The 52,594-nt window shown below is 51.5% G+C and overlaps 5 protein-coding genes across 9 annotated transcripts; all 5 read left to right on the top strand.

Annotated features, from left to right (window-relative positions):
- Positions 1-3,833: 3,833 nt before the first annotated feature.
- Positions 3,834-16,809, top strand: LOC131207934 (ABC transporter G family member 2-like). The gene is made up of 12 exons (XM_058200570.1): positions 3,834-4,113; positions 9,722-9,836; positions 11,183-11,372; positions 11,444-11,828; positions 12,117-12,650; positions 12,727-12,983; positions 13,047-13,385; positions 14,674-14,948; positions 15,012-15,589; positions 15,657-15,910; positions 15,977-16,145; positions 16,208-16,809. The coding sequence occupies exons 1-12, from the start codon at positions 3,843-3,845 to the stop codon at positions 16,807-16,809; spliced, it is 3,969 nt and encodes a 1,322-aa protein (XP_058056553.1). The 5' UTR covers positions 3,834-3,842.
- A 585-nt stretch (positions 16,810-17,394) lies between these two features.
- Positions 17,395-19,304, top strand: LOC131210259 (ATP-binding cassette sub-family G member 4-like). Its single transcript, XM_058203479.1, has 3 exons — positions 17,395-17,497; positions 17,558-18,631; positions 18,703-19,304. The coding sequence occupies exons 1-3, from the start codon at positions 17,398-17,400 to the stop codon at positions 19,302-19,304; spliced, it is 1,776 nt and encodes a 591-aa protein (XP_058059462.1). The 5' UTR covers positions 17,395-17,397.
- Positions 19,305-20,812: 1,508 nt separating this feature from the next.
- LOC131207933 (uncharacterized) lies at positions 20,813-27,329 on the top strand. Its single transcript, XM_058200569.1, has 9 exons — positions 20,813-21,096; positions 21,170-22,200; positions 22,278-22,378; positions 22,450-22,943; positions 25,105-25,344; positions 25,407-25,981; positions 26,037-26,132; positions 26,200-26,505; positions 26,610-27,329. Exons 1-9 carry the CDS (start codon positions 20,870-20,872, stop codon positions 27,215-27,217), a joined length of 3,678 nt encoding a protein of 1,225 aa, XP_058056552.1. The 5' UTR covers positions 20,813-20,869; the 3' UTR covers positions 27,218-27,329.
- A 496-nt stretch (positions 27,330-27,825) lies between these two features.
- LOC131209006 (ATP-binding cassette sub-family G member 1-like) lies at positions 27,826-31,221 on the top strand. Of its 4 annotated transcripts, XM_058201969.1 has the most exons (6): positions 28,291-28,423; positions 28,842-29,062; positions 29,137-29,711; positions 29,774-29,869; positions 29,930-30,223; positions 30,280-31,221. In XM_058201969.1, exons 1-6 carry the CDS (start codon positions 28,361-28,363, stop codon positions 30,879-30,881), a joined length of 1,851 nt encoding a protein of 616 aa, XP_058057952.1. In that variant the 5' UTR covers positions 28,291-28,360; the 3' UTR covers positions 30,882-31,221. The 4 variants fall into 4 exon arrangements, with proteins under 4 accessions (XP_058057954.1, XP_058057952.1, XP_058057951.1 ...); XM_058201971.1 differs by lacking the exon at positions 28,291-28,423 and adding an exon at positions 27,826-27,875 and having other exon boundaries at positions 29,774-30,223; XM_058201968.1 differs by having other exon boundaries at positions 29,774-30,223.
- A 3,652-nt stretch (positions 31,222-34,873) lies between these two features.
- On the top strand, positions 34,874-42,936 carry LOC131212974 (histone-lysine N-methyltransferase SETD1B). 2 transcript variants are annotated; one of them, XM_058207078.1, is made up of 7 exons: positions 34,874-34,966; positions 35,154-35,391; positions 36,184-36,189; positions 39,455-39,667; positions 39,743-39,912; positions 39,972-40,343; positions 41,615-42,936. In XM_058207078.1, the coding sequence occupies exons 2-7, from the start codon at positions 35,319-35,321 to the stop codon at positions 42,311-42,313; spliced, it is 1,533 nt and encodes a 510-aa protein (XP_058063061.1). In that variant the 5' UTR covers positions 34,874-34,966; positions 35,154-35,318; the 3' UTR covers positions 42,314-42,936. The 2 variants fall into 2 exon arrangements, with proteins under 2 accessions (XP_058063061.1, XP_058063060.1); XM_058207077.1 differs by lacking the exon at positions 36,184-36,189 and having other exon boundaries at positions 39,443-39,667.
- The last annotated feature ends 9,658 nt before the right edge of the window (positions 42,937-52,594 follow it).

Here is a 52,594-nt window from a genome sequence, read left to right as displayed (position 1 = left end):
TGTGGAACAGAATCTTTCAATCTTTAGTGATAGTGAAGCGCCTCAGGAGATGAGCAATCTACGAACTTCGAATGGTATTATATGTTGCCACTTGTCGCACAGACAGAGTCAGCGTACAGTTCAATCTCTTCGCGTGTAAATATAGGCGTAAACAGGCTCTAGTGTTAATGATATTGGATTTTCAAGAAAACACAATAAAGTGAAACAAACACCAGCAGATGACCGGACAATCAGTCGAATGGAAAATGAATGAGAAACAGCTGTTGGCAACGACAGTGGCGATTACTGGGAGAATGATTTGCACCGAGCACAATGGCCTTTGCAAGAGTTTCTTCCTTATCGATTGAACTCGCGTCAAGTTGAACCGCGGCCTCTTTCGACGCGTGCAGATAACGTGCTAAGCCTAATCTCTCGAACAATGTGTGAGCAACGAGGGACTTAGGAGACATTCATCCGGTACTTTTAGCTCGTCAATTTGGTTTGATCGACTGCCACCGTTTGGCGGCCATCGAGAACCTCCCGCCAGTGGGTCAAACAATGTTTCCGAACCTTGGGAGCTTCGCTTCTTATCGCCTCCTCCACTTGGATTGTTATCGCAGAATAAGGTTCAAACATTAGGATCGTTAAAAATAGCTGCCTCGCGGTAATCAAAGTGTGCCCTCGAATGGCGCATAGTGTTTTGGGGTAATGAGTTTTGTAACCTGCCGACACCATCGCTGGATGATGTGATAACCTTCTTCCCTTCGAGCAATGATCGACAGGGTTACACGCTTTAAAACTATTTCCTATTGATCGGTGCCTTGGCGTGCAGTTGCACATTTGCATACATATTTCTATGCAAAGTTGCTCCATCCATTGGGGCACTGTTCCATGTCGTGACACTCCGGAAGTCTCCCAGAGAATAGCGATTGATAAGAACCTTGTACAACTTAGGGACTGCCCGATTTGCTGAATCAATTGGAACAAAACTTTCCACCGATTCCTGATTCTAAAACACAATCCTGGAATCCTGGGTTTTGTGGCGGTTTTGGGGGCGAAATTTAGCACAGCTGATCTTGGTCCATTCTAGCCGCGAGTTTAATGCACGATGCTGATAGCACGGAAACACTGCGAGAATGGGCATGATAACTGAGCAACTAAGAAGCGAGTGAGCGAGAATGAGCAACTAAGCAATTTGTGCCCATTGCCTGTTTCCGAATAAATAAATAAATGATAAGGTGGCCGGAGCATTCATCGCCCTCAGCGGCCGGCTGGACCACCAGCTTCATCGCTTAGAACAACGATGGCTGAAATAAGCTGCGTTATCAGCGGGTTCATAGTGCTATTTGCCACTAGCATTGTGTTCTCGATGGGAATCTCGGAATTTATGTAACAACTAGCTGCCCCGACAAATTTCGTACTGTCTCCTTGTTTCCGTCTTTGAAATTCCTTTTTGGATTCTGGGGCAAGTAAAATACTTTCGCATTTCTGAGTATAGCAGTGTTCAGCGCATTCTGTGCTGTGAAATGTACTCTTTGGCCATTCTCTAAGTGTACGGCCAATGAACAGTGGGGTATCTTTCATGAATGGGGAAAGAAAAAATGCGCCAAATTGCTATCACTCTCTCTCTCTTTTTCTTTCTTTCTCTCCCTCTCGCTCTCTCTTTCTCTCTCTTTCTTTATCTCTCTCTCTCTCTCTCTGTCTCTTTCTTTTTCTCACCTTCTTCAAAAAATAAACGCAGTTTAACGCAGGGAAACTGCAGTTTTCCTCAACATCACACTACTTCAAGATGGATGCAATGAGGGGTAGTGATAGGTGGAAGAAGGAAGGAAAAGGCTTTTAAGTGAAACCAATCGATTTAGAGACCACCAAAAGTTAAGAAACGAAAAGAATGAAATTCGGAAAGGGCCAAGTCTGGTAATTCAGCGAGGGGATAGGATCTCCCATCCAAGTGATTTGATAGTATCCTGAAACAGTCTTGCATGAGGGGGGGCATGGAGACGCCAGGTTTTTTACCCCACCAGGCGTCTCCATTCGGAATACTAGAAACTGTATTTTGATCGTTTATCGATCAATGCATGGTTCAAATTTATCATTTGTTGTCAGTAGCGATCGGAGTTAACATTTTCATCAGGTTTTAGGAGCTTGTCAAGCATCAGACCTTTTTGTCCCGTCAGAAAGTTCGATTTTTGGAGTCCTCCGAAGCTTTCTTTTTAAGCCAAAATCGCCATTTTGAAATTTTGCAAACCTCTGAAAGCACTGTGATTTTACAAAAACAAGTCCCGACAAGCATTTGGTGCGATTTCGAAGCAGTTTTCTTCAAGAGGTAGGAGAAAGATAATAATCCCCGTAATAACGTAATTTTCAGGCACAAAAGTTGACATGGTCTAAACCTTTTTAAAATGGGTTGCAAACCGAAAAAATTTGTTTTTTCGACCTGCACTCATTTATCTGATGTCGAAACAAGGTAATGATGAATGAACAGCAAAACTGGTAAGTCCAAATCGGCAGGTAGAGACATTTTTTTAACCGTCCGATTCGCAATTTATAGACCTATATAGATATGACCAAGTTTGAGCCGTGGATCCGTGATCCACCTTTGATAACAAGTCATGAAGCATTACAGTCATGACCCTGTAATGCAAGAAAACTGTAAACAAAACTGTTCATATTCGACCAAACTTGGCTCTTTGTAATTCACATCTCTCTTTATTTCGTTTCTCACACAAAATGTGATAAAGATTCTTTGCTATCCATTTTTTGTACCAGAGACTGATCACTCAAAAAAGCCGAACTTTTTGAACACACCACGTATTGCATTGTTGCACTTTGAGCCTTCATGCACACCACTAAATCCAGTGAGTTCCGCGAGAGAGTCAGGTTCGAAAATGGAAAGTCAGCATCGAAAGTCAGTTAGTCGGCGGTTACAGATACAAATTTACAGAGAAAGATTTGAGTTGATTCGAAAAAAACAATTCAAGCGAACGGGTTGCGTTTCGTTCGGTCTCCGATTTGCGTGCTGTTGCGAATGTTTTCTACGACATGGCTTAAATCGTATGACTGATTTTCACGCAAGTCGACAATAACGGATTCAGGATTTTCGGTTCGGTTTGTGGTTTGTGCCGCGTTATAGAATTCGTAGTCGACACCGGATCCGTTAGCCCGTTCAAAGAGGCCCCAAATCAAGTGTCTTGTGATTGGAGTAGTTCTATGTTCCCGTGTTTAAGCAGTGCAGTAATAAAAGAGTTTAACGCAAAACCCAAGGACGGGGTGCGACAGTGTTCGAGCCGGTTGCGGTGAAAGGGTTCCTTTCGCGCTGAGCCATTGCGAATTGCGCGGTCACCGCACATCGCGTTTGGCCTGTGTCCTATTTCTGGGGCAGCGAAGGTGTGCTCCGTAGCAACGGCCGCCAAGCCACAGAAACCAACACCACCTAGCGTCGAAGTGCCCTATCGTCCGAAACAAGTTGATAAGATTATGTTCTTGGTGGTCGGTTTCCGTAGCCGTCCCCAAAACCGGGGATAAACAAGTGTAATCAAGTTGTTGGAGGCGACGCTCAGGCGATTCTGGTACATCCGCGGTCGGCTGGCCAGCAGAGATAATGTGCCGTGCAGACGGTGGGCCTTGTTTCTGCCTGGCGTTAGGTGGGGCTTATTTTTAGCCCAATATTTCTGTGCCGAGTTTCTGCAAATGGTTCACCGATCGCCACCGACACGCCACCGTTTGACAGGACGCTTGGTGGTTCGTACCGGGCCAAACCGGTAGACCGTGAACCGGGTTGGTAATCGCTAGATAGATAGATACTGTTAAGATATTGCGACTGCGAGGCGGGCACCATGAGCGGATCGGAGGAGTCGTTTGAGATGAACAGCACGCCACCGGATCTGCGGGCCACCGGATCTTCGGCAGAGAAGCTGACGATGGCCGAAGGGATCGCCAACAGTGCGCTGGACAGCCAGCGGCTCGCGAAAGTGAAACTAAAACACCTCCACATCCCAGAACCGCTGCCCTTGGTGGCCACCAACGGTGAAGGATCTACGGCCAGTTCGCTGGTGGCGGCGCGAATTTTCAAACCGGTCACGCTCGGCTTCAAAAACCTGTCGTTCTCGGTCCGCAATGGAATATTTAAGAAAGGTAAGTAGCACTTTGGTCTCATCGATTAAGGCGGGTGCCAATATCGGTTTATATGTCGAGGATCAACCCGACTCGTGAGAAGTGACCCTGCCATCTGATGATCAAAAGTTGTGGCTACGGAGCGATTGATTTTAAGATCGTCGGACGAATAGCCCTCCGTTTCGTCTCCCCTGGGAATAAAGATTTGCTTGACGTCCAGAACAGGTTTTCGCACCACGACGAGTATGCAAACACAGCGCGTGTCTAATTCTTTTTCTTCGCAATACCTACTGGCTGACTGATGATTGGTACTCGATGCTTAAACCGCATTTGAAACGGGTCTTCGCGGGTCGTTGCGTTGTGATCATTCATTCTGGCTTGTTGGACACCATCTTTACAAGTTGTTTTATTGCACACCCAAAAGTGCCAGTAATAAATATCAAAAGCAGAGCAATTAAATTAAACTGTTTGGCGCATCCATTTGAGGTATGTTGAGGTGTATGTGTTTAATTGGCCAACATTCGGCATTAAGCAGTAAATGGCTTAAAAAGTACAAAATGGAGCAAAGCGGCCGACAAGAAAATAATTATCAACCGACATGTTTTCCCCCCGAACGGTTTCTTGATTCCACAGCCTGCGCTTAATTTGTTAGCAGGGAATGACTTTGACACAATTTGGCAACCCCGTTACACACGCGGCACGATACGCTGGCAAAAAGCCGAGCGAGGATCGCAAGGCGATCAAGATACTACCAGATCTCGGTTTATGAGCCGCGTCGATCCGATCGAAGGTGGTCGTGTTAATAGATGCTAATTGTCGTTCGAACACTGTTCAGCCTCAAATCATCATCTTGACACTATAGCACCTTTTCCTAGGCGCCACAAAGGCAAACGAGCGGAACCTAGTGGAGCCGGCCCAAAATTAGGGCCAACCCCGAACGGAACAAGGCATGAGAATCTCGATTACGGGTCATCGGCACGAAAATCGGCAATGGGAAGCTGTTAAACGTCTTTCGGCGGCTCAATTCATCCTCCCAAAATGTCATGTCAAGTGGTTTGGTCGTTCCTTCTTTCGCTGTCATTTTCGTCTTTGTGCGTTTGGTAAACAAATTTGGCGCAAAAAAGACGCGTCTGGTCCGGGGACGACATTCTTCTTGCTCGCACAACCCACGGGCTTCTTCCGCGTCCGTTGACTGTTCTTAAATCATAACTCGCTTTCGCTTGTGGTGCTCCGAACCAAAACCAGTGCTCGAAATAGCTCACAGTACAAGAAAAGATCGTCGCTCGTTCGTGTTGAACCCCAAACAAACGGATTGTGTACGTTCGATAAATGAGTAGAAATCAAGAGTGAATCATTCATATTTCTCAGCCGACGCTTTATGTCTCATACCCCCCAGCTCTTATGTTCCGGCGTGGGGGGCTCATGGGGGTGAAAAGATGAAAGTTTGCCTTCTTCCGTCGCCATCCGGCTCTTCATGATCGACGATCGCGCCTCGTGAAGCGACTCGTGGTGGAGATCGAGGTTTTTCGAGCATAGTTTTTCGGGTTTTAAAATTCATGAGACACAACGCGAGGGCCTTTTTCTTTGTTGGCGCTTCGTCTGCCCACGAGCAAAACCTTTTCCTTGACTTCTTCAACCGAGAAGCGATCCGCGGTAAACGGTCGCACACTATCGTGTAGCGCCAGCCTCACGCACCAAACCGTTCGGCAGAGAGAGATTGGTCTTCTGGGTTTAATTCAATCATGGAAACGCACCCACCGCATTTCGTTCGATGTGGTTGCCATCTTGCGATGGTCCGACAACTCCCCGCACCAGTTCCTGATTCCAAGTTCTTCGTGCCCGCCCCCTTTCGGTTATGTCATCCGATCGGGCGCCGAAGTCACGACGATCGCCAAAACGTGGTTGTATCGTTTCGGCGCGCGTCGATCGGCAAACAGGAAGCACGCACGCACGCACACACCCGAAGCCATTTTTTGCAAGAGTTGAACGAACTTCAGATAACCTTCGCGCGCGCCGATTGGGAGATTATTTTGGGCCGCGCGACGATCGCGCGAGACACCGCGTGGTCGCCATGCGTATTGTTGGCACGCGCTGATCCTGAGCCAGTGCCGCATTTGTTTACCCTTTTTGGCCCCTTTTTTTCGCTTTCCAAATGTCAGTGAAACGTGGAAGGGTTGAAGTGGTGCACCCGCTCTGTCGAGGTCAGCGAAGCGCATACGGTTGATGGTGCGCCCGGAAACCGGTTCTATCCGGAAGCAGTGAGTGAAACAAAGTGTGACCCTCGCGCAGCTGATGGCCTGGGTCTGGGTGCGGCTCGGAACTGCAACTAACACCAGAGCCACCCGCGGCCCATCACCACGACACACGTCTACGGTGCGCATCGCAACTAGAAGTGCGTTAGATCGATGGATAGCCAGATCGTGCAAAAAATGGCAATGGGCGTCCCAGACACGAGGGGGTTGCGCCATCCTCACGAACACCACCCTCTGTTGGGTTTTTGATTAACTCCCACACCGAACTGGAATCGATCCGGTGATCAGAAGGTTTGTAGGCGAGATCAGTATTGTGCGAATATCTTCGAGGACGTGCTGGCATCGCCAAATTGGTAGGACTTGAGATTAGGCTCAATGGCCATGACGACGCGGTACGTGCGCATGTAGACATTTCGGATCGTTCCTTCTAGTCCCCGACTGACCCCGTTCCGTGAGCGGCGTGCAATCGTCTCAGTGCCCAAGACAAAGCGCAATGTCCACGGGAGTGTGCGTGTTTTGCTGTAATCGCTTGGCCGTGGTCCGCTTGTGTCATGGTGTCAGTCATTTACTCTGAAATGTTTGGTTTAGTTTGTTTGCCCTTTTTTTTGCGCTGGCCTCTGGCCACTTTATCAATCCCGACGACGTCGAGTGGCGTCAGATTGCGCGACGGCGACGGCCACGCCGTTCCGCAAATCCTCGTCGTTAGCGCCCAGCGGGCTTGCCAGATGATTTGATAATTTAAACCGCCATCGGGGCCGACGATTGTTTCACGCAGCTTTCCGCTTCTTCCCAGTGCCGTTTTTAGTAATCGGTGTCCTTCCGAAAATCTGCTCGAAAATCGATAATCAATCAGCGAAACCGCCTGACTAACGACTGAACAATACCGATCCGATTAGAGGGGGTTACTTTGTGGATTACGAAACGGCTCGAATAATGCCCGAAAAGTATGTGCGATGCAACTTCGGCACTACGGCAAGTAAAAGAAGAGGACCGGGTTGGCTTGGCGTGACGCTTGAGCAAATTGCGGCGGCTTGCGCATACCCTTGAGTGAAATGTGCGATTCGCCTCGAGAAGGATTGCGTCGCAGGGCGTTGTTGTGGTGCGCAATGCAGCTGCAGTGTCGGTGGATGCATTTTATTAAAATGCAAAATATTTTCATTCGAGGCGAGAGTAAGAGCATGCGCGCTCGACGTTGCGCTTGCTCGTCGCGATTACCGGGCTGCTGGCTGTCTAGCGGTTTTGATTGAGGCCAATAGAGGACATTGAGAATGCGGCGTTCGCTGAAGAAATGGAAAGAAATTTCACCCGATTTTGAAGGTTCGAAATCCATGCTCATTTGTGAGTCATTTATCTGGTGAATCAGCCGAAGGCGTGAAGCCTCCGCCTTCATTTAATCTACAAAGATCGATCAGTCTAGACGTAGAAGTGCGCATTCAGCTAGTTGTTCAAGTGATTCACCAACAGTGACTCACCTACAGCATAAAATGTTGATTCGATATCTATTATGCACCCCCCAAAAACACATAGCTGTGACTCATTCCAATGGTGGTCTCCGAAATGCGTTCAAGTACCGTGTTACTGATAAGTAGCAACAATTGGACGCCGCCAACAATCTCACCCAAAAACCTGGCCGGTCGTCAAACCACCGTTTTGCGTTCTGCGTCATCGCAAACAGCGTAACATTAACCGGCTTGTGTGAGGTTAGGAATTGCTTCCACCGGGTCGAACGGGTGATTGAAATGTGGTTCAAGACCGTTCTTCTGCTAGGTGACAGTGATCTTCCCCGAGGGCCAGCAGCCAGTGGACCGCAGCAAGTGGTTCATTGATGCCGCCGGGAAGATTCCGGCTTCGATTAAGTCTAATGTACGCGAATACATTTGACTTGCGATGTCGCCCGTGAGAGCTCCCGTGGCGCGCATGTGGGTCACGTTCCCATGCTCGATTTATGATAATCTTGGCTACGAGTAAATTAACATTGACCGCCTCGGGGAAGGACACACGCGACGCCGCGCCCACAGGCGAAGGTGCATTTTCCGCTAGCTTTGGCGGGTCGATGGTTCGATTGTGCTAATTGAGCTTAATTGGCGGGGATGTTCGCCGAGGATCGCGAAATTAGCTGTGCGAATGTGCGTTTGCTGTGCAAATGATGATGGGTTATGATTCGGACGTGCTGGTGGCTGCCGTAGAAATTAGCTAAAAAATGACAGAATGATCGCAAAACGAACGGGTCTCAAGAAGGATCGTACAAGGCGAGTATCTAACGATCGGATCCCTTCTGGGAAGTCAACCCGGCACACCGTTTGAGCCTCACAGATGATTACTTCAGGTTGAGGCAGAACCGGTTTTAACGTGCACGATGCCCCCAGAACTCGGCTGATTGTCAGAGGTATAAGGGGATTAACACGTCGATTGAAGGCGGCACACCTTTCCACTGTGGGACCACGCGATTGCTTCCTTCAAAAGTCTGCTGGAGAGAGAGCGATCTGAAAAGACTGACCAGAACCGAGATCTCTCAAATGTGATCGCCCAGAGGAGACGATCGCCTTCACAGAAAGCAGCTGATCTGCGATGGAGTGCAACTCTCTTGGCTCTCCGGGGCACCTTGGTGCGGAAGGTGGCCTAGTTAATGCCATAGGCCTTTATTGGCCACACGCTGCGTGTTGGCAGACCGTGAACCGGTTCTTCTCTTGGTTCGTGAACCGACGTGTCGCGCATCCTTCGCGTAGCAGACTCGAATATCGCGTTAATGGAGATACATTGTGTTGGCCTTTGAAAGGACATGGCCGTCTGCGAGAGATTGACCATCAAATCTCGCGCTGCGAGAGAGTGCCATTTCTGTGAATATCGTTCACTCAAGCAAGGACAATAGTTATTCGCCAATTTAATAACGAGTCGTTGTGATTAGAACAACTTTGTTGAATAAATAAACAAGATTCATCAACAGAACACTGATTTCATAATACTGCCGTGAGAATGCTTCGCACACCACTACCATTGAAAAATAGCACCATCTACAAACAGCAGGGCTCGTAAAGCGTAGTGCAGAGTGCAGGTTAAAGTCTCGAGGTCAACCAATAAATTTGCACAAACTTATCCGCCTTGTGTCTGTTTTCTTGTCTAGCTTTTTATTTTATTCTTTCAACTTCCACTTCGACCTCCATCAAACAAGTATTGCCTGAAAGGCCCTGTGTTTCCCTATTGTTTGTATATAAGTTAGTCATCGCACGGTCGGTGGCGGTAATATTCAAGGTTAAACGCTGTCTGCAATGAGCAATTCCTTGGACACCACCTGCCAACCGGCCTGGCTAACTCCATCGGGCTGTGTTCGCCATGAGAATCCAAAATCGCTGATCGTTTCCTTATCTTTATTTTCGCAGGTCGAGACATACTCAAAGATATCAGCGGAGAGTTCCGGGCCGGCGAACTGACAGCCATCATGGGGCCGTCTGGCGCGGGCAAAAGTACATTGCTGGATATTTTGGCGGGTTTCACGTAAGTGTAACACAACTGTCCCCGCAAGGCTTATCAATAGCGAGCCCTATTCGAACACATCCCCTGCTTCCTGGTGTGGTAAAGCAATAAAAACCCACCGGCGCCGTTGTGAAAAAGGTCAGCCAAAGGGTTGTACTTCCCAGAGCCATTATTAGTTTCATTCATCTGAGCGAGAAGCTACAATCAGAGGTTGAGAAATGATCGGTAGGTGATTAATACGTGGCCCTACCCCTTCGGAGCTACGATGCGCTATGACTTTGTAGCAGGGAACTTTTGCGGAGTGGTTCAATGTCGCAGTAAGTCACTGGACAACACATCCCCTGGTTACTTTGGCGGAACACAAAGGCAGCTTGGAAACAAACAACCACTCGCAGTTCAAGAACGCTCACGCTCCCAGGATTGACCGTTTAATCCGCGAAACAAGCCCCAGCCGAGCCATTAACGGTGATGGGTGAGCCAAAGCTGATTGACACTTGAACGGCTAATCACCTGGCGGAACAGGCTCACGAGGCTCGGGGATAGGGCAATCTTTGGAATGTGAAGCCTTCTTCTGCAACTAGCAACCGTGTCTGGTTTTCCTAGAATCCTATGACATGTCTTAATTGTCGCTAAGCATACGTCATAAACACAACTCCCCGCTTTCTGCTGCATGAGAAATTAAACCAAACGGTCGCAGAGACTCCGCGTTTCTTATGAGTCAGCAACAGGGTGATCGCAGCTTGCACTTTGGACCGCCAGAGAAACACACAGAGCTACAACAAACCCCCTCGCCAGTTCCGTGGCCACCGATACCCCTAGTCCTCTATCCGCTCATTTTCTTTGTGTGCCGCTTCCAGCGTCGGTGCACGCGCACTCGAGGCCACATCACGGCGGTGCAGATGTACCGGCCGCCGGTGGCTTCTGGGTACAAGTGAGTGCCCCGGTTGCACGAGGCTGCGCGAACATTGGCCCCTCCGCGCATCGGTACGATCACATCAGCTGTCCATTTCGAAGTACGAGTTCGAGTTCCGCATATCAGGTTTACAAAAACACACTAGAGATGAGTTCCCTTTTCATGGTGTGCGTTTCTTCCCGAGATTGGGTTTTCCTTCTTTTTTTGGGCCATTTCTGTGCCTCACGAATGAATTCCTACGTTGTTCCTGGATGATTCGAATGAACGAAAGCAAATCTCTGACCGCGAACGAAATGACTCCCCGTGGATCAAACAGCCGCGCCTCGGAAAGGGTTGTTATCGGGGATGGTGCTTATCGGAAAATAGTTTCACCATCAGGGGAGGAATCCGACCTTGCTGGCTCTAGCGTTGTTACGTATGGTTGCTTTATGATCCGCTTTGTTTCGCACCACAGGGAAGATGGATTCACAGGCGAGATACTCGTCAACAAACAGGCCCGGGATCTGAAGCGCTTCCGTCGGATGTCCGCGTACATTATGCAGGATCACGATCTGCAGCCCCACCTGACGGTCCTGGAGGCGATGCACTTCTCCGCCAATCTCAAGATCGGAGCCGAACTCAGTCCAGTGAGCAAGAAAATACGGGTAAGCATTACGTGCTTTAGTTTACAAGAAATTATGCTCACGTTCATCCCCCCCTTCCCGTGCTCCAACAGATGAATGAAATACTCCGCGCCATAGGGCTGTACGAGTCGAAAAAGACCCGCACGGGAAAGCTTTCCGGTGGGCAGAAGAAGCGACTCGCGATCGCACTCGAGATCGTCAACAATCCACCGGTGATGTTCTTCGACGAGCCCACGAGCGGCCTGGACAGTTCCACGTCGACGCAGTGCGTGGCACTGCTCAAGCAGTTGGCCCGCGAGGGTCGCACTATCATCTGCACCATCCATCAACCGTCGGCCCTGGTTTTCAACATGTTCGACCATCTGTACGCAGTGGCGGAAGGCGAATGCATTTACACCGGTGGCACCGGCCACATCGTTTCCTTCCTGAAGGAGCTGGACATCGTTTGCCCGGAGCATTACAATCCGTCTGATTACCGTAAGTGCCTGGCCAAACATGGCCAAACAGAACCCCTCCAAAATGTTGAGCAAAACTTTGATTCAGCAAAACTCCGATCACATTTGTGTCACAAAGTGTTGGCGCAATTTCGAATGTTGCAAATTTGATTCGGTAATTTCGTTTTCAAACGGTGCAAAACGATAAAAATTCGCGGCCGTAATTGCCTGTAACTATGCAACCAGTACGCAACTTCCCGGATAGCTTCTTTTTGCTGACACATAGATGGCGCTGTCGACCGACCGTTTGAAATTATTTTCTCCTTTTCAGTGCTGGAAATCGCCACCAACGACTATGGACGGTTGAACGATAATCTTGTCGAGAAGATGATGAACGGCCAGAGCAACTTCTATCGCAACCCGGAGCAGCCTTTCCCACCGTCGTTGTTGCCGATCAAGGAGTCTCCCGGTACCACGGACGGGCCGATGGTGCTGCTGGAGGTGCCAATGTTTCCCGATCGAGACACGGCCCCGCAGCCGGTCTCACCGGTGCTAGATAAGCCAAAGAAAATTGCCAAGAAGCTATCGCTCAACCCGGAGAAATGGTGTGGCCGAGACGAGGTGTACACGACCAGCTTCTGTCGGCAGTTCTCGTTGCTCCTGTTCCGCACGTTTCTGATACTGAGCCGCGATCGGTCGCTGATGACGATGCGCTTTCTGATACACTGCCTCATCGCTCCACTGATCGGTCTGCTGTACTTTGGGATCGGCAATCAGGCGTCGCATATCTTCAACAATTACAACTACGTTTTCTTCTCCATCATGTTTCTTATGTTTACCGCATTTAGCTCAATGACCATGGCGTGTAAGTAACCTCGAGCGATACGTTTGCCACAGTGCCTGGTGGTGGTAATAATATTCTAACCCATCTTTTCCGACAGTTCCACTCGAGCTTCCGATCATCACAAGGGAACACTTCAATCGATGGTACTCGCTGAGAGCGTACTACATCGCCATGACGGTGGCGGACATTCCGATACAGCTGCTCTGCACCGTTACGTACATCGTCATAACTTACTTTATGACCGGTCAGCCGCTGGAAGCCTTCCGGATCGGACTGTTTACGCTGATCTGTCTGATGGTGGCGTGGGTTGCACAAGGACTCGGTCTGCTCGTCGCCTCACTGTTCGACGTGAAGGTACGCCGATAAATTTGTAGTACCACGGCATCCCCACACCAACGTCAATTTGTTTCTCCCCAGAACGGTGCGATCTTTGGGCCGTTCTTCATCTGCCCGTTCCTGATATTCTCCGGCTTCTTCATCCACCTGACCGACGCCCACCCGGTGATGCAATGGCTGTTCCACATCTCGTTTCTCAAGTACGCCCTTCAGGGCGCCACACTGGCGATCTTCGGCTACGATCGGCCCCGGATGGATTGCGACGAAACGTACTGTCACTTCGTGTTGCCAAAGAAGTTCCTCAAGGAAGTCGACATGTTGCAGGCGGACTTTGTGCAGGCTGTGATAGCGCTGAGTGTGATCTTTTTCGTCTTCCGCGTAGCGGCATTCTACGTGATGCGGTACCGCATGAAGAACAAAATTTAGGCACGGTCCGCAGCAGCGAGGGTCAGCTAGGCACGCATTCCAGCGCATTCCCCATGCACGGCGCACGGATTGTCGAAAGGTTGAAATTACAAATTTTGCGTAGACTGTGTAGTTTGTGACCAACTAGGTCGGTACTGGCGTGACATGGGGCCAGGCTGTAGCATTTAAGAAGCGTCCCTTTTCCGATTTAGGCTTTCGAAAGCCAAGCATGGTAAGATTCGGCGTTTCAACGCCGCTACCAAAACCCCATCTCAAGGGTCGGAAGCAGGGCCGCACTCTGCAGCGTACGGTTTTATAAGAAACCTATCCGTTATCCTGCTTTGTGATATACTTTTGTAAATATGGAAAGCGAGAAAAATAAAGTTCTGTTTTTGTGTAAACTTAAAATGGCGCATTTGGTTGAGCGAAAGAAACAATCGATCAACAACGTTTCCTTTAATGCGATTCTATTCTTCATTTGCATCGCGATCAAATTACATATGATTAGCGGGTTTGGTGGAAAACTCCAAACAACAACTCTGGCGCTGGAGAAGTTCTGGGTTTCCACCACCACTCTACCTGAGTGTGTACGTGCTGATTTTCACACCGCGTACCGCGCTACGAGAGAGGCTGCTCTGGCAATTGACATGAAATTATAGTACATCGTAAAAGGATATCTCGTCTGCTATCGAACATGCAGCTCGCAAACATGATGCCGGGCGCTAGATTGATGCTCTCTCGCCCTCTCGCGTTGCGCGATTGTTATGTCAATCGGACCGGGAGCCGGCGAGCGAACTCACGGGCGTGAGTTGTCGGGTCTGTGAATCACTAGACTCACAATCGAAGTTCACGAGAGGAGTGAGAAAAACGCACTCCGCGATCGTTGTGCCGACGATCGGCGATCGCCATTTCGCGCGCAGTCGCTGCGGTGAGTTGAACGAGTGTAGAGACTTGCGGCGTGATCGTCGCTGCCAGGTACTTAGCTGATCGTCTGGTGGAGACCATGACATTCGCAAGAAATACAGATTTATACGTAAATAGCATAGAGTATAGAACCTTTTAGAGCGGCTGGTGTTAAGTCATAAAACCACCATGCCTCTGTAGGAGATTGTATATTAAAAACAACTGTGTACCGGTGATCCGCCGCCTGGAGGAGAACCTTTCCATCGTTCCATCGCCATCGTCCATTAATTGCAATTTGTATTTGAAGCGTTCAAAACCAGTTTTGTTCGAAGTGCTAAACAAAACCTCCCGAGAATTGCACGTTGCCGTGACCTCTGATCTCGGCGTAAGTTGACGTGTTCCTAGCAACGAAGTGGTCGTAAATCGTGCTCAGGCCGCATCAGGAATGGCCGAGGAGAGCGTGGACGCGGTGGCGCTCAACATAGCCGATCCCATATTGGGCCAGCGGTTAACATTGAGCTTCCGTAACATTTGCTATCGCCGCAAGGATGGCAGACGGTGCAAGGACATTCTCAAGAACGTGTCCGGAACGTTCCAGCCTGGCCGCCTGGTGGCGATCCTTGGACCATCCGGTGCAGGAAAGTCGTCACTGTTGGGCATCATCTCCGGAATGAAGTGAGCAAAACGATCCGTTCGGTTCATGGTCCCAAATATTGACCTTCTTTGGGATACTTTCAGACAATCTGGGGTGATCGGGACGCTCGAAGTGAACGGCACCATCCTCGATCGGAGAAAGTACCGGCAGCAGTGTGTCTACATTCCGCAAGATTTCGACCTGATCGAGCATCTTACCGTGCTGGAAACGATGAGCTTTGCGGCCGACCTGAAAATGCCCTCGCAGGCTCGGTCGGAGATGGTGCGCAAGAAGAAGGTAAACGACATCCTTCGCGTCCTGGGGCTGGACTCGAGCATGCAGACGCTGGTGAGAAGTTTGTCCGGTGGCGAGAAGAAGCGCCTATCGATCGGCATCGAAATGGTGTGCAATCCACCGATCATCCTGCTTGACGAGCCGACGAGCGGATTGGACAGTGTTGCGGCGATGCACCTTCTGCGCTACGTGAAAACGCTGTCCGATGAGGGCCGAACCGTGGCTTGCGTGATCCATCAGCCGTCTTCGAGTCTGTTCGGTCTGTGCGACGATCTGTATCTGCTGTCCAGTGGGAGTTGTATCTACCACGGACCGGTCGACGCAATGGTCAGCACCTTCAGGGAGACAGGCTTCCACTGTCCGAGGTACTACAACCGAGCGGACTTTGGTGAGTAGTGCTGGCCAATGTTTGGGAATGGGACGGAGTTTCTAAACGTTTCTTCGCCGCTGTGCAGCTCTTGAGGTGGCCTCCAAATCTCCCAAGGAGTTGGAATACCTGGCGCTGAGATACAGTAAACAAGTGGCTGCGGCGCGGAAGACATCACGGCAGGAGATCGCTACTGATCAGGATTGCTTGGATTTGGTGGTGCAGAACGTGGACACTGTCAAAGCCCGACCCGTCACGGCGGGGTTACGCTACCAAATTCCGCAGTGGAAGCAGTTCTTCATTCTTCTGCGCCGATCGTTGCGAGTCACTTCGCGTGATTTTGTAAGTTTTTGGAAACAACGATTTGTTGGCCGCCATCTTAACGTATCGTTCGCACTTCTTCAACAGTTTTTCGCCCAACTTCGCGTGATCGCACACGCCGTGGTGGGCTTTCTGCTGGGTGTCGTATTTTACCAGTGCGGAGAGGATGCTTCGCAAGTGATGACGAACGGCGCCAGTTTGTTCTTCTTCCAAATGTTCATCTTCTTCGGCAACGCCATGCCGTGTGTTATCACCTGTAGGTTGTTCGGGGCTTTTTGTGGTCGCTAAGCACTGACGGAACCTCCTCTCTCTTCGCAGTTCCTCTCGAGGCGAAAGTATTCATCCGCGAGCGACTCAACAATTGGTACTCGCTCGAGGCGTACTACCTTTCGAAGATATTCGCCGATCTGCCACTGCAGATCCTCTGCCCGACGCTGTTCCTGTCGATCGCCTACAGCATGACGGGCCAACCGCTCGAGTGGGAACGCTTTGGAATGACCTGGCTTGTGGTCTTGCTGTTGGGGATGTGCGCCCAAGCGATCGGGTTGCTTTCGGGGGCGGCCTTCGACGTCCAGATGGCGACCTTCTTCGTGCCCTGCTTCACCATTCCATCGCTCCTGTTTTCAGGCTTCTTCGTGAAGTCGTTCGAAATGCCCGAATTCCTGCAGCCGGCGGTCTACACTTCCTTCTTCCGGTACAGCTTCCAGGGCTCGCTGCAGGCGATCTACGGGAATAACCGGACCAACTTTCCCTGCTCGGAGATCGTGTGCTACTTCAATCGACCGAGCAAGTTTCTCAAATTCATGGACACCCCGGAGACCGGGTACTGGGACAACGTGTCCGTGCTCGGCGGGTTCATAGTGCTGTTCCAAATCGTTCTCTACATTGTACTGCGCCACCGCTTGAAGATGTACCAATGAGTCCCCACCCGGGTGGGACTGCACCAACAGAAAATGAATAAACCACCGCTCGGGGAAACCCAAACAGAAATGGGGGGCCTTCGCCCCGTTCCTCGATCGATGTCTCCGTTGCATAAATACATCGTGAGCATGAGGGTGGCCGATAATGGCGCCGTAATTAAGCTCCGCCAGTCGCAAGGCGGCACTGCAGTTCTGCGAAAAAAGCAGTAACCGGCCTTTCAGCACGCATTCTTGCACACGATAGCTGGCCGTACGTTCACCAGCTAATGATGACTGTTGCTAGAGCTAAGGCTAGAGGTGCTGGTGCATTCGCACTCGGCAGTGACGTAACGACGGCGCTTCAGGGTAGCCGGCTCGGTGGTGGGGGGACCACAGGGACACGAAGGGCTAAGCCCGTTCGAGAGAAGTTTGAAAAAGCTCACGGCGCACCGCAGTGCTATACGTTCTGCTGTCGGTGGGAAGCGATCGTTGTGAGTGCTGATCAATGGGGCTCGGGTGTGATGAGAGAGGTGAGTAATTTCTCGAGCCAAGGTCCGGTAGCGGGTTTAGTAGCAAAAGCGGTTTAGTAGCATCGATGCAGTCACTACGATGGGCAGCGAGGAGATCGAACTGACGCCGGCGGCTACACCGCTACTAAACTTTGTTCCATCGACGTTGCGCTTCCGAAATGTCGTCTACCGAGCGAACGGTAGGTTCAAGCGGAAACCATAACGTGTTTTCAGGTCCTAACGCAATTCCTTGCTTTCAGACAAGGACATCCTATCGAACATTTCGGGTCGCTTCCAGCACGGCCGTATGGTGGCCTTAATGGGACCGTCCGGGGCCGGCAAGTCATCGCTTCTGAACGTCCTGTCCGGGGCCCAGATGTTCGGTACGCTCGGGACAGTGACCATCAACGGTGAGCCGGTGGAGGAGAACGATCCACGCAGTGTGTACGTAGAACAGGAGTGTCCGCTGTTGCGGTTTCTGACCGTGCAGGAGACGATGCAGTTCGCGGTCAACATGAAGATGCCCAGGCGTTCGGCGGTCTCGGTGAAGGTGGCGAAAATCAACGAGATCCTACAGATGGTGGGTCTGCACGGGTCACGGGCGACGCTGGTGAGGGATCTGTCCGGTGGCGAGCAGCGCCGGCTGGCCGTGGCGGTGGAGTTGATCATGAACCCGCCGATCATGCTGCTGGACGAACCGACCAGCGGTCTGGACAGTGTGTCGTCCACGCAAGTCATATCCCACCTGAAGTCGCTCGCCATGAGCGGGAGGACGATCGTCTGTACCATCCATCAACCGGCCTCGAGCTTGTTCCAGTTGTTCGATGACGTTTACTTGCTGCGCCAGGGTCGGTGTCTGTACGCGGGTCCCGTCGACAACATGCTAACACGGTTCGCTCGGGTCGGCCTCACGTGCCCGGATTATTACAATCCGGCCGATTTCGCCCTCGAAGCGATCAGCACTGATCACGGCGAAGCCCACCAAACCCTCGGCCGGTTGGTGGACGATGAGATGCGGGAAATTAACGCGGCGGCCCCTTCGAGCCCCACCACTCTCGCCGCCCAGCGATCACCGGGCAACGGGCAGGCGGACCGCTACCAGACCGGCTTCTGCTACCAGCTCTACACGCTCATTAAACGCTCCGTGCTCGCGTCGCTCCGGGATGAGTTTTTCCTCAAAATGCGCCTCGGACTCCACCTGGCACTGGGGCTGGTGTTTGGGGTGGTGCACTACGACGTCGGTGCGGACGCCATGAAAGTGTTCGCCAACATCGGCTGCTTCTTCCAGCTGTTTGCTTTCGTGTACTTCTCCAACGCGGTGGCCGTGGTGAACTGTGAGTCGCGGAGTCAGAGAGAGCTGCTCGGTGGGGCTCGATTTTTCTCACGATGCACTAATTTATTCCAGATGCCGACGAGGTGCAAGTCGCCGTCAAGGAGATCGCCAACAACTGGTACTCGCGTGAGGCGTACTACCTCGCCAAGCTACTGCACGATCTGCCGTTGCAACTGTTTTGCCCCGCCGTGTTGCTCCTGATTGTGTACTATCTCACCGGGCAACCGTTCGAGTGGTCCCGGATCGGGATGTTGCTCGGGGTGTTTGCGGTCGGCGGCGTGATCGGCCAGAGTCTCGGTCTGATCGGTGGCATCTGTTTCGATGCGAAGATGCAAAACTTCTTCGTCGCGAATGCGTGCATCATTCCGCTGCTATTTTCCGGGTTCTTCGTCAATGCCAAAGAGCTGATCGCCGTTCTGAAACCCCTCAGCACGCTGTCGTTCTTTCGCTACCAGTTCCACGGTGCGCTGCAGGCTCTGTACGGTTACGATCGGGGTAACATGCGCTGTCCGGGGGTTTACTGCCACTTCAAGAAACCTGCGGCCATACTGGAACACTTCGGTATCGATCCGTACGGTTACGGCGAAAGTATCGTCAAAGCGCTCCTAATTCTGCTCGTGATGCAGCTCATCATCTACGTCGGGTTCGTGGTCAAACTGAGACGAATAAAGTGAAAAGTGGCTTACGGACCGAAGCCATTCGCCAACGGCGCATTTGAATTCCGAAACGTCGCAGCTAGAAACCGCCAGATGGCGCTCGACGGCTTAGCGCCGTTTTTTGTGGTTTTGTTTTGATCGCCTTTTTTCCGCTCTTTCTTTCGCTCAGCACTCGAGCTTTCTCTTTTCGTTGCCATGGAAACCATGGAAGTGCATTTCGAAAGTCCCTTAAAGATCACAACCAGCTTCCAGCGGTCAACGATCGATCGCTGGGCCGAAGTGAATGGGGCTGTAATTAGGAAAAAACCACTTCACTTGTTTTATGATAAATCCTTTCCTAGTCGACTCTCTCGCTTCCTCTCACGCACACGGAGACTACCGTCTTTTGTTTGTAAACGAATATAAACGATTTTTAATGGATTGACTTACTACTACGCAGAACGTTGCTTCTTCGTCTTTTCTCTGCTGCCTTCCTTTCATTGCTCTCTCTCTCTCTGTCCGATACGGTTGTGTGCTTAACCGGAGCAATCGCGCCCCGACCGATCATGCCCAGGTTTTATTCGAAGGCGAGCCCCGGACACTTGTGGACGCGGACTCGGAGCGTAATCGAAGCTCTCTTATCAGTGCCGCCGCCGGCCGCTGATTGCTGCGCAGTGTGCCCGTGTGTGCCAACCAGATGTTCCCGGCACAAGTGGTTCGCCAGGAAAGCGGGTTATTAAATTCCTACAATCGACCCACTGTTCGTTCGACACAGTTCCAGTGGATAGCGAAAGGAGGTAAGACGCGAGTTAGTGCGACAAAGCGACGAGAGCTGCGTGCCAGATGCTAAGTTACGCAGTGCTCCAAGGCGCAGGCATCGTTATGTGCAATTAATTTGTTGTCGTCTTGTAACAGTAGATGTGACCCGCGAGGGTGAACTGTAATGTGAGAGGCATTCGGCGCAGTATCTGCGATGTTGCCTTGCATTGATTGAATTTGATATCGTTCTGTGATTCATTGGCAAGGCAACATCGTCGTTCAGGGACGCCACACGGGCGTGTAAGACAACCATGTCTTTCTATGCTGGCGCGCGCATAGAAATCAGAAGGTCCGGGTTCAAAAGAAGCCTTGGGCTGGGCTTATCAGCACGAGCGCCGTATGTGATTGCTGTAACCTATGAAGTTTATTTTTAACGCTAAAAAAACCTGTAACCTCGCAGATTGTGTTTGGCAGTGAAATTGTTCAGCCCTGAAGTGAGCGATTGGTGAATCGGTGAGCTTTTTGGGTAATTCGTGAAAAATCAACAATAGGCCACTTCCGCGTTGAATGTTATCGTTGGCAACGGACGCGATAAGAGATAGTACTGCACTTCAAATCCGATGGCCGTTTGTTTGACAGGCGTGATGTTGCAGGTCTTTCCGGAAAAGTACCACGAATGTTTGGCAATAGGGAAACATTGCGTTCAATTAATTTGATACTCGGGTTTAAACGCGAGGCACTAAACTTAACTTAACACATCTTCCTTTGTAACTTTCAGCCTTGGCCATGTTATAGTTTGAAATTCGAGCTACTATCCAGTTTGTGCTACTATCAACCGCCGCAGAATGGGAACTGATACGGCGATACCGATCGAGTCGGGCAAACCGGTGCCTTCTGCCGCAACGACACTATCGTTCGAAGACATTTCATACCAAGTGCGTCCCAAGGACGGGAGCACCAAGCACCTGCTAAATGGGATATCGGGAACATTCCGCTCCGGTCGGTTGGCGGGCATTCTTGGACCTTCCGGTGCAGGAAAGTCCTCCCTGCTTAATATACTAAGTGGTTTCAAGTAAGCATTGGAACAGTGTTGAACGCTTTCGTTTATCCGCTAGTAATCCGATTCTAAACACTTTGTTTTGTAGAACAAATAATGTCACCGGGAGCATAATGATCGATGGAACGCCAATCGAGCGCCGAAAGTACCGTCGAGAAGTTTCGTACACACCGCAAGAGGTGTCTCTTTTGGGCAACATCACCGTGACGGAGAGTCTCGAGTTTGCTGCTGACCTGAAGCTACCTACCGACGTGCTAAAGTCCCGGAAGCCCATTTTGGTGGCGGATGTGGTGAAGTTGCTCGGTCTCTCAAAGTGTGCCCACAATCCGGTGTCCACCATATCGGGGGGCGAAAAGAAGCGGCTCTCGATAGGGCTCGAGTTGATTTCAAACCCGAGGGTGATGTTTTTTGATGAACCCACCAGTGGGCTGGACATTATAGCCGCGATGCAGGTTGTAGCGCACCTGAAGGATCTCGCCACCAGTGGACGGTGTGTGGTGTGCGTAATTCATCAGCCCAGTTCGAGCATTTTGCAAATGTTCGACGATCTGCTGGTGCTCTCCGAGGGTCACAGCATCTACCAGGGGCCACTCGATGGATTGGTGGATGGTTTTAAGGCGTGCGGGTTTGAGTGTCCCAACTACTACAACCGTGCCGACTTTGCGCTGGAAATAGCGAGCCTCAAGCACGAAGGCAACCTACTGCAACTGAGGGAACGGGCTAAAGGCCAGATACAACCAGCGGAACCGGTCGTTACGGCGGTCCCCAACGATGCGTCCCATTGTGACGAAAAGGAGTCAATGTTAGTAGAAGTCGTGGATCGACATTCTAAGGAGCTTGGGGCACCGGAACCGGGAGAATCGCCTCACAGTCGACAGTATCAGACGTCCGAGTGGAAGCAGTTTGTAACTTTAACACGCCGAACGATGCTGTGCACGTTGCGCGATCTTCAGCTCACCAGGATGCGTTTGTTGGCGCATCTGTTGGTGGGTATCCTGATCGCTGTCGTGTTCTACGACGTAGGTAACGATGGTTCCAAGGTGCTGAGCAACGCATCGTGCCTGTTTTTCTTCCTCATTTTCGTCTTCTTTGCCAACTCAATGCCACTCGTCATGACATGTAAGCATCGAGCATCGAGCATCGAGGATATCGAAACTGAGTTCATTTTCCATCGACAATCCTTCTTGCGTTTGCAGTTCCACTAGAAACGGCTGTTTTCGTGCGCGAAAGAATGAACAACTGGTACTCACTTAAGGCTTACTATTTCTCCAAACTGGTGGCAGACTTTCCGTTCCTGGTAGGTTCTGATTGGCCGCTTTTTTTGCTGACAACGTCTTCCAACTGGCTTATAATTTTTTACATTCGCAGATGCTGGGCCCATCGATGTTTTTTGCCAGTGCATACTACCTCACTGCTCAACCGTTGGAGATGGATCGCGTTCTGATGCTGTGGAGCATATGCATCTTCACCAGTTGGATCGCCCAGCTGACGGGACTGTTGGCTGGCAGTGCCCTGCCGCTGGAGCTGAGTGTCTTCTGTGTACCGTGCTCCGTCATTCCGATGCTCATCTTTTGTGGGTTTTTCGTACGCTTCCGAGAGATGTTCGATTTCCTCAAGCCGTTCACATACGTCGCCTATTTCCGGTACAGCTTCGAAGGTTCGATGCAGGCGATCTATGGGTTCGAGCGCGAAAATCTGCCCTGCTCGGGAGAATTTTGCTATTTTAGTAAAGTGACCAAATTCCTCGAGAGTTTCGACATGCTCGAGAACACGTTCGTGATGGATGTCTGTGGCCTGCTCTGCTGGATCGTGTTGCTCCACGTGGCCCTGTATGTGAGCCTGGCGTGGAGGCTGAAGCGAACGCGATGACGGCCAGCCGGCAATATCAAGTGCATCCAAGAGTTGAACTCTGCCTATTAAGGAGTTGGCATTTATCGTGCGCTTTTTTAGTGCCAACGCAGTTGTTTTATGTTTTTTGAAGATTTTTGAGAAACTTTTTATAATAAAAAAGAAAAATAAATAACAAAGATCCTTGGTTTATCATTGGGAGCTCGAAGCTTGGGAGCGCTGTTTGTTTAAAATAGTACTTCAAATAGACATCCAAAATCGCATCTCTATTTTCGACAGCCTCAAGCACTTATGCCAACACAGCCCCTTTTGCCGATAGCTGTTTCTCTATTGACACGTTTATTCGCATGCTTCAAAGTATTTTTTGTGCTCACACAACGATCGACACTGCATAAGAACAAAAACAAAACGATGTTTTTCCCCCATGTTTCTTGGTGCCATTCTATCTTCTCCATTTCTGCCCGAAAGGGAAGCATTCCTTTCGAGAGGAGTTCGTAAATCTTCTCCTCACGCGGCGGTGACATCCACCGAGCGCTGTTAAAAGAGAACAAAACATTCGGGCGGTCGGGCCTCTTTTCTTCTTCTGGGACAATAAAAGATGGTTGTCTTAAGACAAACAATCCCAAAAAACACGAAAAGATAGGCGGTTCAGGCGGTCTCTGCATGACTCATGGCTAACGCCGCCGACCACGTGGAACCGCGCATGCGTGTATCGATCGCGCAACGAACGAGTTCTTCAATTCTCCAGCTCTTGAGCTGAGGGACCCACAGACCGCACAAAACCGGTGAAAAGAAACCGACCAGCGGGTTGCACTGCATTCGGGTGGATCGCAGGCGCGGTTCCTGTTTTTTTTTCAACTTAAACTCTCGCGGCCTCGCGGTTCTAACGCCGCTCGCTTCGCGCGTCTATTGTCTTGCGCTGTGACACTCCGCGGTTCGAGTGGGTGTGCGTGCGGCGTAGGAATTGAGAGAGTGAGAGAGTTCCAACGGGCGAGAGACAGAGAGACAGCGAGAGAGATTTAAAGTCGCCCGCGTAGCGCGCTGGATACGCGGCGGGATAGCCCCAAAAGCCGCCGTCCAGTCCGAAACATGATGATTATGCTCGGTCAGCCGTCAGTTTCTCGGTTCGGATCGCGTTGAGTGGTTGTGGGGCGATCGTACGATCGGCCAGCTAGTTTCCTAAGACCACTGGCGCGGGCAGTCGCTGGAGTTCTACATGTGAGTTAGTTAGCATCGAGCTGTTGGAATGAGAATTAAGCAGCTCATTTGCATAGGGAGAGGACAACATCGGTCACATGGGTGTTCTTTCGGAAGATATGGAAATTGACCAATTCGGCACCCACAGTGAGAGGATCAGGTTTTTTTTCGGCTACCGACGGTGTTTGTGAGTGTCTGTGCGTGCGTGAACCGTGGTCCGCGATCGAGCGCACGTTGACCCGTACGACCTCGTCATTGCCGCTCCCTTCGCCTGGCTGGGGCAAGCAAATTGATCTTCGTTAACCACAGCTCCGCGCTGCACATCTACACCCGCTCGCATGGGGCCAATTTATGAGCCGACCCATCAACAGACGGCCCCCCGGCCGGTTCTTTGGGGCCGGAAGTAGCGCAGCTAAAATCCAATCGAAAAAGGAACGCCTGAACGCAGGAACGCGTGCGCTGCATAGGAATCGCGATGCGCGGGTCAATGTTTTTGGGAGAATGTAACACGACACCAGATGGTCCGACCTGGCGGCGGTATCAGAGGGTGCCTCCAGGCGTAATGTGTGTGCCCCCCCGTATGACGTCATACCGGTGAAATAACTCGTCCATCCCACCTGGAAAGATCAAGGAAAAAGAAATGAGTGTAAGAGAGAGAGAGAGAGGGGTAGAGAGAATAGGAAAGCGAATCTGACATTTAAACAGTTGGAGAGCGTAGGTTTCGTGAGCAAGGTTTTCGAGAGAGAGAGCCGAGATCGCCGACTTCTCGCGATCAGGTGAATTTTTGGCGTGCTGATCAGTGACGTCATCGCACCAGTGGCCAAGTGTTGGTGCCGATGTTGGGCCGTGTCAGTTTGTGTAGAATGTTTACAAACATTACCGGTCGGATGGGCTGGCTGGCGGCTGGCGGCATGTTTATGTCGAGCAATGTAACGAGTTTGTAACTTTTCTGTGTTTATTTTGCTTCCCTCGGCGCAGCGTCATGAGTTCCGACGATACGGTGCAAGTGGTGATCCCGCTTGTGAAGAGCATAACCAACCTGACCTTCCGGAACATCTCCTGCATCGTTACACAACCTCCAGCACGAGGGGCAGCAGACGGAAAGAAACAGGTTCTTCGAAACATTTCCGGAACCCTTAAGTCGGGAAGATTGACCGCGATAATAGGCCCACCTGGGGCGGGTAAATCGACCCTTCTGGGCATACTCAGTGGTCATAGGTAAGGCAATCGCGGCCAACCGTTGATTGGTGATCATTAAACATTTCCCCTTTCGCTTCCAGAACACAGGCGGTGAGTGGTAAAATACTCATCAACAATGAGATAGTCGATTGCCATAAGTACCGCCAGCTGGTGGCCTGCGTCGCACCGGATGTTCCGCTGCTAGCGAATCTCACGGTGCGTGAGACCCTGCACTATGCGGCCGATTTGAAGTTATCGAAGAATGTGTCCTACATCCACAAAACGAAAATCGTGAATGATATCGTGGCGTTGCTGGGGTTGGACAGTTGCTCGCACAGTCTGAAACGAGTCCTGTCCAGGGGCGAGAGGAAACGGCTTTCCATTGGACTGGAGCTCGTGTCGAATCCGAAGATCATGTTCTTCAATGCACCGACCCACGGACTGGACGGTAGGGTGGGGTTTCAGGTGACCGCCTGCATGAAGGATCTCGCACGGCAAGGTCGGTGCGTGGCCAGCGTTATCCACCAACCGAGCTCGGAGGTGCTCGAGCTTTTTGACGATGTGTACGTTATGGTCGACGGACGGTGCATGTACCAGGGATCCCTAAACGATCTGATACCTACGCTCGAAGAAGTGGGCTTCAGCTGTCCGCCATACTTTAATCGGGCCGATTTCGGTGAGTCGGCGCAATCTAATCGATGCCGAAGATTACTGATTAGTTCCGTTTGCAGTGCTCAAGATTGCTTCCCAACGTGATGCAGATACGGATAGTGTGGAGAAATTGATTGCCCGGGCGGATACGGCCATCAATGGATACTTGGAGCACGGTAATGCGTTCACCATTGCACACCATCGGACATAATGCCCAATAATGATTTAACCGTTTGTTTTCAGATACACGGAACGGCGAGGAAGGATCCAGTGTTTTAGCGGTGAGCAGGAGAACTGCTTGTATCAAGTATCCCATCTCCTGGTGGCGGCAGTTTGCGGTGTTGACGCGCCGCACTATGCTGGGCACGGTGCGTGATGCCACACTCACTAGCTTTCGCTTCCTAAGCCATCTACTGGCGGGGCTGGCGATCGGGAGCATCTACTACGACGTGGCTGACCATGGTGCTAGCGCGCTCGCGAACGTGTCCTGCCTCATGCTGCTTCTCGCGTTTATCGTGTTTACGAACGCAATGACGTTGGTTCGGACATGTAAGCAAAGCTCTCCAAATTAGCATGCTAATGATGAATCTGATACCCCCACAACCCATTCCTATCATCGATCATTCGCGATCGCCTACGCGGTTATTTTGCAGTCCCACTAGAGCTGGCCGTATTCAGGCGCGAGCACCAGAGCTGCTACTACTCGGTGTCGGCGTACTACTGCGCAAAGATCATCGCCGACTTTCCACCAATGCTCGTGGGGGTCACGTGTTTGCAGCTGATCGTGTACTATCTCACGGGTCAACCGAACGAAACGGATCGCGTAGCAATGTTCTGGGGTATCTGCGCACTGTTCGCGTGGCTTTCGCAAGCGTACGGTATGCTCGCAGGAAGTATGCTAGCCGTCGGTGACAGCGGTTCGTACCTGGTGCCCGTGTCCATCGTCCCAGCTGCACTGTTTTCGGGGTACTTCGTGCGTTACGGCGAACTGTTGACCGTCTATAGGCCACTGATGTACGCGAGCTACTTCCGGTACGGCTTCGAAGGCCTTGTGCAGGCGTCTTACGGTATGAACCGCACTGAGCTCAGGTGCAGCGAAACGGCCACTTGCATCCACCGTCAACCTGGTGGGGTGATAGAAATGCTACAGTTCGAAAACGACCGCTACTGGTATGATGTGACCGGACTGGCTGTCTGGATAGTTGCTGTACATGTTTTACTCTACGCACGGCTTCGAGTGTGCCTACGGCGGAACCGGTAGACGCGACCTTACTCCAACGCAATAAACTAACGTCCCATTAGCAGCTTGGCTGAGGGTGGTCAAAATTCTCAGTTTTATTACGAAAACAAAATAAAGAACAAAATGTACTTTTAACGCACATTAGACTGCTGCTACGTACCCTCCCGTCACTGTACAGCCTAGAGTTAAGCAAAACCAACCTCAAAGTGGAAAAAAAATACAGGAAAAGAACTCAGTCCAAAGTGCGCGGTGTATCGTTTGGTCGTTTTATTTGCTCCGCTCCGATTCCAGGTTGGATCATAAATGCAAACATTTATCATCCGGAGCTCATCAAGTTATGTGTTCTTTTTTTTCGCACACTCATTCCCGCAGAACTTTGTTTATGCTTTCTATTAACACCGGCCAGAGCCGTCCAGGATTCACAGAAATGGCGGGTCAATTTTTTCCGCCTCACGTCTCCGGCGACCAGTTTTAAGTGGCGACCCAGTGGCGTATCGCTTTTATCCGGCGGGCACTATTTAACGTCCGAGAATGGATAGCCGCTAGGAGTGGCGCTTCAATGATGCATTCGCATCATACGCGGAAACCGCGTGTCGGGTGTACTCGTCCGCAGTGTGTCTTCTGAGACAGGTAAGTGAACATCGTGCTGCTGAAACGGAACAGTGTAGCTATATAATAAGTAAGTAACTACGGACATATCCCGTATTATTATGAACTGGAAACATTTGCATTGAAGTTGACGCACGAACCACGGGAAAAGTTTAGAACGGAGTCACGTCGCGGTCGCGACTTTAACCCGTCTACTACTCGCAGCTCAGGTTTAGGGCATTTGTGTGAAATGCGTTGCTTGAGTTCCGTCTGTGGAATGTGGCTGGAATGGAATTGCTGATCAAGTCTCGCGGCTGGTGGTCCATTCTCATAGTTATTGGGATTTGGTTTCCTGCTTCAATCGCTAAAGGGTTCGAATCAACAGTAGCTAGAGCCGTGAAATGCGTGAATCACAATTATCGGCGACCAGCGCGCCAAGTGGGTTAGCCGATCGCCGTGCTAGAACAGAGCTGCAGTCACAGAAAACGCCAGAAGACATGCGCGTAATCCAGTGTCTAGTGTGTAATAGTGGTCCCTAGTGTGCGGACCGGTTTTATCGGAGACGACGCACGGAACATGGATGTAACTTGTTCCCCACTATCGCAAGAAAGACGCCTGGAAAGCCGGTATAACGGGCAAGTATGTAAAGTATTTACCGTGCATGACGTCAAGCTCACCGCGGACGGGCGTAGTTATAAGTAATGCATTGATTAAAGAGGAATATTACGGAAAATTTACAATAAAGCGAACAGATCGATGTGTGGTGCCCGTGAGCACAGATTTACAGTAGCTAGGCCGCTCTCAAGGTGCGATCGGTTCGATCAGTACGAGATCAGGTGCCGCTTCAACTAGTCAGCCAGTCTACTCCGCTGAATCTCAAGCAACGTGAAACTGTTTTTCGATGAAGTGCGAATTCGTGAACGAATTCTAATCTTATTTGCCCGTGAACTGTACGTGACCTTGTATTTACGCGGGGACCAATTACACTCCTCGTCAAACGTGTGGCAGCGCATTGCGTGCGAACTAATTGTACGTTTGCATTGTACTGTTTGCCTAGATAATGGAAGATAACCACGCGGTCGAGATATCGATTCCCCTGATGCACAATGGGGCGAACTTGGTCTTCCAAAACATCTCCTATCTGATCCAGCAGCGAAAGAAGGAGAAACAGTTGCTGAAGAACATCTCCGGTATATTCAGAGCCGGGCGGCTTACGGCCATTCTTGGACCGTCGGGTGCCGGCAAATCGACGCTGCTGAATGTGCTTAGTGGGTTCAAGTAAGTGGTGCACTCGGGTGGCCGTTTTATGGAACGCTGATTTTGAGTTGGTTTCTTTTCTACCCCCAAAATAGAACACAGGGCGTGAGTGGTAACATAGTGATTAACAACGAAGTTATCGATCGGCAGCGTTACCGGCAGCTGGTGGCCTACACGGCCCAGGATGTGGCCTTGCTGCCCAACATAACACTGCGCGAGAGCTTACATTATGCGGCGGATTTGAAGCTATCGAAGACCATCACGCAGCAACAGAAGGGCAAGATCGTGAACGATGTGATTGCGGTGCTGGGGCTGGAGAAATGTGCCCTAACGCAGGCGCAGCTGCTTTCCGGGGGCGAGAAGAAGCGGCTGTCGATCGGCCTAGAGCTCGTCTCCAATCCACAGATCATGTTCTTCGACGAACCGACGAGCGGACTAGACAGCGTGGCGTCCTTGCAGGTGATCTCGTACATGAAAGACCTGGCCCGCCAGGGACGGTGCGTGGTCAGTGTCATCCATCAACCGAGCTCGGAGCTACTCGAGCTGTTTGACGATATCTACGTCGTTGTCGATGGCCGCTGTATGTACCAGGGATCGTTGGACGATCTGATACCGACGTTTACGGAGGCCGGTTTCCCGTGTCCTCCGTACTACAACCGGGCGGACTTTGGTAAGTGGAAACCGGGTGCCCCCAGAGCGATTTGTAGTGATTCGAAATGATTCACTTTTCAGTGCTAAAAATTGCGTCCAAGTCTAACCAGTGCAATACGGATTTCGAAAAGCTGATGACAAAATCGGAAAAATCCGTTAACGCAACGATGAGCATCGGTAAGGGGCTAGAGACAGAGAACCAAGCTGAGCATGATCGTTTAATTTTCATTCGTACAGGAATACAGGAATTCGGCTCCACGGAGTTTCTGGCCGATGGACGTGGCCCGCAGTATCCGATCGGGTGGTGGAAGCAGTTCAGTATCCTGACGCGACGCACTTCGCTCGGTACGATACGCAATCCGGCGCTGATGGGACTTCGATTTTTCGGCCACATACTGTTCGGGCTCACGATTGGGTTCGTTTTTCTGAACATTGGCGACGACGCGTCGAAGGTGCTGTCGAACATTTCGCTGCTGATTGCCTTCCTGATGTTTATCATCTTTGCCAATGCAATGACCGTGATCCTGACGTGTGAGTAATGCCGGAAGAAGTTATCTGCGGTTACTAAACCATGCATCATTCCACAGTTCCGCTGGAGATGGCCGTGTTCGTGCGGGAGCACAAGAGCAACTACTATTCCGTTTCGGCGTACTTCTTCTCGAAGCTGGTGGCCGACTTCCCGTGGATGATAACGGGTGTGACGGCGTTCCAGCTTATCATGTACTATCTGAGCGGGCAGCTCAACGAAACCGATCGCATCGTGATGTTCTGGGGCATCTGCGTGCTGTTCGGCTGGTTGTCACAGGTGTACGGCCTGATCGCGGGCTGTCTGTTCTCGATCGAAGTGAGCCCGTTCATAGTGCCCGCCTCGATCATACCGGCGCTACTGTTCTCTGGGTTCTTCATTCGCTACAACGAGCTGATGGATTGCTTCAAACCACTCACGCTGATCAGCTACTTTCGCTACGGGTTCGAGGGGCTCGTGCAAGCAACGTACGGCCACAACCGAACGGAGCTGGGCTGTGAAGAGATCTTCTGCTACTACCGAAAGACGAGCAAAATACTGGAAGCACTGCACATGGAACCGGACCGATACTGGACCGATGTGGCTGGGCTGTCCGTCTGGATTGTCCTCCTGCACATTGTCTTGTACTTCAGCCTAAGGTTGAGACTTCGGATGAATCGTTGAGCGGCTAGCTTTACTCGAATAAGAATCCCATCGAAGAGTGTTCCGGCCAGCGAGATGGTTGTTAATGGGCCGATAGGAATCGTCCAAATGGAGTTAATTGCTGTTGTCTCGGTGCATCGTTACATCACGCCCGTGCACCGGGCGAGTGAGTACGAACGAAGTAGATCAATCTACTGTGTAAAAAATACCACAACCACACCTGTTACTAGCACCACGTTGCGTGTCGTAATATTCTATTGAATAATCATATCCCCGACCGTGTCCTATGGACGGCTAATTAAGCTAACAGACTGGTATAGGGTGACATTAAAATCGAAATAAACGTTATACTTATACCGTCGCGGCCATCAAGAGCGCCGGGTTTCACAATTGTACACTCCTGCTGCCTCCAGCTAGATTAGTCCATCGGTTCCAAAATATTTTGACCCAAATGCCCCAATTCGATAACGAACATTAGCCAAACGGTGGCGATTGGATGGGATTGCCTCCAGCGTTCAAGCGCCCGAATGCTTATGATGCCTCTTGAGCGTTAGCGTGGATGGTGCAAAAAAATGTCTACACCCAGCAATTGCAGCATAGCCGGGCCGTGGCAGAGGCCCATGCCGGCTCAGCTTGACCTCTCGTCGATGGCTATTGCGGTCTGTCTGAGGTGTGCTTCATCATTGGCCAACCGGCGGCCGAAAGGGCAAAAGGGGATCCCACCGTGCAACGGTGGGTTAATTATGGAACTCTCGCTTCCAAGATGGTTTGCCAACGGTTTCTATGGGCCGTTGACAGCACAACTATCCAGCCAGCTAGCTATCGATTCTTAACGCAATGTGGAGCGTTTCCAGCGTGGCCTTATGCTGCAACATTAGAATAGCAGATGGCACGAAAGAAAAGACACGGCCAATCTCTGCACAAATCTTTCGAATCATTCGCGCGCTGAAATCCGGTTCCGATGAGTAATGGTTGATCGTGCACGCGGCCGGACCGAGGCGCTGAGCGTTTGAAGGTTGCGGGAAGATTAAGGCACGGTCAGTGACTGCATCGGAGCTAACTGCGCATTGCAAGAGCCTAGAGGGGGAAGTGGTTCCGTTTTGCATGCGAATTGATCTGTCATTCCCCGACCAATTACTGTTCCAGATAGGCAGGAAAACGTGAGCATCTCCTCAATTACCGCCGGCTTGGTGCAGGTGCGGTGCGAACGAGGGTAAAGATCCGGCCATCTGCCGTTCCCTCGGGACGAATAAATCATCGGCACGAATCAGGTGCCTTCGAAGGGCCATCCTTCTCACGTGTGCGCAGCTCCGCTTCACCACCATTGGCTTTAAATTAAATCAATTGGAGGAGCCAGGCGCGATCGATCGTTATCGCCGGCGAGAGATCTCGAAAATCATCGCCAGCTTTATGCGCAGTACTTAATGTTATGTGAAAGAGATTGAGTAGTACAAAATCAGAATGTAATGAAATAAGTGGTTGATAGAAAAAATCATATCCACCTTGACCGATTGTGAGAGAGCATCACTAGACAACGGCTCGTTGGGTACGTTAAAAACGCGGCCCAAGTTCGTAGCCCAAGGCGGTCGAAGAACTGGTTTCAATTTGCCTCTGATAACGCATAATAAAACCTTAATAAGCTCATAAGACTCATCTTTCACCTATTCCTTACTGTGAGCGCGGTGAGTGACGTGGTAAGCTATCACGTGAGGTACCGGAACTGTTTATTTCACCTCGATCGTCATACATCACAACGAAACTATTGTTTAAATTTGTAATTCCAGCCCCTGCGTGATGCAGATGCGTCTCTGACTAAGCTACACCGGGGAACACTTGTGTCATCGTTGGCTGGGCTCCTGAGTAGCTTCTCTTTTACTGTTTATCACTACTGAATGCACACAAAGAAATCTTCCATGGACATGAAGTAGACATTTTCTATCGGTGACAAACTTACAACAAGCATCTGCTACAGGCATTCGGAAAATGTCACGATGCGGTCCTCACTTAAACGCGACCCTAAACGATAATGGCTATGCTAATGATGCAGAACGAAGGAACACGATAAATGGCTGTCCAGAAAGCGAACTACGGGGTGGAACCGTGGGTCCCAAATTTTGAACCTCTCTCCCAGGTCCAAAGCTGTGGATCTTTTCTACTTTGATTTTCTCGGTTGGTTGTTCTTTGATCCTCGCGTTTGAACTCCCTTCTAACAACATCGCCCGATCTAACAACAGCCCGAGAGACGTGGAAACTATTTCCACATCTGAACGAACATCAGTCAAGTGCTTCAAGAAGATGACTGCTTTGATGCAGCAATCCCAGAGGCAAATTATGAAGGTGTAAAACAAAAGAAACAATCCCGAGCAACAACAAAAACTGATGCCGGAACAAAATGGCGCATTCATGAGGGGCCTCCCCGCCGTCCTTTCCCGGTTGCAATTAGGGTGCGGTAACCATTTCCACCTGACTTCGTTCCACTGGAAATGACAACCGACTACACTATGTTGGACTGAATGGCACTGCTCTGGCTGGTTACATTGGCACAAGGTAAGGCCAAGTTCTAGAACGAGTGGGGAAAAAAACAGCACCCACCGACGGCGACCTTGGTGGACCTAACCGAACCGAAGATAATAACGGCAAGACCTTGGGCAGGGATGCGAGAAACGACCGGCAGATGCAGCCCGATTTGCAGCACCCCATCTACCGTGACGTGATCAGATATGCCCCTACACCACCGATCGATTGACGGTCCCCGCTGGCCGTCCCCACACCGATCGGTGGACCTCGAGGCGCGTGATGGCGTGAAAAATGCATTCGAAATCGTAATGGAATCCAGGGTGCGCTCCCATTCGCTGCCACGACGATGTACTGTTTGGCCCACACAATGTTTTGCTGTCCAGGTTGTCGAGGTTAGAATTCGATGCGGTTCGGATGTATCCATGATCGGTTGGAATGTGTGACAGGTTGATCGGGCCACAGCAGGCAGGCAGTTATGGAGTTACTCCGAGCCGAGCCATACCGGGACGCATCCCTCGCCCGGCTTAGCTGCTTAGAAAGTTCCGTTTCGACGTTGCCGGCATTTCCGTTTAGCACCAGACACCGCCGTCTTTATCGGTGACCGATCGGCGTTTGTTTACGTTTCCAGTTTAGGAGTGAGACGCTAATCGATATACGATTGCACTTTTTGTTGCTGTCCTTGCTCGTCAACACGCGTTTGGAATTGGTACGCGAAATTGGAAGCGCTGTCGGTGCCGCCATGCTCGCGGACATTGTGCCAGAATCAGGAACCGATCTAGAATGATGCAGGGTCTACTTTCGAGAGAAAAAAAGCGATGCCATTTGTTGGCTGTCCGCCCCTTACACGGAGCCATCACTTCTGGGGACGGTGAAGGTGAGTAATTCTTTATTGCACGAGTGTATCCTCTCCTTTCGCGACACTTGATCGGAGTCGATTCAGGAAATGTCAGATGCTCAATAAAAGTGTCCATCTGAAAATATCCCCTCGGGCATTGATCGTTCTGCACCCTCGGAGCTTCCTCGTCCGATGATGATTATATTGCTATTAAAATATTGTTTCGCAGGGTATCGGTAAGGGTAGCGACTATAGCTTCCGTGTCCAATCATCAGCTCAAGGCGTGCCTCAACATCTCCGTACGATAAATAAGCTCTAGAAGACGACCCTAAAAAATATTCCTAAACCAGCAACAAGTGGGGCCCAACATCAAGCACGATGGCACTAACATTATTATCTCTTTCACCGCTCGGGTCCGGGGGCCGAAACCGTCACAACAGACGGATGGTGGGACGGTGATGCGTCCGCGTTTGGGGCTGTTGCTCGCTGGTCCGCCTGCGTCCGCCGCGGTCGGTGGCGCGAACGGGACGGAACGGACGACGGACAGGGCGAAGCCAGACGGGGGCGAGTGAAACGGCCACATGACAAACCGGCAGCCGTGAGTCACCGTGAGTCGCCCGCATATATAGCGCCAGCGCGAGCAGCGACCACCGGTTAGTTGAGAAAACGTGTTCCGAGAGTGCGGCTCGCGAAAAAGGGCGCGCGCTGAATCCGTACCGTAGTGAACCATCCCCAATCTCACGAAACACGAAAGGTACGCGCTCCGGAGCTCATCGTTCTCAGCGTGCTCCGGGTTCACGGGTTTCTCTCGGGTGGCGTACGCAATTGTTTTGCCTGTCGACGACGCAGACCAATCAGTGAAAACAGAGCAGCTGGCCGTGCACCCTTTGCATTTAATCCTAGTTACCATTGATTTTGTGTCAACGCTTTTTTTCCCGCAGTGCCCGGAAACCTTTCCACCGGAGTGCCTGTGCCGTTTAGTGTCTGTGAGTGACGTGTGTTTGACGCAACCCCTAGTCGCCGGGAACCTTCTGGAAAAACGCGTTGACAGGCGACGAAACAGCAACCCCGTTGGCCGGTATAGGAAGCAGCGGACCGCAAAGAAAATGCGACGAATTGCGACGGCCCTGCTGCTGGTGGTTGCCTTGGCCGTGACCGCCACCTTTGCATATCCATCAGGTACGTCTTTGGGACGAGTGGGACGGCGGCCCGAACATCAATCTGGTGGTGGGTTGAGAACTGTAGCATAGCGCGGGCCCTTCGGTCAAGGGTGTCACACTTTCGACGACGCATAAACGGTCGATCGATGGCCGCAAAAATCGATTTTCCAGCGCCGCGTGGAGAAGGTTACCGGGCGAGAGCCGGTTCGACGTAGTGCGAATCTGGGTTGCGCCGAAGGGACAGCGCCGATGGTCACCGACAATGGAAAACCATGAATTAGTGTAGACCCTTTTGCTGGGTGACCCTGCTCGGTGGGTCATTGGCTCCCCCCAACATGGTTACTTCGCCGGGTTCGCCGCGTAGAACGCGAGACGACCGCGAACGATTGAAACTCGTTTGGCCAGAAGCGGGTTTTTTTGGGCGGTTGGGAATTCCGCAAAATTCTTGCTACTTTAAGCCGGGCGGACAGTGGGATGCTCGAGCCAATTTCATCTCCATCCTGGCCCTGGTCCTGGTGGCCCAGAAGGGATGATCTAACTTTTTTCGTGACTGTTGCATCGTTTTTAACTGTCACGCCATTTGAGTGCTCGCGCCCTATCTTCCGTTTCCCGTGTGACGGGCGGAGATTGCATAAGACGGCGATGGGGATTGATTGTAATTAAGAAGATGCCGCGGCCCAAGATGCTGGAGTGCGATAGTTATAGCGCTCGGTCGGTTTTAAGAAGCTCACTTCGTGTGCGTTCCTCGGATGTTGTTTTTCTATTTCCGTCTTCATAATCAGCCTGATGCTCTTTCCGGCTCTCGCAGCAGCATATGGTGCTTCGGTTCTCCGGTGTTCGCGATCGTTAAGTCGCAATCCGATTTGATCTTGCCATTGACCTTGGCCGATGTCCGCACACGGTTTCGACCGGTGCTCACGAGGGCTACGCGAAACAACGTGATTCACTCCACACGTAACGATCACGATACTTTGGCCACCGTTTTCGGCGCCAGCGTTCGGCAAATGATCATTTTCCACCTGGCCCGACGCTGCGTTTAAATGAATTATGAAGAAAATGAGCGGCGAATATGAGTGGGCCATTAAAAATAGAGCTATTGCACGGTGGAAAATGTGGTGAATGGAAGTAAATGACGCGCGCGCTCGCGTGAGGATGATCGCACCCGGCAATGGATACGATCAACTGCAGCGCAAACACGCAACAGACTGTTGACTACTTGGCGGGAAGTGCGCCTCTGGGATTGAAGCTGCGCCATGATTTTATTAACAATTTCGGTTCATTTGCAGCGCGTCGGTCGAGGGTTTCGAACTTGTGACCGTGATGATCATTCTTCACACGCCACTAGCCGCCTGATCATCGTTGACCGTTTCACGGATAGAAAAGGGGGATGCAAACCGTTCCTGCTCCCAGTGGGTACTGATTTGGGGTTCGTTTGTCGTTTATCACTCAACCCCGCAGTTCTATTAACCTCTGCGCTGTGGGCAACTCTCCGCAATGTCTCGTGGGGCCGTTTGATTGATTCTGCGATTTGCTCATTTAATATTACTCCCTTCGCTACTAAATGCTACGTCGATCGGGATGCTCTCTTTCGTCAACCACAGCTGTTTGTTCCGGTTCGCAAATATCCGGAACGCGCCTCGGACGGCCAATAATTAAGTAACGAGAATTACGTGGCAGCAACAGCAAACAACGCCGAACAACAAAAATGTTAAAAGCATTTCAAGAGCTTTTCGCTCCCGACCTTAGCGCACCGCCCGGCCGCGAAAGTAACCCGGATGCGGTAACAAGATCGGCCTTTGAAGAATGCACTTGAGAACGCAACTCGAAATTGGCGTCAATGAGGGGCGCCAATTAAAATACTTTCCCATCGGGTGAAGGTGAAATGGAGAGTGCCGGAATGGAAAATGAGAAGCGCGGCCCATTTTACTTTCCGAATCGACTTCCGAAATGCGCCCTGAATGCCACAGGGGGAAGTAAATTAGATGAGTTGACTTTTTGATGTATTCGAGGTCAATATTTGGTTTTTACCGAAAGCCTGTAGAATGAGCTAACCCGTATGTGGCCAATACCTCCTACGATTTTCGGATTTTCCGCGTTTTTGAATACAATTGAGAACTTGGAAATTGTGGGGGCGACCGATATGTCCGACTTCGACTATGCTGCATTCCACGGTAGACACAGAGTGCCTTACGACCGACTGCACAGCTGCACGTGCCATTTTCAAAACCAGTTCTTACCAAATCCACCACTCATCGGGAGCGACGCAGGGTTTCTTCAAGCTTTAAAGGTGTTCACCTTCAACCAGTACTCCCGGATGATGGTTATGTGCAATTTCTTTCTTCTGTGAATCGACATAATTTTCCGCACCCCGAAACAGCGCACGATTGTTCCACGTGGAAGTAGCAGCGGGTTGCGTACGCAACGCAACCACCATTACGGCGTAAAAGCAGCTCATCGCGCGGTGCGGTCGATTTAATGCAATTATGGATAATTTTTATTTTCAAATGCCATTTTTGCGCAAACCCGATGACGTTTCAAGACGTGCCAAAAAAAAAATTGAGCCAAGTCTCGGTCATGGTTTTTGAAGACGAATTGGGAGATGTGCAAGTAGCTGGCTCCTTCAAGCCGGGGTCGTTGGCTCGCGTCAGCGCAATCGGTTGGCTTGCGTAGCCGGGCGTCTGGCGTTTAAAGACCGGTCAGAATGAAGGGGTCGTCGGCACGATCGGCGAGAGTAGGTCAAGCCGTGGAGCCACCCACCAACCACCCAGGGCCCCAGGTAGAGTCACGTAGAGCCGATACGAAGTAGAATGCTGTTGTTAACCCACTGTGTCAACATGAACGCGAAACGGTACGAATCGTGATCGCGCGCGCGGGCCCAACGCGGTTCGATTGGTTCTAGAAATTGGATCATCTTGATTGCTCCGGTGGGTACCTTGTGTACCGATTGTTTATGCAGAAAACTCTCGCGACACTTACAAAGGGCAATTGTGAGGGGAATAGATATGTAAACAGGTGACTGCTGAACGTTGTACAATGTAGCGCACCGTGTTTGACTAGTTTAGGTGGCGGGCTGCTCGTACTCCGGAGCCGGGTTTTCGATGAGCTGCGCATCCGTTTGCTTATCCGTTGCCAGGGCCCGGAGGAAAGCGACGAATGTAGGTGAAGTACTTGTGCATATTTAAAAACGAAAAACCGACTGGCTGAGTTTGCTCTTGTTGGCGCTTGTATATCGGCGTGAGGTGTTGGTGGCGCACATGCAGCTTTGCATATTTTTAGCGGCAAACAATGGCGCGGGTCTCTTGAGCTTTTACATCGACCATCCACGCCCCCCCAGCTCGACGATGGGGGTCTCGTTGCACTAATTGCGTCAATTTTGGAAGATGGACCAAATGTTGCGTGTCACGCAAAGGAGCTGCCCCGCACGCGATTGTCTCATTTTGTGACTCATCAATACTTGGGTGATGATAATCTGCTCTCGATTATGAAAATGGTTCCCTTTTGAACCATCTGTTGCTTGGAGCATAAATCATGGGCTCGTCCTGGCCGAGGGCCGACCATGATTTTTGTGAACAATCCAATCACCGCCATCCGTCAAAAGTCATTCGAACGCACCAGAGCCCTGGAGGGCCGTGGAAACGGTGGCCCGATTTGCATGTCCTTGTGGCGTGTAATGGGCGTTTTCCATTATTTGTCTGACGGGCGCGGGTTCGAAGAGTTCGAACATGTCTTCATTCGGCTTGAAGACCCCGGCAATTAGAGTCGATTAGGGGCTGCGAAGAGGGTTGCAATTCACGTGCACGCCCCGGTGAGCCCGGGGGGGGTCCAAGAAAGCCCCACGACGTCTTAGCTGTGGTGGCCACACCCATCTCGTGCGCTGGAGATGAAGCTTATTTTGCTGCGTCAAATCGATTTCACCTTGATCGAGAACTCCGCGCTGTGATGAAGCACTTTTGGAATACGCATTAAGCAGCGCTGCCGTTGCTGCTGCGGCTGATGATGATGATCGATAATTGATTAGCCGTTTTTACGGATTGATGATTTATTTCTACGTCGCGTGTCTATCATTTCAGCGAGCTACGGAGCGAAGGAGAAGGAATCCGACGCGTCGGATGATGCGGAGTACGTGGTGGTGCCCCTGTCGGCGCAGCGTCCGACCTACTACAACCGCTACCCGTCGTCGTTCGAGGGCTTCGACGGAGTGATCGATACGGCCGACTTTGCTCCGGTCCCCGTCCGGCCCGTCTACTTCCCGTCGTACAATCCGTTTTCGTGGCATCTGTCCGGATACCTGGACGGTGAGTAGTTGCGCCATTCGCAAGCAGTTAATCGGAGTAAGCAATCTAATGGGCACCAACCATTCCGACGTGCAGATATCCTGAAGCGTATGCGGGACCGCTTTGCCGGCTCGTGGAATCCGTTCTTCAGCGGCATTCCTTCGGCGGGCGACTTCGTTCCTTCGGGTCCGGGTATTTGGCCGGCCGATGGGATTCCCGATGATTCGGCGGAAGATGGCAACACCAACTCGACTTCCACCGTGAAGGTAGGTTCACTGTTCTCCAATCTGCGGGGCGTGGTAACTTTGATTGCCTTTCGTTTTAGGTGATCGACGGACACAAGGTTGTGATCAATGATACGTACTACACGAAAAAGACCGAGTTCGGTACTTCGATCTTCAAGGTGCGCGTGATCGACGTGAAGCCGGCGGGTGACGATAGCGCTAGCGAGCCGACCGAAAAGCCCAAGGAAACGCCAACCGAGGTGGAAACGGGCAACCGGAACGGGGCGGACGACGATGTGGAGAGGAAACCGGCCGTTCCGGCCACCGAGGCTCCGAAGCGTGACACGGAGTTGGAGTCGAGCGATGAGGAGAAAACGACGGCCGACGACAACCTGAACACGATCGACTCGGCCGGTGACATCGATGGCCCGAAGCCGAAGGAGTCGGAGGCACCGGCTGACGGGAAGCCGGAGGTAAATACGGAGAGCGCCACTGAAACCGCTGATGCTGATGCTGAGGAAGCTACTACCACCACAGCCTCTGCTGCCTAATTTTCCGAATGCTCGCCATGGCTTGTCTAACACATTCTACTCTTGTCTTGGACCTTGATCTATCTCTTCCTTCAAATTACCTACACAATAACACCAGTCGGCGGCCACCGGCTCCGAGGGTCAGGAGCGGCGTTCGATGAAGATGCCTGCCCAGGGCCGTTAAAATTACGAATGTGGACCGCATACCTTGTGTTGCGATTGGAATGGAATTGAAATGACCTACTCTCTAGCCCCTCAAACGCTGTCCTTTACGTTTTCATCCATCCTACTCTTACTACGGCTCGGTTTCGTACCTTCCCAACATAGCATGTATATACGGCAACGGCGAGTGCAATGCGAATGTTGCATACATTCCTCTACAGTTTGAACTATTTACTCCCGCCCATTAACTGCAGGGTTAGAGTGTGCGAAAAGGTGCGTGGCAGACTCACCACTGGTTCGGCCGACCGGCCGAGTGGCGGATGGCGATAGACGCAGGCGAGAGAGTTGCATTTCTAGGAAGTGGAATCATCGGAAGAGGTGCGGGGTTTTTGGTGGTGTAGATATTGAGATGGGTAGCTCGACCCGATGGGCGCTGCTGGATGGATGGGATGCTGGATCCTTGTATCCGCCGTTCACACTCCACACCGAACTGTACAGTATTGATGTGATCGAGATCCGGCCACCGAGTGAGTGGGACACGAGATGGGGCGAGAGGCGGTTTATGGGTGGCCGTCAACCGGTCACCGCCTGCAGGGTTTGCTCTTCCGATTTTTACCTTAAGTCTAACCATTTAAGCGAACTGAAGTGAATGATGTAAATAAAGACGATAAGAACTCAAACGCTTGTTCTCATTGCGATGCCATTCCGAGCGATAGTGCAAACGAATAATGCCTGACTATTGCTTGCATATGATTGGACTTTCATCTAACAACATAACGCATGGCACTGTACATAATCATATCCTACAACGTATGAAATTATTCTTTACTTTTCGACAAGAGCTTTAACAGCCCGGAATTAAGGAACCGCCCGGTACGGGTGCTGTATAAAATGTTGAGACTATGAGTTCTTCGATACCAAAATTGTACAGAAAGCGAAAGCGACAGTTAACAGACTAATTGAGTTTCCGCAAGGTTGCGCCTGCTCGTTGTTTAATCCGTAGCCCGCTAACCTGTAGCCTTGCGTTGATTAATGTAACATATTTGAACCAGTCCTCCGCACAGTGGTCGGGACTGGAGTCGTTCGAGGCGGCCTCGCGGCCACTAGAGAATCTCAGTGCGTCTCCGGAAATGGCCGCCCAGCGGAACCGTGACAATAGTGAGCTGCTCGAATCGAGCTCGGAGGAAGAAACGGACGATGGCCCGGCGCAGCGGCCCCTGTCCGACGAGTGGCCCCAACCGTGGATGCCGGACGATCGCAAACGGATCATCGTATCGAACCGGTTCGACAATCGGATCAACGCGAACCAGCAGCAATCGAACCCGTCGCCCGGCGTGCACGACCTATCGAACGATATCGCCATCAACTTCCGGTTGGCCATGGACAAAACCGTCACGGCGAACCCGAACGCGATCGTGTTCAATCCGAACGATCCACCGGCGGTCGTCGTACAGCAGGATCCGTTCCCGTCGCCGCCAGGAGGTCCAGTTTTCCCCGGTGTCGGTGGTCGGCCCACGATAGGCTTCCCTTCACAGCAGCCACCAGGAGGTGCTGGGTTCCCGCGTCCAGCATTCCCCGGATTCCCCGGACCGTTCGGTGGAGGCCAGTTCCCGGTGCAACCGTTTCCGATGCAGACGCCTATTTTCGGCGTACCGATGGGGCCGCAGGGAGCGGGAACAAACTTTGGCGTACCGCAAAACCCTCAGGTGCCGCCATTTTTCTTCGCAAACGGACCGTTCGGTCGCCCGTAACGGGCTGGCGGCCGTCGGAAAGCTTCACCACTTCTGCTAGCACATAAGACACGTTTATTTATTTATTGAGCTAAATTATTTGACTCATGTTAGTCGACCAGCACAGCCGGGGGACGGCGTAGACGTAACTCTCTCTCTCTTTGGGGGTGCCCGGGGACAAGAGTTTGATAGGTGGCAATGAGGGAAGCGAGTAAAGTGAGATTGGATGGTGGGCTGATAGGATGCATTTGTCGAGTCCGGCCTTCCACCATCGACCAATACCAAAGAAGTTTGCTTGCTTCTTCGGGAAATGTAGAGCGTAAGAACAGCATCCTCGAAAAGAGGTGAACCATCCGAAGGGCTACTTCTGGTGGCCGGTGCCCGGACTCGGGCGGACTGTGGCCCTGGCAGCAAGAGCGAGCGAGGAGATTTTACCGTTCATTGGATAATAATTTATTTACAACAGTTTCGGACATTCTTCGTTCGTGTGGCTTAAAACTTTTCCATCAACCTGCCAGACGCGCAACCGATGCCCACTTGTGTGTCTCGTCCGGAATGGAAGTAATTTCGTCGAAAAAGCTGCGAGAATTGGCCAGGGCCAAAAGAACAAAAAAAAAAGATTTCCAATAAATTCTTCGCTTCCACAAACTGACGACGATGGCTTTGTTTTCGCGTTTTCGTTCACTACAAATACTAACCAAAAGAAAAAGGACAAAGGATTAGTTTAAGAATCAGGCTCTGTCTGGTGAGGAAGGCTAGGTTTGCTGATCGGCCACCGTGGCCACGTCTTGGCCGTGGTGGGATTGAAGTTTCCAAGCTCCATTACGGAAAGAACTAATTCTTCCTTAACACCGTTGCAGCGAGTTCTTTTGAGAGTTTGAAGTGAAAGAAAACGCGTTCGTATGGTTTAAATAGACAACTTAAATTTAGGCAACTTCTCTGCCAATAGTTTGTTGGAGAATCTTTGTTCGATCAAACAGTATTTGTAGACAGACACTATTGGAGTCGCACAATTCGGCTTTACTGCAAGCAGCCGGTAACGTACTATTTAATCACATTGTAAAACGTACGGAAAATTACTTTTCGCTAATTTGAACAGCGTAACAGAAAGGAAAATATCTTGTCTTCGACTTCAGCAAGTGCAGACGAACGAAGAAACACTGGATTCGATCAATAAATTCCCCTTCAAACAGCAAAATCGGTAGCTTTCCCAAAGATCGTTTGTTTGCTACGAGATGCGAATCGGTTCTGGATGCCATTTCGGGATCTGGGAGCCCACAAAAGGCCCCGAAGGTGTTATGCCCAGCGCCGTGCCCAGTGTTTGCCCAAAGCACCCAAAGTCCTGGACGAAAATAAGGTTTTAATTAACACTTTCAAAAATTAATTTATGTTCCGCACACCCTATTACTTTGCAACTCGCCCGGTCAGGATTATCGGACCCATCGGCAGCGGCAGCGCAGCTGGAAACGGATCGAAGTAGAACCGCATGCAGTTCTTCGGCTCCGGGTACGCACACTTGCCGCGTGTTGGTGCCAACTGGGCGACCATCACTGGTCAGCAGGAACCTTTCTTCCTGTTCGGGGGCCGCCCCGGGTCGCCTAAGGATTTTCCGGGATTCGTTCGATTTCCCTATTCCCCATTGAGCCAGAGCCATGAGGAAGCAATTTTCACCCTCCGGGAGGGAAATCGAAACCTTTTTCTTTTATCAACCCACACATACATACACGCGCCAGCACACGTACAACCAGTTGCGGCGAATGGGACGCCAGGGTTCTATTGGTATCGAGTTTCCCGGGAGCCCCGGTCGAGCTTCCGGTGCACGGAGAGCGATGATATCAAATTATATTTATTGAAAATTACTTTTTATTTAATTTCTTCCACTCTGGAAGCCTTTCCATCGTGTGGCCCCGGGCGGAGGGGACGCATGGCGGGCGTTGGCCGGAGAGGATAGATTTATTGTGAAAAATGCTCACTTCGTTCAGTTGTCTTTGGGCCCCGGGGTGGCCAGCAGCAGTAGTAGCACATCCCAGAAGAGCCAACTGAACATCAATCGCATCCGGAACAGACGGTAGCTGTGTGGCTGGAGTTGGCCAGCATCCCGGCGGGAGCTGCCGGAGAGCTTTGTTTGCCTTTCGATTGCAGTGCACTCTTCGCCGGCTACGGTTTCATCGCTCCCGGGAAATGTCGCCCCATTTTCTTTCGCCGGTTCGCTCCTTCTTCGTGTGACACGTCTTGTTGGGTTTTCGGTGCTCTGCTGCTGGTGCCGTTGAAAGAAATCTGATTCTTCAGCAAATCTCTTCCGGTCCCCGACACGCCGGTGCCGGCTACTCCGGTTCCCGATCAGCCCGCCACCGACAGATGAGCAATTCAAATACGAACAATGAAGGGGAGGGGGGGCGATCGGCCACCGAACGACCGACAAGTAAGACAGGGCCTCCGACCCGGGAGTCCTTCGGGAGCTGGTGAAAGCGGATTCCCGGGGAATGGAATCTCCAGCATGAAGCAGATTTTTCCCGCCCGGAGGATATTGGCGCTTGCCACGAGGCCACGGCGACCGGCTCGTGTTCTTTGATTTTTAATTCCTGCTCCAGGGTAACCGGGACGACCGCCCGACTGGTTGCTCTTTTTCCCGGCACCACGTCACGCTGGGTAGGCAGCTAGTTACTTTCGGGTGAGTATTGTTGTCCATTGTTTGCACAGCGATTTGCCCCGCGCTGGGGCTTTGTGGTAGTGGCCAACTAAAATGTCGTCGGCTTAAAGTGAGTTTGGAGTTCTGTTGAGACGCCCTGTACCTGTATGTGCGAGGAGTTTCGCAGGAATTAGGCAACGAATAATTCTTGTGCCCTCCCAGCTATTGATCGCATCTTCGAGCACCATTTCTCCACATAAATCCGGTTAAAGGTTGGACGAACGTCGGTGCAGTACCGGTGCTAAGACACTGTGCCGTCTCGTTACGTTTTTCCAGATAACAGGATGATTTAGTACTTTGTTTTTAAGAAAATATGGCATCATCTGCTTCCAAGCGCGAGAGAGCGAGAGAGACAGAGAGAGAACCGGGGCAGGTTGGTTTTTGCGGTCCTGGGTCGAGGGGGCGGTCGCTCGGTGGTGATGAGTTGGCACTTCCGGCTCCCGCCAGGCTAAGGAGGCCCCGTGCGTCCTGTGTGCGAAAGGCCATAAATCAAACACGCTTTCCCGGAAACCGTTGCAGCGTTTCCAACGGGGGTTTCCTTGCCTTTGAACCTCCTGTTACTGCCTGCCTGCCTGCCTGCTGTGACATTTGCTGCTGACCACACCACCCGAACAACACATCCTGGAGAGTCCTGGTCGGTGGCGGCACCGCACGTCTATTTGTTTGATAATTATTCCGATTAATCTTTGGCCCGAATAATCCAATTACTTTTCGGTCCGTCTTCTTTCGGGGCAGCTTCAAGGGGATGGACCGGTCGGGGAACCTTAAGGAGCTTACGGATAGGGAACGTCCGAGGTACACCAACACCATTGGAGTTTCATTTCTCATTTACCACACACTGAAGCGTGACCTTGCTGTGGCTTCTTCTAGACACCGCACCAAAGACTTTCAGGCGACGCCAAGAAAAGATCATTACAACCGTTTGATGATCCATCGTAATAATCCCGGAGTCCAGATTCCTGTTTGAAATAATCTCTCACCAGTTCGACGACCAAACGACGGTGGGCCAATGATTTTCCTATGCACCGTCATTTGTCAAAGGCCGATCTCAAAGATCAATTACGGTGCCTGGGGACTTGGCAGTAGTTGGCATTGGCCAGTGGTGCATTGAGCTGGAAGATCAAGCTCTGGCTCAAATATTCATCGCCTGCCTTCGGTCAACACGTTCGCCTGGTTCTTGGAGCTGCGAACGGAGTCTTCCCGTCCAAGAGACGGCCATCCTTACAGCAATCCTTACAACGGTCCGACAAGACCGACGCAAACATTTACCCACAATGAGGTGAATTTAATTCGCATTGAGCCGTGTGTTCTTTGGCGGAATCGGTGTTTCGTCCAAAGGACTGGCCGCCACTTGCGTGGCCATCTTCCGGGCGCTCCCTTTGACAATGTTTTCCCTTTCAATGTAGCTAATGTTGGGTTTCGGTTGCGTGCCCGAGACCGACTCTCTGCGGTGCGTTGGGCTCGCTGATTGATGTTGCGGTGAAGTGGCCCGCGCCCTACTTGGCGAACGCGATGTGCCTTCAAATTAATTGCCGCTCAGTTCGATCGATCTGGAGTGCTTCCACGGAGTACACTGGATTCATGATGGATTGCAAGCTGAAGCGATGCAGTCGTTTGAATGCAGAGCAACAAAAAGAAAACTAGGTGACGTGACGTGGTGTAATGGAGCAGGTTTTTAGGTCGCAACGGACGGCTTCCGGTGAAAGTGGCTGCCATTTTCCGTAATCACTCCGAATGCGGGACAATAGTCCTTTGCCTTCGCGTTATCCCGTTCGTGACAGTGCCCACTTGCCTTTGTCCTTAAATCATGCAGTCGGTCGTGGTGGTGATTAAACATAAATGTCGAGTCCACGGAGTCCTTCGGGGGGCACCTCCAGCAGTGGCAGTGGCAGTGTGTTCCTTGGCAGTGCGGGCAGTGTAAAACTGTGAACCGGAAACAATCGGGGCGGGGACCACACAGCAAATCTCACAACAAATTGCTTGTAATTCGTGATTGTCGTCATCATTCCGCGCTTAAAGCGTCGCGGAAATGGTGGCCGTGCCGGATGGACGAGCGCGATTTTGTCCTCGTCCGCCACTGCCAGCCACTTAATTACGCTCCCCAAGAGAGATTCCCGGGACAGCCTGCGGTGGAGATTCTGGCCGCGGCAGCATGGCACAATGGCTGTCATAGTATCCTCCGAGCGTTCCAGATGAAAACGGCTCCAGGGAGTGGAGCACGGGAGTGCACGAATGCGCCGTAACTAACGGCCACGTCCGGAGGGAACCAGCCAACATGCGTGATCGTACCGTGGCGTCACGTTTTATGCTACGCCGTGACTATAATGTGCCTTATCGTGGCCGTCTTCACCGAACTCCTTTGCTGTTTCGGATCGGATATCCGCGGGAATTCTTCGCTCAAGGATCCTTCTGCGGGCGGATTCTGGAGTACTTTAGGGCTCGTGGAGGATGAAGTGGCCATCCGAAACCGCGGAAAGGGTTCTCGGACATTCCAGGTGCCCTTTCCAAGACATCCCAGAGGACCAAATATACCGCTCTCTCCGTGATCAGGTTTCCCATCGTAGACGAATCGTAGGCTAATAAATCTCCTATCTGCTACAGACAAACACACCGACACTGGATTTCGGGTTGGAGTTTGAAATTTGATTCGAAGCGGCCACTGGTGCCGCAGGAATTTATCACTATCTGTCAATGTTAATTTTGATTGAGCACCGCGGAGTTGGCGTGCCAAATCATGCCGTGCGTGACAATGTGTACATCTAATACGCATCTGATGAGACCGCTCCCAGGAGAGCCCTGGCCCTGTGGAGGGCTTAAAGAAGGGCGCCGGATTGGAGACAGATTGAACCTGTCAGCTCGCGGCATCCGGAGGGAATTAGACGGCTGATGTTGGGTGATCTGTTGCGTAACAAACAAGCCGAGCACATTGTCGTCACGGCTCCGGCGACCGCGGAAAAGCGGAAAAGACTCATTTACATGGGTGCGTGGCGGGAACGTTGCATAATAAGACAAGGTGATAAACGCGGGGCGGAACGGCCGACGGAAACGGGATAGTCATGTCATGTTCTAGCGATTAGTTTTATCGTTTTCCGGTGTTACTCCGGGATTCCGACACCGGCAAGCCGTTCGCTCGAATTTGTGAAAAGAGTTCAACAGTTTCTAATTAAGTTTCAGCGCGTTGCCACCGGGTTCGGTGAGGATATCAACATCGTCATCATCATCGTCGTCGTCGTAGTCGTCATCGTTTCCACCGCCGTAGCAAGGGGTCCTTCAGGGTGACGGTGTCGGTGTAAATGGAACCTTTAAACAATGCCCCACTCTGCCGGCAGGGATTAGTAGCTCGACGAGGCCCGGCAGGCGCTGTCACTTCCTTTAAGCGAATCAGAGGTCGTTGCGATAAGTTGAGAATTAATCGCCTGTTAAATCCACCCAGCCACGGTTAAAGGCTGCCGTTGACGGTGGAGGCTTTAAACGCGGTTGAAAGTGCCAAGCTATCCGCCAAAGAGAGGGGCACGATTTTCCCACCTGACGTTCTTCGGTCTTCGCTGTGAATGGATTCAATTTATAGACGACCGAGCAATCTCCAGAGTGAGAAGCGTTGAATTGAATTGTTTGCTCCGTGGCATCATTTTCGGTGTTTCGCCACGCTGCAATCTGTAATCCATTAGATAACGGCCGATCGGTGCCACCCTCCGCATTGCCATTGTACAGAAAGGCAGGAAAAGCGTGAAAAATCACCGTCGAACAATGCAATGGAAGCTGGATCCGGGATCTCTCGGGTGGGGGCATTCAATCAATTGACAACAAAAATCTCTGTACCATATTTGTCGGCTGTCCTGCCGCCAGCGCCTGATACCAGGAACCAACATGGAAGCCGTTGACTAACATTTGATTTCGAATCCCGTTTAGGGCATTTGCTCGATTGTTTACCTTTTCTCATTTCATTCACCCCAGAGCGAGAGAGAGCAGGAGCCCGGGCAAGGATGCCAGATGGGGAGGGTTGGCAGAACACTCCCCAGAGCCCCAGAGTGTGTCACGGTGGCCGGTTGGTAATATGATTCGATCCAATCTCGTATCATAAAATGAGTTTCTGCAAACCGCAGCCCCAGCAATGCCTTGGCCTCCGCCAAGCAGAGCATCCGGGGGACGCTTCCGCTGCCAGCAAAAGGACATCGACTTCGGAATATCCGTTACGACTGGAGGGCAACCAAACTCCCCATCCCGCCGGGGGCAAGTTCTCCGTGGCTCGTGGCATTACCGAGAAACTTCTGCTGACTATTGCTACATTCTTCACACAGCATCACCGTCGTCGTTTCCATTCCCCGCGGGGAACTACGATGCGGGCCCTCTTTTTTGCAGCTCAGTAAGCGGATTGCGAGCGAATCCTTCGGCCAAAGACCTTCGGCTCCGGGTCCGGGAGGGGTAGAAATAACAGCGAGCGCACCAGGTACGAGGGGATGTGTTATTGGAAAGCATAACAATTTGATATCGTTAAAACACCCCATAAGTGGGCCCTGGCCGATCGCTGGGTTTGAAGGAAAATCTATGCGTTCAGCACCGCGTCCGGGGCAGCGCGGGTGCTCATCAGCATAATGCAAATAATAGTGGGGCGCTGACTCCTTGCTCGACTCTCTGTGTATGGTGAAAATCACTTTAGCCAAATGGACGCTGTTCACGCCGCTTTCTTTTATGCTGCCCCGCAATGGCGCAACTGTCCGTCGGTGAGCATGTTTGCGCCTTGCCCCGCACCAAAGTCACATCATTCCGTATCGATTGGCGAGCCTGCGTGTATGTGGCGACAGCTTGATTCTTGCCTCGCCGGCCACGGCTGCCAATCTCTTATCTTCGGGCGAATTATGTTTTATGTTACGGCTTCGATTTCCATTACTTTTTGCACTCGAGCGCATCCGGTGTGCGCGGGCGGCATTCCCGGTACGCTGACCGAGGGAATGATAGGAATGGATTGGAGCACCAATTAGGTCGCTCCTCGTGAATAGAGCATTTTTCTTGACCCTCTTCGAGTGGTGCTCCAGGGTGGTAAGCGTTGCTACAAATAGATTTCCTTGGGCAGTGCCGATTGCGTCAACGACGCCACGTTCGCCACGGGAGATGGGTCCGTGTGCCTCCGGACTGTCCCTTGTCACCCCGGGACCCTGACTCACGGTGAGTCGAAGGGAGAATGTATTGATTTTAATTAAATTCTCCCGCCGGCGGGTGGTTCGATAATTGGTGTCACGTTCGATTTCTTAATCGCTTTAATTTGAGCCGACGATTCGTGATTTCTTGCGTTCGCCACTGGGCGATGTGCAGCAACCGTGTTCGAATCCCTTACACGGGGTCGAACCGGGGTGCGTGACAAGTCAAAAGTAAGCTGAAGATGTTTTATGAAGCATATCCTCGCAGAAGATTAAAATTAAACAATTAAATTGAATTTCTAATCGTTGCTACAATTCAAATTTCAAAAGAACAAGAAGCTTAACACTTTGCATACCTTCAGGCGGTCGGAGACAAAAAGTCCGACAAATCCGACGACCGCAGGGCTGTGTCCGGCACGTTGGCACTGTCCGAGGAGCAGCAAACGTGTTATTAAAAAGATTAGATCGAATGACGAGGGTGTTTGAGGGCCCCCTACGACGACGAGGTTGCCATCGGGCAAAAGCCATCCGCAGGCGTCGGTCCGTTGTTTCCGCCGCTTCCGCCATTGACGGGAGAGCAAATCGGTAAATTGGCAAAGGGATACCGGAGCAACTCGTAATTGCCAAGCCGGAACCGATCCCTGGGTGTTTGTGTGTGACCGTATCAATCCAAGTCCCGTTGGTTCGCGCGGGGCTAACTGGCTCCCCGCCGTGCCCAAGGGAGACACAGAGCGGCAGGACCACTGCTGACTGCTCGGCTGACCAACCGCACGGTTTTCCACGGTTCCAATTTCCCATCGGCTTAACCGGGGGCGGGTTCGATCCGGTCCACGGCCCGTCCCTGGAAATCACGCTGATTTTTATCTCGTTCCCAACCCCAAGCTTGCGCTACGCCAGGAGCCACAGGGCCACGCCGAAGTTGATCACTCCGCCTGCACGGCCAACGGCAAAATCGCTTTGTAATTAATTAATTAAGTTAGGATTTTCCTTTCCGACTCCTCGGTCGGGAGTCGAGCCGTGGGCTCCATCGATGATTAAACTTTATCACTTCGGGGGTAGTTTTTTCTGCCCTTTTCGGGTTGGCTCGCCCGGCGCCGGGCGAGTTTGATTGAATTTGATTTCTATCCGGAGCGGTGTTCGTTGTTCGATTCCGGCTGCCAGGACAGCACGTACTGCCTGCTCTGTGCCGAAGCAACAGAGAGATTGCGCGCCAATCCGCCGTACCCGCGACGCAGACCAGATTGTGTCGAGACTGTGTGGCGCGCCGTACAACAATACGCGAAGGAACAGGTGTTGCAAAAGTAAAATATGTCCTGTTCAGCGCTGCCAGACAAATCCTATTACGTGGCGGAGAACCCCGTGGCAGACGCGACCATCTGCGCGCGGACACCGCGGAATGGCGGCTGGCAGGGATGCTAAGTGAAAAGCGGAGCGCTTGCAGAAAATGGCAAACGATGAATATCTCAGATTACAACTTCTTTACGCTCGAGCGATGATGTGTCGCTCGTCGCCGTAGACAGCCCTTTGCTGAGGTCGGCACTAGGCCCCGTCGTCTGACTGCATGAAAACCGCACGACAACGACAACGACGAGGACGTCGGCGACGACGATTTATTCGCGCATCCCAAAAGTTTGCCCTCAAATGCAGACATTTTTCACGAAACGCATCACAAGCCGAACGGGGGCCACTACGGAACGCGGGGAGGACCGGAGTGTGGTGGCTCATGTATCATGCTCACGCAGAAGTTGCTCGTCCTGCGTGCGGAGGTCGCCACTCGGCACGGTTCTTGTGATAAGCGCGACACTGATCCTGCCGTCGAAAGGCTGTGACTCAGGCCCCAAGTGAAATATGCGCTATTCCATCATCTTAATCTTAATCTATTTATTGTGTGAGGGATGAGCGAGTGGGTGCGTCACGCAATGACACGCACTGCCATCGTAGGAGGGTGCATATTTATATCCTCCGCATTTTTGACGGCCACCGTAGTCCGGATTTGGTGCGAAGACCGTGCCTAAGTAATCAGGCGCCGCCGTGGATGATTTGTGATTTTTCTGTGCCTCGCGAAGGTCAACCGCGAGCTCGTCAGACCTGAAGCATGGCGAGTGATCCGCGTGAACGGCTTGTGAATTTTTGTGACAGATGACTTGAATTCCTGTCGGGATGAAGGTGTCGCCAAACGTCGTCCGCGAGATGGGTTCTCGAGAATAGAGAATTCAAAAATACGATCATAGCGGTTGGTGATCACACCACCGGTGAGTGCGTGCTCTGCGGTGATCGTGCGGTGTGTTTTGTCAACAACCGGGACACACTTGGAAAGGGGTGCTATAAAACCTCCCAGGGGAAAACAAACCTGGCCCACGGCTTTAGCAACCGAACTACGCTAGGTCCGTTTTCGATTGCGGCCGATGCTGCTGGTGGCGATAAGAGAAACGTGCCCATGTCGAAGTATTGGCTGTGAGTTGGCCGCAAACTCGGGGA

Source organism: Anopheles bellator, chromosome 2 (genome assembly GCF_943735745.2).
Source record: "Anopheles bellator chromosome 2, idAnoBellAS_SP24_06.2, whole genome shotgun sequence".
NCBI lineage: Eukaryota > Metazoa > Arthropoda > Insecta > Diptera > Culicidae > Anopheles > Anopheles bellator.
Note: the sequence above shows the minus strand (reverse complement) of the source record. Positions and strands in the feature narration are given on the sequence as shown.

What these genes read in the sequence shown, in the direction of transcription:
- LOC131207934 (XM_058200570.1), top strand. Translation starts at nt 3,843, where the DNA reads ATGAACAGCACGCCACCGGATCTGCGGGCCACCGGATCTTCGGCAGAG. An exon ending in CAATGGAATATTTAAGAAAG is followed by an intron (nt 4,114 to 9,721) that starts GTAAGTAGCACT and finishes TTATTTTCGCAG; the next exon opens with GTCGAGACATACTCAAAGAT. An exon ending in GAGTCACTTCGCGTGATTTT is followed by an intron (nt 15,911 to 15,976) that starts GTAAGTTTTTGG and finishes CTTCTTCAACAG; the next exon opens with TTTTTCGCCCAACTTCGCGT.
- LOC131210259 (XM_058203479.1), top strand. Translation starts at nt 17,398, where the DNA reads ATGGGCAGCGAGGAGATCGAACTGACGCCGGCGGCTACACCGCTACTA. An exon ending in TGTCGTCTACCGAGCGAACG is followed by an intron (nt 17,498 to 17,557) that starts GTAGGTTCAAGC and finishes CCTTGCTTTCAG; the next exon opens with ACAAGGACATCCTATCGAAC. An exon ending in CGCGGTGGCCGTGGTGAACT is followed by an intron (nt 18,632 to 18,702) that starts GTGAGTCGCGGA and finishes AATTTATTCCAG; the next exon opens with ATGCCGACGAGGTGCAAGTC.
- LOC131207933 (XM_058200569.1), top strand. Translation starts at nt 20,870, where the DNA reads ATGGGAACTGATACGGCGATACCGATCGAGTCGGGCAAACCGGTGCCT. An exon ending in TGGCAGACTTTCCGTTCCTG is followed by an intron (nt 22,379 to 22,449) that starts GTAGGTTCTGAT and finishes TTACATTCGCAG; the next exon opens with ATGCTGGGCCCATCGATGTT. An exon ending in CAATGGATACTTGGAGCACG is followed by an intron (nt 26,133 to 26,199) that starts GTAATGCGTTCA and finishes GTTTGTTTTCAG; the next exon opens with ATACACGGAACGGCGAGGAA.
- LOC131209006 (XM_058201968.1), top strand. Translation starts at nt 28,361, where the DNA reads ATGGATGTAACTTGTTCCCCACTATCGCAAGAAAGACGCCTGGAAAGC. An exon ending in AAAGCCGGTATAACGGGCAA is followed by an intron (nt 28,424 to 28,841) that starts GTATGTAAAGTA and finishes CTGTTTGCCTAG; the next exon opens with ATAATGGAAGATAACCACGC. An exon ending in AATGTGCTTAGTGGGTTCAA is followed by an intron (nt 29,063 to 29,136) that starts GTAAGTGGTGCA and finishes CCCCCAAAATAG; the next exon opens with AACACAGGGCGTGAGTGGTA.
- LOC131212974 (XM_058207077.1), top strand. Translation starts at nt 35,319, where the DNA reads ATGCGACGAATTGCGACGGCCCTGCTGCTGGTGGTTGCCTTGGCCGTG. An exon ending in ACTCGACTTCCACCGTGAAG is followed by an intron (nt 39,913 to 39,971) that starts GTAGGTTCACTG and finishes CTTTCGTTTTAG; the next exon opens with GTGATCGACGGACACAAGGT. An exon ending in CGGCTGACGGGAAGCCGGAG is followed by an intron (nt 40,344 to 41,614) that starts GTAAATACGGAG and finishes TATTTGAACCAG; the next exon opens with TCCTCCGCACAGTGGTCGGG.